We start from the raw sequence: 61,470 nt of genomic DNA, 5'->3' as shown, positions 1-61,470 counted from the left end.
AAACAAAATGAGAGTTCATAATACGTGTTACATTACATGAAATTTAAATTTAAATTAATATGAAAAATACTAAAAAATAACTCAAATCAAATAACATACAAGACTAAAACTCTAAATTTAGAGACCTAAACGTAACTATAAATCTGAATTGATTCGCCTGGTCAATCCTAAACATAACACAAACTGATCAAACCTAACAGACTTGATTAATCTCTACTGTTAGGTCAACCAGTTGGCCAAAATAACCACAGGTCGACCATCACTACAATCCAACCGATTAGCCGATTTATACCAACAAGCCAAACGGTCAGCCGATTGATCGAGATTTTCATAATCTTAATTTGTCAGTTTATATCAACTAGTTGACTGGCAGCAACAAGCCAATCAATCAGCTAGTTGATCAAGATTTTCATAATCTTGATTTGCCAGTCTTGAATTCTGCAAGATCTCAAAAATAATAATTTGTTCTTCGACCCAAAATTCCAGATATTTAATTAGTTTATTTTAAGCCAGCTAACAACCTAATACATTAATTAACACTCTTATATCATTCATTATCAAATTATAATAAAACCTTAAAAACTTCTTTAATCCTTCCATTATCAATCCCTTAATAAAAACAACAAGGAGAGAGATATTTAGGTGTTTCTTGAACCCTTCTTGAAACCAAAACTTAAGTTTAAAACTGAAATTCTTTGTACGCAGGAGAGGAAAGTCACGACAGGGGAGAGGTAAAGAGAAGAAAAGAAAAGAAAAAATCAACCATAGGATAACATACTTTTTAAATACAAAGGTTATGTTGGGTTCTTATGTCTGGGCTAAACTTGAACTTGGGTCTGAAGAGCAAAAAAATATGGATCTTACAGTTACAAAGTGAAATCAAACACCAGGAAAATTAATTTCATTATCCCTCCTTTTTTTTTTTGTAGGAAGAGGTTACGAGTCCGAACGATTAAAGGAAATTTGAGGTTTAAAAAACAAAATGAGGTGAAATGGGATTCATTTAGATGGTGTTAATATACTGTCTTTAAGTTGTACAAAAAAATCTCGTTGATCCTCCCTTCCCAGAAAAAACCCTGACAATGTGAACGCCATGCATCCGCGAAACCTGTCATATGGATATCAATGTGAAACTAATCAGGAAGCGTAATGAAATTCACTTCCCTAATCATGATTCACATGTAATTTTGATCAAGTTTTTCCATAATTGTGCTCTAACTCTCTCTCTCTCACCGTACGTCTTTAAGAAAATCCGTTGCACTTTGAAGACAATGAAGAAATTAAGGCCCAAAAGTATGTTTATTAATAGAACTATATGCGCTCAAGCCGAACGTTAAAACGGGTTTAAATTAAAAGCTGATGAGGGTTCATTGCATGTTAATCTGGCCGCAAATTACTGAAACAAAAAGAACAATCGTGTTAGCGAACGGTAATTTTTCATGGGTTGGCCGTACCTGATTTACATATGATATATAGATAAAAATTCAGTGAATCTAATGAGTTGCCTTCGAAATGAAGAAATACGATGCTAATTTGAAACTAGGAAATTATCGGTGATTTTTTTATTCTTTAAACGATAAAGAAGGACTTGAAGTACCCTTCTCCTTCTTTTTCAGAAAAGAATGATATCCTATCTAGGCACCCGTTTGGTGAACATCAATTAGTTTGAATTGCTATGAACATATAAGATTTTTTTAAAAAAAAATGTATGTTGGTTTTGCACCATCCACGTTTTACTCGACAATTCTCTCTTTTTTCATCAAGGATCTTATCATCTGCTGATCTTTAGACCTGTCAATCGGGTTTGGTTACACGGATTCTAGTCGGATTGTGTAGCTTCAGTTCAATTTGTGTTCGAATTTTGTACTTGAGCCTGGTATGATTTAATAAGGTTCAAATCACTCTATGATTCTTAGCGTTTTTATATAATGATATTTCATCATAACTACTACTCATTGTCCTTTGTCGTGATCGTGATGAGTCCCTGAAATAAAGATTCTTAGTAATAAAATTTGGATATATCGTAGCGATGATTATTTTTAATTCAGTTTGATTTTTATAAAAAAATAAACAAATTAGTTTTCAAAACCGAACCGAAACCGGTTCAAACCGACCAGTTTTAGTTCAGTTATTTTAGAATCAAATCCGGTTTTTTTAGCTTGGTTTTTTCAGTTTGGATCGGTTTTTTTCGGTTTGGCTCGGTTTTTTCGGGTTTTGGTTCGGTTTTTTCAATTTCAGGCTTATAAAACCGAAACCGAACCGGTCAAATTTTTTTAAATTCTAATCAGTTTAGTGAAATTTTTTTCACATTTTGATTTTTTTAATTATTTTTTTTAATTTTCTTAATTTAATTAATTTTTCAATACCCTTGACAGTATTTAAGCTCCGCCGTTAAGCCATCCATAACTTCTGCATGCGCGACGCGAAGTATAATAACGACTTGGCTAATGCGCCTCACGCGCCTTTCATATGGGTTCTTTATGCTATTTAGTCCAGTTTGGTCCTTCATTCCATTTTAATTATGTGATCCGGTCCCTTATCTGCTACTTGAGGTAATTTAGTCCGTGATTCTTTCCTGTTTAATTGGGTTTTCACGTATATTTTCTTGTGATGCATAGATTTACCTCCTGACATGGTTTGCATGGAAATTGGATGAATTGTCTAACCAAAATTAAATGGATTGTTAATTTGAAATCCCTAGTTTTTCTAACATATTAAGAGGATTCTAAATTAAATTTTATAATTTTTGCGTGCAAGATTTATGATCTATGGGTAGGTAATGTTTAGGTTTCTATTTATTTTTTTCTTAATAGCTTGGGTTTTAAGATGATTTTATGTAACTTTGTTTTCAATACAGAACTTCTCAGCAAAAGTTTTTAATCAGCAACAAAACTTGTAACATGCTAGCCTTTTTTTTCTTTTTTTTTTTTTGCTAGGATTAAAATAAATCAATAAATGTTTAATTTTAATTTACATGTGGTCGTGTCCATGTGTGATTCGTCTTCTTTGCATGCTTAATGTACCAACAACCTGAAATTTTATAATTAGTTACTGTTATGTAAATTTGAGTCCATATAGATATAGGGCTCGGGATCAATTTGGTTCCTACAACGGGTCTTTTCATGATTTTCTAGAAAAATTTATTCTCTTTAATTATATTTATTTTTGATGTGCCACTAATTTTTGTATCTCACAAACCTAGCTGTGGATTTAAGATAAGGTCTAAGGTCTAGTCTTGTTATTTTGTTGATAAGCTCACGAAGTAGGATATAGAAGTCAGCATAAAGGATTGGGTAAAGGCCATAACGTCGTTTAGAACTAAGTAAAAAAGTGAAAGGAGTTGGACCAACATTACTGCGAATGTTTTGGGCCTGTTCCACCAGAAGACAGTACTTATGGCGGGACTATAATGTTCGAGCTAGTGTTAACATAAAAGTCCTCTGGGCCTTGCGCTGATGAACGCATCATTAGGAACCACTAGGGGTGATCATTTTCGGTTCGGTTCGGTTTTTACCTTTAAAAAACAACCAAACCGGAAGGCAAAAAAAAGAAAAATAGGGACCCAAACCGAACCGGAACCGGTCCAAACCGACCGGTTTCGGTTCGGTTTGGGTCCGGTTTTTTAGGTCCAAAACCGGAAAAACCTATGGTTATTTTTCTGGCTTCGTAATGGGCTTTTAATGGGCTTCGTAATGGGCTTTTAGTGGATTTCTGATGGGCTTATAAATGACATTAATAATATCTAATTTTCTTTAAAAATTCCAAAGTATATTTAATTTTTTTGCCACTAAATATTCATTTATATTAAGTTGTTATTGTCAATCTTGTGTTCAATATATTTTTTACCTTTCTAATTTTTTTCTCCTGCTTCAAAAACATTTAAATAACACATAGTCACATATCAATAAGTTAAAATCCAAATTAATCCAAATTACAAACCAATGCCTTCAAAGGGCTTAAAGAAAAAACAACAAATAACATTATAATAAAACAATATTGTATACTTGTAGGAGGAATTTTGACTTGGTCGACAACCTGAGGCAAGATTGAAGTTTCATTACCGATAAATATCAAAGATTTGAATAAGAATTTGCTATATAAATAAAGAGCACAAATCCAGCAGTAGTATAGCTTACTAAGACCAGAAATAAACTGGCATCATCATTCATGAAGCCCAATATTGTCAACATAATTATCTATCATAAATCAAGCCACACTTAATATCAGCACTAAAATCAAAATTGTGCATTACCAATACCTTTTTCTTTATAATCAATCTTACCAAACCCAACCTGCAGAGGAAAGAACTAGTTGCACCTACTCTAGCAACAATAACCAAGAAACAGAATTATATCTTGGGTTCCATCAGTTCCATTCAGAATTGATGTAGATCAAACAATCAAATCTAGAACCCAACAGAAAGCAAGAAAACAGTACATTATCTGTGCCATAATATTGAACTATGTTTTCATGTTCAAACCGACTTAAAAGAGCAATCTCCTGAAAACGACAGGGAAAGTAAATGATCAGGAAAATAAAAACAAAGTTGTTGATAAAAGATCAAATCCAGTTATATACCTCAGGATAAATTATTTTTTGTTAGCAAAGGGTAGAGAATATTGACACACCATAAAATAAGATAAACATTAACTCACCTGCTCAAGTTGATAAATACTTTGTTTTCCCTGACTTCCCTGATCAAGCAGTGAAACCTCTTTGACAACAAAAAAGAATCCATCGCTGAAGGAGATAAACAACCAATAAAGCACAGTTTACATGAAATCATTTCTTTTGATAAGCAAAGACACAAAGCATAGCATGAGTTTCTTCAGAAATTCACCCTTCCAAGCCACACTCAAAGAGATTTGAAAACTATTTTCCCAGCAATCGGCTAATCCATCTTTGTCAGACTATGTTTCATGTTTCAACTCATATAAACTAATTCATAATCATGCAATATCTCAAAGCTTAAGCCACAGGGGTCAATTTTCAAAAAGCTAACTTTAAATACAAACTTTTATTGGCAGTTCCAAATTCAAATCTACTAGTGAGAAAGAAAAGAAGGAAAAAAAAATGAGGACATACTGTTTGCGCTTGATTGTCTTCTGAGAATCTGAGACAGGGACAACGATTCCAATTTCCTTTGCAAATTGTGTTCTTTTGTCCACCTTCATTTTTACATTGTTCAAAATAATTAACACATCAAAATAGAAAAATAGAAACAATATAAAATCAACAAGCAACAATTAATTAAATCTGTAATTACATGACAAGATTACCTGAGCGATGTAATCGGCTTTGATAGAAGCAATAGATTGAAGAAGATCTGGAAGTGGTAACAGTTTCGCCACCTCACACGCACGACGGTTTCTTTCGAGATTCGAAGAATGGTCGTCCGAGAATAGCCTAAGCTCGGTTACTGGTGAAGAGGAGGCGGCTGTTAATGGGAGTAGGGGTGATTGGAGGGGGTGGCTGTGTCTGTGAAGTGTGAAGGGTGAACTGTGAATGAAGATTGAAAGGGTTGAAGAGGAGGAGGCGGCTGTATGAAAGGGAAAGCAAAAAATGGTCTGCTAGGGTTATTGAAAGGGAAAGTAAAGGGAGGAGGCGGCCCGCTTGGTTTATATATATTTTTTTTCATTCCTAACCCGAACCGGTTCGGTTCGGGTTGGCCGGTTCAGGCACACCAAAACCGGAAACCGAACCGAACCGGACATTTTCCTAAATATTTTAACCGGTTCAATCGGTTTTTTTTATCGGTTCGGTTTTTTCGGTTAATTTTTTTCCGGTTTTTTCAGTTAAATCGGTTTTCCGGTTTTTTTGCTCACCCCTAGGAACCACCGCGGGGAAGGAAGCGCCGACTCGTAAAAACTAAAAACTGAGAGAGGGCAAGCGCCTTGTAGAATCATCGCATCTTTCTAACTGTGTATGCTTAGCATCCCAAAAAAGAAAATGAGAAGGAAGAAAATCTAAGCAACCGTTTGTTTGCTGGAAAGTAGTTTTTTTAAAAAAATAAATTCTAGAAAATTAAATTATTTTCTGATGTTTGGTAGTGTAATAAAAAATAAATTGGAAAACACTTTCTAGTATTTGGTTATGTCATGAAAAATGAGCTGGAAAATAACTTATTAATATTTTATTTTTCTCAAGTTTATTAAAATAATGAGGAACAAATCTTATAAATTAATGAGAATAAAATTCAAAAAATATATAATTTCATAAATTATCTCAAATAAAATAAATAATAATCAAAATAATACAGATCAAATCTAAAAAATAAAAATAATAAAAAGATGAAGAAATTAAAATAATAACAATTAATATTTCATAAATTATTTCAAATAAAATAAGTAACAATTAAAAGAATGAGGATCAAATTTGATAGATAAAAAATTTCAATAAAAAAATGATAAGGAAAAAGCAAATAACAATTATAAAAATGAGGATCAAAATTAATATAAAAATTAAATTTTAAGAGATGAAATTGAAAAATAAATATTTAAAACAAAATATATATAACAATCAAAAGTTTGAGGATCAAATTTGATATAGTCAGCAAATAATATGACATTTCTAAATTTTTCACAATTTTTAGAAAATGTTTTCCGCCCAAATTTTCCAGGAAAACACTTTCTTAGAAACTAAACTAAATTTTTCTTTGACTGAAAAGTGTTTTTCGTTGATCAACCTTTCTAATGACAAATATACACAAAAAAGTTTGAAAAATAATTTTTTAAAAAGTGAATTTAAAAAAAAAAACAAAGCATAAATACTTTGCTCTTTAGGTAGGCCCAGACAGATGCCGTTCTTCCCCCATCATAATACCTTCCGATCTCGAGTTTTGTTTCCTTTAGGAACATTACAATTCTTTATTTGCAATGTTATTATCTTATAGTATAAGGGATAGTTATCATGAAGAATGTTATCTACAGCTATGGTTGTATATGTATTGGCATGTTGCATCGTCTTCTTGCGGTGGACGGTGGGCACCACGGACCATCACCGCCCAACAATGATCATGGGAACGTGACTTGATTAATTGATTTTTCTAAATTGTGCAATCACTTTTAGGGCTCGTACCACTAAGCTTAGAGCTGGTGTTTGAATTTATAATAATAATGATAGATTAAAGTTTTTTATTTAAAAATATATCAAAATAATTTTTTTATTTTTTAAAAATTATTTTTGACATCAGCATATCAAAACGATCTGGAAATATAAAAAAAATATTTTATTTTAAACAAAAAAAATCAAAATTTAAAGGAACGTTCCTAACACGCCACAACAACATCGTGATTTGAAGATGTTGCATTACATTTTTGTTAACTTCAAAAGACACGTATAGAGATTATGGAGTGAATGAAAATATATGTTTTACAGGATTTTACATGAGTTTGTGAAAGGAAACAGGGGGGGGGATCGGGGGGGAAAAGGGTGAAAGGATCTGAATAATTATCATTACATCTTTATTTTAAAGCTAGCATAACATTTATAGAGGATAAAATTGTCATCTTACTAGCATAGTATTTAAGGCTGGAAAACTGGAGGGAGGAGAATGGACTGTGGAGAAGCGGAATCACAAATCCCAATGCATTTTCCTTTGTTTCTGGAGACCGAAGGAGGGTGAGGGGAGGGGAAAGCAGGAGACCATATTTTACTCCATGGCCCACACAAATCAATCTCTGCAATCACCAACAAGGTGGATGTTTGCTAAAATGACCATTTTGACATTTCTGAATGCTATGGTAGTAATTGTTTTAAAGCCAACCCGATAGGCACACCCGAGACCCTGTCAACTCGGAGCCAAACTTAATCAGTCCATGTTAATGAAAAAACAAAAAAACCTTGTTGATTCGCTGATAAATTCTAGTTAATCTAGTAAAAAAACAAGTCATCAATTTATTAACTTTTATTTTTATTAAAACAATTTATTGAATCTTATCTTATCCATTCAAGTTATGTTGAAATAGTTCTACGTTTTGTCTTGGATATATATGAGAGTTTAAATGAGATCATTTTTCTTTTTCAACATGCAAGAAAAGGTGAATAAAGGTACATGGGTTTTATTTCAATTCAGTTTAATTTTAGATTTTTGAGTTTATTAGACAGTGGTTTAAAGTTAAAATATTGTGTTGAGGTTTCTAGTTTGTTTTTTTTTTTTTTTTGCAAGAACAAGTTAAAAAATTAGTTTTTAGGGTTTCAAAACTTAGATTCTAATTTTTTTTATCGCCTAAGATGACTGAAAATTTCTCTAGTGGATGACATAACATCCAGTATAATTTTTTTTTATTTTAAATTTTAACTAATACATTCTCTCTATTTTCTAAATTTGTTTACTTTGGTTTTTTTAAAATGATAATTAATCTTTTTAATTGTTTCTTTGATTTCATAACACTTCAAAGAAATTATTGTAATTTATCTATAATTATATTATTTCTATTAAATTTTAAATACACAAGTTGTACTTATATTTATAAAAAAAATAAAATAAGAAGAGTAAAAATAAAAGATTTGCATGTACATTTATTGATTCTCTCTCCGCCAAGAAATACCAATTTTCTGCTCTAGTATTTAATTAATGTTGAGAATTACTTTTTAATTTGTTAATTTATATATTTATCAATTTATTTTATCAAGCACAAACACTATCTTTAATTTAATCTTTCAATTAAAAAAATATATATAATATCAGTAAAAATATCCATGATGCCAGTCCCTTATTCTCTTACATTAAAAAAATAACTTGAACTGGCCAGTACAGACAACATTAATAATGTACCAATCTTTTCACCGCGTTTCTTTTTCTCCTGCTTTTCTTTCCCCTCGCTTTCCTTTCCTATCCATTCTGGCTCCCAGACATCACCTAGATTTTCCTTCTAATTTATCTCCAAACTGGAGAGTATTGTCTCCGTGCAACACGAGGGGATTATCTCTCTGCATTTTTACCCCCGGACCCTGCGTTCCATCGTGTTCCAAGATAGTGGATAATGTTCCTCACTCTCCTCAGCTCCTTTCCAAATAACATGTCTGCTACTCCTTATATTCTCGAGTTAAAGAATCAACTAACCATGGTTAGTTGTGGACACATGATATGTTTTACGACGACAAGTATAAAAAAAGAATTTTTTTTCTTTTTTACAAGTATATATATATAGCAAACTAAAATGATAAAGTGCATGCATGTATATAATAAATAAAATATATATATATATATATATATAGTACGAGGACATACTTATTAAAAGGCAAATAAAATAGACTTTAAAAACTTGTTATGACTCTATTAACGTTTAAAGTCTGCACACACGAAATACAAGCTTAATTAGTGCTCGTGATCAAGAGCTAGAGCAGGAAAGAAATACTGTATAATAAATATAGCAGAATATTTACAATATATCAAAAAAATTGTAGACACTATAATATAACACCGCTGGTTCCTTGATGTATGTAGAATAATCAGGCCCAGTTGATCGGATACATAAATTATTTCAAGCTTTAACTCTTTTTAATTGTCATGAATTCCGTAAAAACTAATATAATTTACACGAATATTAGGTTATATAATAAAAAGTGTCCTGTGACAAAAAAACAAATACGAAAAAAAAAAAGTCACCAATAACTTGAGTTGACGCAACAAACACCACATTTTACACGTTAAAAAAATATAAAATCCTGATCATTGAAAGATCACCCTGTAGATTGGATTTGACCGGAGATGGACAAAACTCAACTGACTCCACGATCGGATCGGGGCAATAAGAATTCGACAACCCAATTCTACTTTGTCGATCGTTGGTGAGTCACTTCAAGAAGAGTCATGATTTGTGCAAAGAAAAGTTTTTCTAAAGCGATGCAACATAAATAAATAATATAAAAAAATGCATTGAATTACGTGCCCTTAATATTGACGTTGAATTCGTTAAAAATTAGAGTTCTGCAATGAAATTCTCCAGATCTTTCCACTGTTGATGAAGCTACCAGATAGATCATTTCTACGATCAATAGAGTTCTGCAACCATTTTCAAAATATTTACACGGTCAACCAAGCTAGAGAGAAAAAAAAACTATAGGATTATTATGTTAGGTAATGCTTAGTACATCTTTCATTCTTTTTTTTTTTTTACGTGGGTGTCCGGGTCAGCTTGCGCGCACTACGACTAATCTCACGGTCCACTGAACACCTTACAAACCTAGTGGACATGTAAGGCACCACAAGGATGACAGACATTCATATAAAAACTCGAACCTAGAAGCAACGGAAAGAGACAAGCCCCTCCCACCACCCAGCCAAAACCCTCAGTGCCTTTCATTCTTATTTTAATATTTATGGTTGGCCTACTTAATAATAGTTAAATGGGACCAGTTACGGTAAAAATAATAAGTTTCAATACATCTACAGTATCATCTCTGCAAAAATTAAGCAAGGTGGTGTATGCAATGGTAAAATAATATAAAAACAGTTATTTTATATTTTTTTAAAATAAAATTTATACTGTAATGGTAGCAAAATTGTAATTTTAGATATTTTTTTGTGAAATGAGATTTTTGTATTTTTTTTACTGCAACAGTTATGTAATGGTTATAAATTTGTAATTTTTTATTTTTAAATTTTTTTATTTACACTTGATATATTTTATTTATTTATTTTTGACACCTTAAATATTTATCATTCTACACTTGTAAGCTTATATTAAATGAAATGATAAATATTCTACATTAAAAAAGAATTATTTGATATTTTTTGAAAAAGCTCATGTGTTTATTTTTTTTGCCAAAAAAATCTATATTTTTTTTTCTTATCATGGTATCCTCACACTCTTTTAAAAGGTGAGACTAGTATCATTCAGGATTCATGGCTGTCTTTTTCAATAAGTATTCTTTCTGGAAATTGAATTTATGTTCTCATTCTTGTAGAGATATAACAGTACCTTAACCGTTAGACCAATACTTTACTGGTCCAAAAAAAATCTATATGATCATAAATAAAGTGAACATCTTTTGTATGGAAAGATAAAAATCTAGTCACTTATTTAAATACAACGTTTTGAATTTGGTGAACATATATAACCGATTAAATTGTTAAAAATGTATTAAAAAAATTCTTTCGTTACAAAATAGAATTACCGTGTTGAGTTTGAATGGAAAATTCTGATGCAATATAATTTTCCTTATAATTGAATTTTACTAGTATTGATTATTGAATCACTTCCAATCAGCGATGTTTAAAAAAAGCCACTTTAATTAAATACAAATCGTCTACAAACAGCAGCTCGGTAACGTGCCATCCGAACGTGTTTATCATTTTCCAAACCCCAAAAAAGCATACCCCGCCACCAATTTGTTGACTGAACGGCACTTAGCCACTTACCCCCAATTAGTACAAACGTGTGGGCTCCACTCAACTCGGCTTCACAACACGCCATCGTGTAAGAGATTTGAACTCCGAGTCAGCACCATCTCTCACCTGTCTCTCCCTCCTCCTTATAAACATCTTCCCTCATCTCCTCCCTCGAATCCCCTCTGCTGTTATCTCTCCTCAACTTCCTAGCCAAAGTTCTTTCACCTGCAGCCCAACCCCCCCGTCTCTCCCCTCTATTTGCTACTTAGCCATGGATCATTGCAGCAAAACTTCTTGCAATTCAAGCTCTCCTTTTGATTGCCTCCTTTTTGGTACTTCTTTTTCAATCTTATTATATTATACAAATGCTAGTCTCTTCATTCCTGTCCAGGCTCTCTGCTCGCATTGTTTTGAATTGTAATTTTCTTTTTAAACAGATTTGGATGACACCTTGTATTCTTCTAAGCTTGGAATAGCAGAAGCTCTGAGAAAAAACATTGATGGTAAATGGCCATTTTTAATTATTTTCATAACCTAAACTAAAAATCTTAATTACTTCAAATATTTTTTTCAAGAACTGATCAAGATCGTTCTTTTTATGTAGACTTTCTTGTTGAGAGATGTGGGTTTTCAGAGGAAAAAGCTCCGAGTATCCGAGTTGAGCTCTTCAAGACCTACGGCAGCTCTCTTGCCGGTTTGCGAGTAATTACTCTCTAACAAAGACATAGTAAAAATAAAATATCTTTTTTGTCCCTGCCTTCTTTAATTATTAACTGCTCGAACTTATATATTCAGGCACTAGGATATGGTATTGATGCTGATGATTATCACAGGTTAGCAAAACAAATCCTCGCTCAAATTGCTTAATTTCACTTAGACTCTGTTTCCAATTCAGAACCAAAAAAAAAACACACTGAAATCAGTTTTTTAACTATTTATATTCATCAACAGTTTCGTGCACGGAAGATTGCCTTATGATTTGATCAAGCCAGATTCTCAACTACTTAACCTCTTGCGTAGCATCACTCAAAGGAAAATTGTAAGCCTGGATCAGATAACATAAAATTGACTCATCCCATTAAATTCTATTTTGTGATCAAGATTGTATTCCTGTTTTACGCTTCCAAGCAATTGATTAAATTTTTTAATGTTTTTGTTGGCAGATTTTCACCAATTCAGATAGAAATCACGCGATCATGGCCCTAAAAAGGTTAGGGATAGAAGACTGTTTCGATCAGATCATATGTTTTGAGACTATGAATCCAAACCTGTCTAAATCGAGTAGTCCTGACGAGTTCCCTGTTCTACTTAAGCCTTCAATGGATGCCATGAAAATCGCTCTCCGTGTTGCAGATGTTGATCTTCGCCGTACGGTAAGCCACCATTTCTCGGGTTTTTTTGTTTGATTAGTTTTCATCCTTCATTTGTTTTTGTTTAACAATAAAAAACATTTCTGAAACCCGATCCTACACTGTTATGTTGCAGCTGTTTTTGGATGACAACGTGCGCAATGTAGCAGCTGGGAAAGCTTTGGGGCTCCGTACTGCTCTGGTAAATTTACCAATCAATCCCCTTGTAGTCAAATCAAAGAAAAAAATTAAAAACCATACTAACCCCTTGTTAGAATCCAATTTGCCTTTGGCTACTGAAATTCAAATTAAGAAATCTGCCAACTTTGCCAATTTCTTATTATGCACAAAAAAACCCGCACTGTGTTTTTACCACTTGGAAAAAGAGGAAAATGCCCGTGGCTCGAAAGCTCAAGACCCTTACTTTGCGGGGCCAAAAGGTGTCCTGAAAAATCAAGGGCCCTGATTAACCAGTGGCCTATCCATGACGTCAACAGAAGAGGTAGCTAAATCAGGGGCAAAGGCATTAACGATGATGCTTGATTTGGCCTCAACATCTGAAATTCTAAGAACTAGATTTAGAAATTCAAAGCTGTCCCTCTGAAGCAATTAGCTTTAATTTTGTGCTGTGAGTGCTTAGTGGCCATTTAAATTTGTTTGAAGTCTAATACCCGTGCTCGTGTCCTGATGTGATTATAAAGGTTGGAAAAACCGTGAAGAGCAAAGAAGCAGATTACGTGTTAGAGCATATCCACAACCTGGCTCAGGTAATTCCAGAAATTTGGGCGAGAGGAACGGATAGTGGTGATCAGAGGATCAGCCGCACCAGGAGTGAAATGGACGCCGTTCTCACAGCTACAACCGTCGGAGCCTAGATAAGACACAACAAATCAAGACCTCTTCTTCAAAGACTGGGTTGGTGTCTGTACATATCAAATGTATCTTTCATGTGAATAACATATATCTTTCATGTGATCTTTCATGTGCATAACATAGCAAATGTCGTCCCTGTCCCTGTCTGATTTGTTAATTATGTATTAATTATGAGTGTAAATGCTTCGTCTATGTAATGTGATAACTTGAAGTGAATATCCATCCATCCTACCGGTTACCAATAACACTCGTTGGCATCCTATTAAAATTGATTTTTTTCTAAATTCGGGTGTCAAATCAGCTTGGTGTATAACATAAATTAAGATTTGTATGTTTTTAGTTTCTAAATCTAATTCGGACATGAAAATAATTCATTAATAAAACCATGCTTATTGAATTAACTTGATCCATTGATGCAATTAAAATTTATATTTATTTTTATTAAAAAACTTCGTTTAATGTGTTTGAACTTCAACACGTTAATATGATTCATGAATTATCCACTAAATACTCAACATTAATTGTTATCAAGTGTCATGCGTAATACACATAACGCACAGAAGACTAATGAATTAAAGGAGAGAATTAGCGTTTAACGGAAACCATGAGAAGATTAAAAAAAAAAAAACCCTCATTGTCGAGCAATTCGAGAAGCTTCCAGCACGATTGAGGTAGATTTAACAAAAAAAAAAAAAAGGCATGGTATTTGTCCCGTCCAAGTAGGCCCATTAATCATGTATTTGGTGCATGTCACCCAAAAGGGTATCAGACAACGACATCGCCGTTGTGTCATCTTAGGTGGTAAGGGACGTCAAGAATTGTTTTGAACGGTGGAAACGAAAATGTGATGCACGTAAAAACTTGTATCCACCCTCAAAATCAAGGTGGTTATCCCATCCATGGCTGTCCCTTTCGTTCTTTGAACTAATCACAATCACGTATTAAATTAACGCTCCTGTCCTGTGTGATGTTGCTAAGCAAGTCAGCAGCAACAGCTCCCATAGGGGATTACCAGGTCATTGCCTGTCTTACCGTTAAGGCTTTAACCCAGATTTTTAAAATATTAGAAATTTTTTTGATATTGTAATTAAATTTAGTAAAATAATTCAAAGCCCTAATATAACTTTTTATTTAGCTTAGCTAGAATTTTAAATTAAATCAGTTTTAAATTAAATCATGTAAGAATTGTCTTAATATAAACTTGTCAGCAAACAAGAAAAAAACATAAGAAGTTAAATTCATCCTAATTAACTCATTAAACTTGCAACCCAAATTATGCTGAGTTTAATTTTAATTTTTTTTACCATGCGATAAAAAATTAATTCACAATTAATTTAGTATTGAACAGTAAAATAAATAATATTAAATAATAAAATTAAAAAAAAAACCAAACAAAAACAAAAGGCATTTAAAATATATAACAAGGCTTTTTTTTAAAAAAGAGACACAAACCACATGTTATCTGAAAGAAAACAGTGTTCTCACTAGGAATTAAGCCCGCAGCTTTTAGACACTAACCCGTGTACTAACTCATTTAGCTATAGAACAAATATACTTTTTTCAATAATTAATATGTTATTTACATCAGTTATTTTAGTTGTTTTGATAATTATTGCTTTTGTTTGGTGGTGTTGGCGATAAGGACTAACTGCCCGTTAGAATGAGTGGGCATCGTTAGTTGATGTACTGTGGAGTTCACACTTGGTACGAACATGTGCTCCTGCTTAGTTTATTTGCTTCTAGAGATATCCTTGGAACCGTCAGTGAGTGCCCATAACTCAGCCTGTATTTTTCTAGTCTTAAAAATACTTACAATCTCTATCATGCGGTGATATGGTTTTAGACCTTGCAATTATAAAATGTCAGGATATTGCCCAGAAGAGTTTACTGGACTAAGCTCTCCTGCGAGATCTGACCATAGAAGGCCAAAACAAATTGAACATGTTCATGTACTCCGTCTCAAAATTGAAGTTAACTTTCTCCTCGAAGGAAAACTCAAATTGAGTTGCCTAACAGTCTGTGCACCAATAGAAATTGAAGTTCATATTCATGTCTAAAAATTCAATTAGCTTATGGGATGCACAATCGATTAATTAATTTATCCTAACAATCTCTTCTATTTTTTCTAGTCAAGATAGTTGATAACTTATACTTGATTCTTAGTAAGTCAAAGTTACTCGTGGCTAGTTCCTTTAAAAAATCTTTTTTAGTAGAGGTAGAGATTCTCTGATGCTTAAATAAATCTTTTTTCTAGAGAGAAAAAGTACAAAAATATTATAAAAAGAGATACTTTAAAAATATATATGCATTAAAAAATAAAAATTATAAGCATTTGTTTTGAAGGTCTCATGGTATATTTATAACTCATAAATCTTATTCTTTTGTGAAGATGATAGTGTAATTACCTTGATAATATTTAATGACAGATAAATATCTCTTGCATTTGTATTCATGTTCAATGGAAATAAAATGAGTTCTTGAAGGATTTTTATATACCTAAAAAAATATAAAAAGATTAAAGTTTAAGATGTCAAATATAACAAAGTTTATGAAAGTTAAGTTCTTTTCCGAGATTATACCAAGAGAGGAAGGTCAATAAAGAATTGGACATAAGGGAGTTTTTAAGGTAGTTAAAAATAGGTTTATTAGTTTACAGTATGAACGCAAACAGGAATATATTCTCTCAGTAAACAAGAACCAGGAAATTGAATTGGCTATTTGTGAACTAAATTAAAGAAAGATATTTTAGTTACAAGGAAGAGAAAAGGGTAAATTGCATTTTAAGGGTTACTGCGAGCATGATCATCAGACATCAGTATTTATCTCACCTAATCAAGATCCAAGTTGCTTACTGGACCAGCAGTTTGCTCGCGGAAGTGGGCCTTCCGTATCAAACTTTTAATCGGAACTAGAGGATCGTTCCATTTCAGGCCATCCATTTGAACGGTGTGTTTATTTTTTGAAAAATGATTTTTAAAAATATGTTTTTAATTTTTTTTATTTATTTATCATTAAGAAATTTAGTTATCAGAAAACACTTTCCGGTCGAAGAAAAATTTAGCTTGGTTTTAGAAAAGTGTTTTCCTTTTATTTTAGACGGAAAACATTTTTCGAAAGTTGTGAAAAATTTAGAAATATCATATTATTTGATGATTATATCAAATTTGATTCTTAAATTTTTGATTGCTATATATATTTTGTTTTGAATATTTATTTTTAAATTTCATCTCTTATAATTTAATTTTTATATTATTTTGATCCTTATTTTTAAAAATTATTATTTACTTTTTCTTTATTATTTTTTAATTGAAATTTTTTATCTAACGAATTTGATCATCATTATTTTGATTATTACTTATTTTATTTGAAATAATTTATGAAATGTTAATTATTATTATTTTAATTTCTTCATCTTTTAATTTTTTTAATTTTTTAGATTTGATTTCTATTATTTTTATTATTATTTATTTTATTTAAGATAATTTATTAAATTATATATTTTTTCAATTACATTCTTATTCAACTTTTTAATTTGTAAGATTTGTTCATCATTATTTTAATAAATTAAAAAAAATAAAATATTAATAAGTTATTTTCCAACTCATTTTTCATCACATAACCAAACACTATAAAATATTTTCCAACTTATTTTTCATTACATCATCAAATATTAAAAAATAATTTACTTTCTTAAAATTTACTTAAAAAAAAATTCCAGCAGCAAACAAACAGTACTAAACCAGGCTTTCTGACGTAATTAACGATTTGCTTCATGTTGTGCACACGCTAGCCGAGTAGCAGTGGACAAAAAGAACGGGCAAATCTCATAAAAAGCCCCCAACCTATTTTTCATCTCAATTAGGTCCTCAACATCTATATCTTAATAAGGATAAATTCAGGGTACTGAATTAACAATATAAATGCATGGACAAGCTATAACGCATCGTAGAACTCTGGCAAAAAAAAACTAGGATCTATAGATTCTATATTGCTATATTCATAGAAAATGATGTAGATATTATATAAGCATATGAAAAAGAAAGAGAAACGTGCACGCACAAGACAGGTTTTGCTTCTCTTATAGTTTCCTGAGAAGAGATACAATTACAACAAATATTCACGTAATCACAAACACATGATGTTACCAGATCACAAGTCATAAACTTGCTTGCCGGTGAACTTGACCTCAATTGGGCTAGCATTCTTTCCGATAGACCTGAAATTCTGGCCGACACCTTGGCGCCCCGGGTTCACCTTCTCAGGGTAGACACCATCCTTGGGATGCAAGTACTGAACCTCTCCATTGGGGAACACCCTGTAAAACTGGTACTTGATCTTGTACTTAGACCTTAGCCTAGTTCCAAGGGCCAAGCACTGCTCTTTCCTGGCCAACTTGAGCAAGTTAGGGCCTTCCCTCATAATGGCTGCACCCCCAGTTGGCATTTCAAATATTTGTTCCTTGGGGGAGTCCCAAGTGATCACATAAAACTCCTCTACCTGGGCTTTCCTCAACAGTCCACCGGTGCTCCCACCAAAAATTGGTGATGGGGTACTTGGGTCCAACTCCGGTGGAGTAAATCCCACTGGAGCCTCTTTTGTAGCTGTTTTTCCCTCTACAGCAGCAACCTTAAAGCTTCTTTGTGCCTTGACATTAGAGATTGGTAAAAAGGATGATTGTTTCCATGGAACAATGGTTTGGTTGCTTGATTTTAGGGTGGAGAGGGTCGTGGGGGTGAAGAGAGAGGCTTGAGTAGCCATTGCCATGAAGGATTGGAGATTGGAAGGTGTTGAGTGATATTGGTGATTTTGGTCTACAGGGGCGTCTAGATTCTAAGATAGAGAGAAAAGATTATTGATCAAGGTGCTTGTGTGATTTCCGATGGGTGGTGTATGTGTGTGAGTTTGGATAAGGCAATATGGAACGGACCAATTAAATTTCTTGAGCTCTGACACGTGGTCTCATCAACATCTTGTGTGTGTGAGTTTGGATAAGATATGGACTGCACCAATTAAAAATCTTGAATTTGGTACGTGGGGCTCTCCAACATCTCACTTCCTCGTTTCCTTCTCTTAGCAATATCTGTTTTTTTTTTACTATATATCTTAATGAATCTTTATAGATTTTAAAATTAATAATTATGTAATTTTTTTTTGATGGCCATTAATATTAACAATCACATAACTCCAATCTAAAACTATATATATATAAAAAAAAATTCTTAATCCAAGCTTTTAATTATTAAATTACCTATTAGATGGTTCAATTTCTATTTATTTGTTATTATTAGTTGTTGATAATTATAAATGTAATTATGCTGCAGTTGTTTAGCTATCACTGCTTTAACAATGCCCGTTTCTAGCTTAAAAAGAATTTCACTATTTATCTAATAATAATAAAAAATCAACCTTGAAAGCAATTTCAGTGAAAGTTTGGAAACATTTTGAAATTTTAAAAAAACTTATTCAATTTTTTTTAATATTTTTAAGTTATTTTAATGTGCTAATATTAAAAATAAATTTTAATAAATAATAAAATATTTTTTTTATATTTTCAAACTATAAATATTTTGTAAAACAACTTTGGTGGTATCTTAATTTTCTATACAAGTCTCATAATTTCAAAGTGACTTTTAACTCTTCAATGTTTTTCTTTTTAATATCATAAAACAATTATAACTAGTGCTACTAAGAATATATTTGTTTTCATGTTTAAAAAGCACTTTAGAAGTTTTTAAATTTTTTTTAAGCTTTAAATTAAATTTTTTATTTTTAAAATTTTATTTTGACACAACGTATCAAAATAATCTAAAAATATTAAAAAAATTTATTTTAAAAAAATCATTTATTTTAAAATATTTTTATAAATACCCTATAAAAATAACACGGTTATATGATAAAAATAAAAATAATAATAACAATGATAAAAGAGGATCATATTCACAGAGGACCCTAAACAAAGATAAAAGAAAGAATGGAGCGGTGATAGTTGTTAATTAATGGAAAGCCCAAAGGTCAAAGACCCTAAATCCACAATAAAAGAAAGAGACCCGAAGGCCCAGTAACATTAGATGAGGGAAACAAAATTGGCAGCCTAGGTGCATCATGGTGAAACTTTCAATACTCAATATTCGCGCTCTTTACACCTGTCACTTCCGTCCTGTAAGAGATCAGTAGATAGCACTGGAGGAGGGAGATGAGAGGGAGAGGGAGAGAGCAGCCTCGAATCTGGCATAGCAATCAGCAAAACAGAGTCATCGCTCATTCCTTGTTAATTCTGCAAAAGCATGGAAATATGGTTCAACTTCTGAATTTCAGTCCAGATTGCAAAACTGGTAAAAATCATCATCTCTTTTATTTTACTGTTTCAGTCCTCTATACAATACCACTCTAGTCTAGTCGCTCGGATGCAGATATTTATTTTCTGTGTAGTGATTTTCTGTCAGATCCTTGACATATATTTACCTATTCAATCAAGTGTTTACTCCATTTAAGTTATGATTTTTCTGCAAATTAATTCAATTTGCTTTTTAAATTTTGATTTTTTTTAAAAAGTCATATATAAATATTTTTATTTAAAAATAAATTTTGAGTTAAATTAAAATTTTGTTTCATTCTAACTTGTGATGTCTATTTTTTTTTTTTAAAAAAAAAACATTTTAAATAATTTTTGTCAAGCATACTTCTAACTTAACTAATTTTTGTTATGGATTTATTTATAAAAAATAACTTTTAAATTGTGATTCAAAGTCAAAAGTTTATTCGTATAAATCACTTCAAATGGACTCTCAATTATTATTGGTAAAAGGATCCTCTCAACTTGAGGTATCTTTTTTCTTGTTTTTTGATAATTAAATGTGTTATTTTGCAAAAGATTGAAAGCTGTTGAGTTTTTGGATCATTTCTAAATTTCATTGAAATTTCTTGATAAGGCCTTTTTTCTATGCAATCAAAACCATGAAAAGAAATAATATATAAAAAAGTACGAAAGAACCAACTAAATTTTTAAACAATTCAGAGTTTAGATACTGACTTGCCAATGATTCTCTCAAGCTTTTTGATAAAAAAAAATAAAATTTAAGCACACAATGTTTTATATATATATATAAAACATTTCGTTAATTTCGACTACAGGTGATTGTTTAAAAACACCACGCATATTGTGAAGACTTGTTATTTGAGAATTTTAAGACAAATGGGAAGAAAAAATAATGGAAGGAAGGAAACATAGACAAATGGGCCTAATTTATATATATATATATATATATATAGTTTGAGATACTCAGTTAAAAAAATAAAAAATAAAGGTGAGAGGCCAAGTTTAGTTTGATCCAAAGTTAAGTGTAATTTTTTGGTCATTTACCTTTTTTACCAAAGGAATGGTTTTTGCTGGCATTTTACCTAAACTCTGGATTTTAATACTCAATGTTTATATAGGAAAAGGTACAACACACAATTCTTGTTATTTGTAGATGCTTGCAGATACACTTAGCTTTGATACAAATCATCAATCAAAGAAAAATTTGAACGCAAAAAAATTTAGATGACCACCTTTTACTTGACTACCACAACATTTTTTAAACCATCTATTGATTGCCTAAAAGAATAATGCCGTGTTGCTAGTTTGATCCAATAGATTAGATTGAGATACTGTTAGGAATGCCCCTGCCTGTGAGTCCACCCTCTCTGGAGTAATCTGTGGTGTTAGGAAAGAGTAAAGTGTAAGGAACTTCTACAGGCCCCACTCTGTTTTTCCATCTCTTGTCATTGTTCATATCCATAATTTTGTTTTCAATTTCTACCAGCTTCCTTCGAAACCTCTCAAATGCCGCCAGTGGTTCACTATCCAAAGTCCATTCAGTAGTATCTCTCTGTCCAAGGTAAACCTCATCAGTTGAATGTCTTGATAAAATCTCAATCAGTGATACACCTAGGAGGGTTTGTAGCTGGGCTGTGATTGTTTTCAGGTAGGCTACATCTGGATTTTTCTCAAGCTCAGCATACTCAGGGGTCCCTGGTTCAGGCATGAATCGACGGCTTAAGGATGGACGGTTAGGGAGGTAGCCAGCGTAAGGGTATTGCCCAAAATTGACAGCTGCATGGAGGGCTGAAGCTATCCATATGATAATGGTGCATGTTTGTGTGACATCAACTAGCGTCTGCATCTCAGGCCACCACGGTTCATCTTTCTTGTCACCATGGCCTACATTACAGATCTCTGTCCACCATGACTGGAGTTCACTATCTCCTTGGATCAAATCATCTGTGGGGTAGTAGAAAGCACAATATTCCTTAACCCACGTTTCAATTGCTGACCAGATTTCTAGCCCATCAACAGCATAGGGATAATCTTCTATCAGAAGTCTGAGGCCATGTGGCTGGCTTGAATCTGGAACCGCCACTCCTCTGGATGATTTTGAAAGTTGGATCAATTTTATTTTTGCTTTAGATAAAAAGTGAAGATAAGAGTGTATTTTTAGGTTCCGAGCTTTACCTCTTGAGGAGATCTGTGGGGAGTGCCTGCTCAGTGAAAACCCAGTTCTTGTAAACAAAAGAGGACATTTCCATGGCATATTTGGCTGGGAAAACAGTTATCTCCAGTATTCCACCAGCATTGATGAGGATCTGCCTAGCCAAGGCATTTATATTCATTGTATCACGAAAATGAGGATGTAAAAGCTTATAGATTGGGTGAAGGACACTCAATTGTCTGTTTGTGGCTATCACAAATGGCTCTATTACAGCATGAGTGTTCAGCCTGTAAATATGAGCAGAATCGTTCAGGTGTACATTCTATAGTAGAACAAAGTTTTACTTTATGCCATCATGAAATCCCTTTTGATTTGAAATCATACCAGTGGCTAACAAGCTGATGATATCCAGAATCATTTACAGCAGCATAAGCTTTGGCCAGTTGCCATACCGAGCCTTCAACACCCTGTTCTGCTGGAGTGAAAACTTTGCTGACAGCACCATGACGGTCCCCTTGTGGATGTGGTAGACTCAACTCAATTGACAATGGCTTCAATGTCCCATCATCTTGAAGAAACAGGATTGTTCTAGAGGCATAAGTCTTTGTGCTTGTTGAGTTTATTCGCCTCAGGTATGGCATCAATGCATCATGATGATCCAATATATACAGCCTGTTGCGTTTGATTGCCTATTTCAGAAAAATTGAAATATTCATTTTGTAGGGAAACAACTTCAGTGTTTCTTGATTCTAGTATTGAATATATATATATTATAGGTAAGGACATGAAAGAAACGAATCATCATTAGTACTTGTACTACGGTTAGGCCATCCATGTTCTCTTCAATTAACTCTTTTCCTATTGAGCTGTTCTGATTTCCATATACTTTAGGGTCTAGCTTGCTGGCTGGGGGGAAATCCTGCGGATATATTTTAGTAATTTATTAAGCTTTAAGGGTCATAGAAACATAAATCATCAGGTAATCTAATGCAGGTTGTGTTTTACTTGGAGGCGACTGATGATAACTGGGTTGACCCCAGCAAGCATTTCCCGTGCAAACTCTTCATCTGTCCTCCAAGCAGACTTGTCCGCTGAAACCATACCGTGAAAACTTTATATTTCAAAGTAATGTAGACATGAAATGAAATTTTAGTTATTACAAGATAACCGGGAGGGAAAAAAAAAAGATTTATCAGTGCACCTTTGATAACATCAGGCTTTGGGAATTTGAGGAGCCGCTCTCCATCATTACGAACAAGTTCCTTGAGCATCTCCCACGGGATGTGGTCTCTTATTTTACTGATTGTTGGCCCATTTGGTAGCTTAATTCCCCCTTCATAGAGGTTGAGTACATCCTCAAAAGTGTCGAATTCATTAATGGTTTTGTCACATAAAGATGTGATCTCTGGGAGCAGTACCTGACCCAGGGATTTCAGAGCATAGGCAAGAAAATCTGAAAACTTCAAATGCCCAAACCGTTCATCTCTAGGAACATAGATGTCGAGACTTATAAGCGGCAACCTTTGCTCACAATGAGGGTCTGTTACAATGGTAAAACTGAATTGTTGATTGAATTGACAAAAACGCATGCATCTAACATTCTTAAAAAGATCATTCAGCCAGGAGATATTTTCTATGCGTTATATGTTTTACCCTGTTAGAAATTCTGAAACCCTTGGTAGAGTGGCTATTTATATAGATGCATGTCGAAAGTGATTGAGTTTAGGTTAATTTCTAACCATTTTTTGTTTTTCTTCGACCCGTTCTTCCTCTTCGGGGATATGGATGCTCTTCTGTTCCGCCAAGAATAGGGCGAGCATATCCTTCACCCTTGTCTGGACTCCCCAAATCGTTGTAGTAATCATAGTCATAGACTCTATCCCACTCCTTCAGCTCACCTTTTCCATTTCCACGGAGATTTATAAGCTCTTCTTCTCTATACAACCGCAATGGCTCAGGTGTCTGACATGGAAGATATGCCTAATGCAAAATCCTTCAAGGAGTAAGTGAATCCACCTTTTCATCCAAAGCCTATCTTAACACGTTCTAAAAAAATCTGGCACTAGAAGTAGGCCTAACACAAATCATGAAGGAACAAGAAGTAGGAATAGGATTGATAGTGAAAACAACAAAAAAAAGAAACCATTTTAATACCTTTATGAAAACAGTCATGGTCGAAAGAAAATTTGAACTCAAATAGAGAAAACGATAGTCAGGGAAAGTGCTGTTCTAGCAGGAAAAAAAACATTGACTTGTGATTTCGCCTACAAGGGAATAAGATATCGAGGTTTTCAATAGTTGAGGCGAGCATTAAATCTACGGTCCAGGATGACAACAAAACGTACTCCCTGCGTCTAGAGGCAAGCACAAACTATACGGCCCAATAAAACATAATGTAGGAGCACACATTCTCGTATTTACTATAGTTATCCAAAATCCAATTACCTTGTTTGAGAAAAACGCACGATCATACTTGTAACGATGCGTCGGATAAACCCAGGAATTGCAGATGAAATGTACCCGACCGTGCCCAGGAATATCTTCTAAAGTGACTGTCTTAAGATAGAGCTGGCTATGGTGATGGTTTTTGATGATGATAGCCCCGGGAAAACCCATGCTTTCATCCCATTCAAAAGTAATTGTGAACATAGTCTCTCCAGCTGTTAGTGGTGTGATTGTGGTAACCCATTTCTCCAAGTATGCTACTTTGCCAAGCTTCCCTCGCAAGCCATCTGCTAAACACACATAAACACCACAAAATCCCCAGTTTTAGCTTGATCAAACTCGATTTTCATTTTATTATTGCACATTTTACTGGGAATAATAAACAGGAATGGATATTTAAAGCTAACTTCAAGAATCATGAATTCTTTATCCGGTATGTAAATATTAACTCCTTCACCGTCACTTTCTCAAAATAAATTGCTCAACTAATAAACAAAACAACCCAACTGTTATCCCCGAAGACCAGAATTTGAAGCGAAACTAATAAAAAAAAATCCAATCATGTGTTTTTTCCTTTTCATTTGTCTGAATAGAGAAAAGTGAACGGTGGCCGGAGGATATTGGTGAAGTTATTTGTTGTTTGATTAAAAAAACAAAGGGTAATTTGTCTTTATTGAAGAACCTGCACTACCATATTCCCTTTCCCTCAAAACTTTCGGACACTTATGCCATTCAAGAGACTTAAGAGAGGCCGAGATAGGGAGGCAGGCTAACCTGGGTCTTGATGAACAGCACTGACAAGCTGCATAGATACACCCTTGCCCAACAACTCATGGACCCGATCAAGAAATGAAGCTTTTATATCATTGAAGTCCAAAACGTTCTTTTTCATCAACACCACTGTGCCTTTGATCTTCCTTCTTCCTTCCACCTCATTGCCTTCGGCCTTTGTCTTAGGCTGCGTATAGAACATTTCCATTACTTTCTGCATCATCTCCGAGACAGGGCAGAACCCCATTGAAAAAGCTCAACAAGAAGAGTGGCCAAGATTCTTAGAGTGAGGTGATGTTAAAACTTAAAAGGGATAGCACCTTGAGGCCAAGTTTATATAACGGGACTGGTTGGCTTCTGCCTTGTGTGGCGTGTCTGATGCAATATATAGTGATTTCTTATTTGGGTTTCTTGATTGTTTTAAGCTTGTGTTCGGTAATGTTACAAGGTGTTTTTTAATTAAATATATATATATATATATATATATATATATATATATATAATTTTTAACATAGTAAAATTATAAAAAAAAAATACTTAAAAAATATTTTCTTAATAAAAAATAATTTTAAAAAAGCCGGTTGAACAATGTAAACAAACATTTTATAAGTCTTGATCTTGAGGAAGGGACTTAAAATACAATCGATGGTGACAACTAATAGTTAGACCGAAAGGAATTTAAGGCTTTATCTCTTTGTTGATCCAGAATTAAGGAACCAGATTCCAACATTAGCTTTTTTTATTAAGAAAAATGTGTACACATTACTTAAATATGTATGAATGTAGTAACCATCTCAGTCCATGCCTGATGCATCTCCCTAGATTGTTAGATTATAATTCTAAGAGTTGATTCTTTTATGTCAGCCATACCGGATTAAGTTGTTGTCATCTATACGTTCAACCTGTTTTTGAGAATTTCTTTATTTTTTTATTTTTTTAGATTGTTTTAATATGCTAATTTTAAATATAAATTTTTTAAAATATATATATATATATTATTTTGATATATTTTCAAGTAAAAAACACTTTAAAAAACAACTTCTAACGTACTTCCAGACAGACTCTGAGCGTCTTTGTTTTTACGTTAAAAATACATTTTTAAAAACTTTCAATTTTTTTTTCTTCAATTGTTCTTTTATTTTGAATTGTTTTAATTTGCTAGTCTTAAAAATTAATTTTAAAAAATTATTATTTTGATAAAAAAAACACTTTGAAAAACAACAAATACCAAAAACTCAATACATAAAAGAATTAGCTGTGAATTTAGGATGGGCTTCTCAATTCACTCTCATGAGGTATAGCCAAATCCAGTTAAAGACACAAAATGAGGTTTCTACTTTGGGGGATACTTGACAAAAAGAAATAAGAGGTGTATTGGATGGTTGATGCATTGCCACTTTGTTTTTAAGGAAGTCTATTAAGCTTTTTTTCTTTTTTCTTTTTGAACCAGTTAAGCTTTGCATCACGTTAATGCCAAGCACTCCTTTTATTATTCATACTCTTTATGATACATTTCAAAATTTGATCCTGAGACCTTTAGGCTGGAAATTTCAAATTTAATTGATTTTTAGTGCACTTTACTAAATTTTTGTACACTGTCTTCTTTATGTATAATTTTTTATTATTATTATTAACATGGGTATCTGGGTCAGCTTGCGCACACCTCGACTAATCTCACGAGCTCTGAAGTTAACAAGCATATAAACCTCCAATGACCATCATATTAGCAACCACATGGCTCAAATCTGAAATCAGGACTTCTATATATATAATTGATAGTAAGAATAATCTAGCTGTGACCTCAATTAAATCTTGTGGTACGAGGAACAAGCGAGTCTAACTGAAGATTTCGGTTATGACTTGTGCGAGTCTAACACCTCGTAGCTGGGTTTTGATTATACTTGAAGTGTAAATCACTTCCCTTTTTGGGCACAAAGTAATCAAGGAAAAAAAAAAAAAAAAAAGACTAAAGCTTCACGTGGGATGTCATGACATCAACATTAATGGTTCTTCCAGTAAATTTACTTTTTTCTTATAAAATCAAAATTAAAAATAAAAAGACCGGCGACATAGTAAAAATAAGTTAAGAGTATTCAAATTCATTAAAAAATTAAGATGGAGTTTTAGATGAAATAAAAAGCTTAATCATATTCTATTGTATTTAAGATTAAAAAAATAATACAGATTAAATATCAAATTAAATAATTATTAGATGTACCTGCATAAAAAAATTAAATTTATAGATATAATTAGATTTTTAATAAATTAATTTTATTCAATCATGAGATAAATTGAAAGTTTAATTAGGCGCAGAGAAACTCCTTCTCTCTTTGAGATTGACTGGTTAATGCTACAGAGATTAGAAAAGAAAAGTATCAAATTTCACATTGAAGAGGAAGCTATTCTAGCATTACGATCATCTATTCTAGCATTAAGATCATAAGCACGTTGCACATTTTGTCCATGCCTGATTCTATACTTTCCTTGTCTGCAATGAAAGATATCCAACAAAGATCAGAAAAGCATAAAAGCCTCAGCGTCCGAAGTGCACATAAGTCAGCTACCGAAAGACAGAAAGTCACCTCATCCTTTTCTCGAAACGAATAAGCTCTTTTCATTCCTCTCCTAGCAAAGCAAAAACGGATGACAGTAAAGCAAAGATTTGTTATGATTTAGCTATTTACTTGAAGATGAAAGATTCAAAACCGAAAGAAATTGAGGAATTTAATTAAGCGATCCAGTAATAAAACCGGGTATCTCGGAGATGTTTGAAAAATGAAAACCAATGTCATCGTCGAAGAACATAACAAGAACCATGTTTAGATCTTCTTCTAATAGTTCTCACTCTTACTTTAGGAATTGTTCAATGTGGTTTTAAAGTCTTTTTGAAACCTGACTTTGACCTGAACATTAACTATCCATAATATATACAACCTACCGATTTAGATTGATTTGAACAAGTATTGATCAAGTTCGTGTAAGATTATCATCCTGGTAAAAGAATGCTTGCTTTGCAGGTGAGATGTAGACCCTGTTGCATCTTCACTACTCAGAAATAATTAGCGTGCCTGAATCTAGGCTCTCCAATTACTCTATCCATCGTTCCAAGCAAATAATACCCAATGATAAAGAATATGGAAGAAAAATAAGCTTGTTGAAAACTAACCTCTTCTAATATGGACTCTTTCCAAGGTTGTTGTAGGTTGAAATGTGTGAAATATTGTGCTTGAGCAACTAGAACATTTACAAAACAAGATCTCATGTAGAGTCGAGGCCCCATGCCTACGTCAGTTTAGGTAAAACATAAAGAGTTTGATAAGGTGTGTGTGCTTGAGCTTGAACAAGAGAAAAAAAGATGATTTTACTTTGGTATTTAAGACTATTTATATAAAAACTAAATCTATATAGGTGTGTTCACACGAAGTAAAATGATCTATATACTTACTGTGTGTGTGTGTGGGTTTTCAAGCATGGATCAACTGATTAGTTTTTTAACTAATCCAGATGTTGAGAGTTGATGTTATGTCCTGTAAAAGCAATGGACCAACAACCAATTATAATGGAAGAAACAGCAGTGGTGGCTAGTGGTAAGAACTTGGGACCAAGAGGTTTGCTTTCTCTGTGGTCTCAGGTTCGAGCCATGTGGTTGCTCATATGATGGCCACTGGAGATTTACATGGTCGTTAACTTCAGGGCCCGTGGAATTAGTCGAGGTGCGTGCAAGCTGACCCAAACACTTATGTTAAACTAAAAAAAAAAAAAACAGACAATGCTAGCAAGATGCAAGTTTGAGTGACAGGCAGGCGAGGGCCGAGGAGCAAGTTGTTTAACTAGCAAATAGTAAGCTCTGAAAAAGAGTTTTCTACCAGTCTTGAAAATTTCTTCCTCCTAACAAATGGCGTGAGTTGGTATTTATGGTAGAAGGAGGATCCTATTAATTGCTAGGATCATATGTCATGTTATCATTGATTAAATAGACTAATTTAAATTAAAAAAAAACTTTTATTTTGGTTTATATTGCTTCAATAATGAAATAGAAATTGTGGTTTAAAATGTTTTTTATTTAAAAGTATATCAAAATAATATTTATTTATTTTTAAAAAATTATTTTTAATATAAACACATCAAAACAATCTAAATATATATATATAAATTAATTTTAAATAAAAAAATATCAAAGTTTTAAAAAAATAGATTTCAAACTGCCTACCCAAACGGTGTAATAGCAGTTGGTAGCATACCCTACTCCGAGCTATAAAGTCAATCTTCTTGATGTATCCCAAAGTCAAGGAATGGAGACTAGCGCTGCCACGATATCCATGTCCATTCTTGGTAACTAAAACTCCATGCTGGGTGAGTTCCATTATTGACCCATTTAGTGTGTAATTTAATTAAAAAATAAATAAATAAATTTTTTTTTGTATTTTTAAATTATTTTAATGTATTAATTTTAAAAATAAATTTTAAAAAATAAACGTAACTCATCCTTTACCTGCTCTATGCCAACAGTCCTTTACCTGCTCTCTGAACATCTGCCAAAACAGATGGGCCTAGCCCATCCTTTTGTCTTGTTGCAGTCCAAGTGTGGCCCAAAACCCCGATCCAGTGGCTCCGAGTATTGTTAAATGCTCATCCAACAAGCCTAGCCTCTCTGCTCATCATCTGGGCTGGGCTTAGGATCATTCCTCTAGCCTATAGGTATAGGAGGTTTTGGATATGCTACGACTCTTTCATATCTGAGCTAGGCCTGGATGTGGACTCGCTTGCCCCGTTACCCAAGCCAATATTTTTACGCCCTTTTATTTATTTAATATATGTAATTATTACAAACCGTGCAAAGCAATTTATGTATTTAACTTTTATTTTATACCTAAAGTTAATTCTTTTTATTAAGTGTGTATTTCATCATGTGGTGCAGTGTATTTTTGCAAGATAATTTTTTTAAAAAAATATATTAAAATCATGTTTTTCATATTTTTTAATTTTTAAAGATTATAAAAAACATGTAACTAAATCAATTTAATATAAAAAAACACTTTTAAAAATAAATTAAACCGCATCAATTACCTAACATAGCCTAAATATGTAACTTAGAGGAGCATGAACGGGAAAAAATAGCGCAGTTGGAAGAGTTATTAGGAATGGGCCGTGGATGGGTTTTTATCATGTGCATATAAATCGACGGCAGCAAATGCATCTTACAACTTCCATGGAATCATCAGTTTGCACAGGAACTTTGCTTCCAGGCTCAAGCCCACAAGCCAGCACGATACAGCTAGAACATAATATTACCATATATACGATTTAATTATTAATGACGTTCAACAGCAATTCGCCAAAACCACTATGATATGATTCACCGCTACTATTCTAGACACGCCTCACCAAACCCAGCATGATGTGATGGTGCGGATAGCCCATGCTCCCTGGACAACTTCTGAGCCCTACTACTTTTTAACTTTTGAACACATTTAGTTTGTTTTTTTAGTTGAATTACATAAGTAGATATTTTCTTTTAAGTAGTTGAAGGGTGTATTTGTTTTTAGGTTTTTAAAATATTTTTGAAAAAAATTAAAAAATACTTTTTTATTTTAAATTAATATTTTTATATTATTTTAATGTGTTAAAACAACCTGATAGGACTCCAGATGAAACATAACCTGATTTTTATATTAAAATAAAATTCTCAAAAACTTAAAAGGTACAATTTTATATATTGTATATTCAATAAAAAAATATATGCAATGTGCATCTTAAATGAAAGATTGTATTACAGTCTTTTACTTAATTAAAAAATAATTAACAACACATGTTCTGCTAAAGAGAGCGACAAAAGGTGCAAGAGCACCAGGGGATGTTAGTTGAGCAGCAAGATTGATCAGTTAGTATTACAATCTGGAACTAGTTAAATGGATCATGCAAGCACGTGCTTGTGTTCATGATTGTATCGTGCTATTACAAGCATGTGTCAACCGAAAATATTGTCTCGAGTATCTGTAATATGCTCGGTTTGATTGGGCATATTCTGGTCTCTCGACGATTCATTTCGATATTGAAAGCTCGATCGTTCGTACATGTTTCGTAACATGATGAACGGTTTGCCTAAAATTAAATGGTTTTTATAATTTAAAGTATTTTTTGTTTGAAAATATATTTAAATAATATATTATTTTATTTTTTAAAAATTATTTTTAATATTAAAATTTTAAAAAAAATTAAAATTATAAAAATATATTTTCAACCGTATTATCATTAACTCGCGTAAACTGCCGCATGGTACATGATATGAAATTGCTCCTCTGAACTCCTTATTTATTTATTTATATTGCTCACTGAGAAATGAGAACGACTTTTGAGCCTTTTCTGTCCTGTCCTCTTCGATAAACGATGAATACATACGCGTATTAAATGCTTGGAGGTTCTGGGGAAGCAAAAATATATTTTTCTCTCTCTCGAGTTTTTGTTTGTTTGTGCCAGTTTTGTTGATGCCACGTAGACAATGCTTGTGGACCCGATCAAACAGCCTCCAGTTAGAGCCTGTTTCCCTAAAATTCAGAAGTACTTTAATCGCTAAAGACATTAAATGGAAGTGGTGTTTGTTGCCTCCCACGATTCACGGCACGTGCGCCACATAATAATTGGCGATAGGTTACCATTAGCCATCTTTCCAAGCGAATCTTCGATGCATTAGATATTTTAGATCACGAATATCATGAAATATTAAGGTTGTATGGGAAAAATTAAAAGATAATATTTAAGGTTAGAGTGTTGAGAGTATAGAAAATATTAAAGGGTGGAGTTTTAAAAATCGTTGGTAGGAACTGAAAAATTTATAGAGGATGATTTTAAATTAAATATAATTACAAAATAATCAATAGTATATATTTATAGTCTAAAATAGACTTGGAAGAAAAAAATAGTAAAATAAGTTCAAAACGAGAGAGAATGGCGCATGAACTAAGAGTTTTTTTTTTTTTTAACGGGGATGTCTGTGCTAACTTGCATGCATTTCGACTAATCTCACAAGTTAACAATCATATAAACCTCAAGCTTGGTGCATGAACTAAGAGTTTTAATCGTATAGGTCATGCGTCATGCGATTAAAACTTGTTTTGCAATATATTTTTGACCAAAAACACCTATAAAAACATCATATAAAATATAAACCATGAAAAATTCATTCATGACCTTAAAAAACCCAAAAAACCAAACTCAACCTGGAACCGAAAATCAACCGGAGCTCATGTTTGTTTTTTCACGAACTTTTAAGGCACAAGAACACCTAACATGAACACCCGCATCAAATGAAACAATTTAACACAAAAACCCTCATTTAGATGGCTTAAATCGGTGCAAACAACAAATTTCTTTATCTACTGTTGGAATTTGACGACCTCTCTCCCTCTCCTCTCTCAACCAAGGATAAAAAAATAACAAAAATAAATCTATGTACTAAAATGGAATTTGAACAATTTTGAGGGACCGCAATTATATAATTCACGTAATTGTTTAAGTTGGAGGATCAGGATGAATGTTTTTAAAACTTATGATACATCATCTATGTTTACCATGTTTTTCATTACGGTTTTTCCTTTTTTTAATCCCATTATTTTATAAGAATTTAAAATTAAATACTCCTTGAATAGGATTTTATGTTCAAAAATAAAGTCTGAATTCCAGACTAAAAAAAATAAAATTTTATACCGTGAATAATATATATTAAAAATCTCACGCGTTTTAATATTCAAGTAACAATGAATGGGACCAGAAAGAGGCATGCCAGTTAAACAGCAAGAACACGTCAATGCTATATTATTGTACTGAGACTTCGAATTCAATGCTTTTCGTTACCGGTGGGATTACGCAAACCAGTCAATGTCTCGTTGATTAGACTGGCCCAGGTGAGCATTAACAGCGAAGCCTCCGAGCTTGAGAACAGCTATTTCCATTTTCATGCTTGAGACTTTTATCTTCGAGCAGTTACACAAGTAGCGTTTAGGAACAAGGTGTTCATGTTTTTTCAAAATTTTATTTCAATTTTTTTTTTATAATTTTAAATTGTTTTAATATTTAATATCAAAAATAATTTTTAAAAAATAAAAAATATATTTATTATTTTAATATATTTTCAAATAAAAAATATTTTAAACAACTATCATTTATATATTTCCAAGCATGTCATCCACAGTTATCACAAACATTTTCTTTTTTCCTCCTGGAACATGGCGAGGACCACTGTGAACTAGAAAGGGCATAAATATATTTGGTGATGTTGTCGTGTGTGTGTATATATATAATTGATTTTTTTATATATTTTAAACATGTCATCCACAGTTATGATTTCGAATACCAAAACCATGAAAAATAACAATAAAATCATTAAAAAATAATTTAATATTTTTTTATATAAAATATAAAAAAAAAACACGTTATAAAACATTAATTATTTTTCATACAATAATATTTTAAAAATCACTATAAATAGCATTCCAACCATATAAGATCAAGTGATGCCTCTGTGAATTAAAAGGGTGTCCGGTATGAAGAGGCCCAAACTCTTCCCACCAAATCATCTTAAATGTCGAAGATATTTGTGTTTGTATTACTAGTAAAAATCAATACTAGAGAATTTAATATTTTTTTTTTGTCTAGGAAGACATGTGATAACTATAATTTTTAAAAATATTTTTTTTTTAGAAATATTTTAAAATAAGTTTTTAATTTTTTAATAATTTTTTTAACATTAATATATCAAAACGATCTAAAAATATATAAAATATTATTTTTAAAAAAATTATTTTTTAAACCACATTTGCACTTAATATCCCTTTAAATATTGAGGGTGTATTTGAGATTGTAACAGTGATCGCGGTTTAATGTGTTTTTTTGCTTAAAAACATATCAAAAAAATATTTTTTATTTTTAAAAAATTATTTTCGATTTCAACATATCAAAATGATCTAAAAATATAAAAAAATAATTTTTAATTAAAAAAATCAAAATTTAAAAAAACATGCACTCCATTTCCAAAGAGATCTTGAAAATATTGTTTTATTCTAAAATGAGGGCAACCTAACGTTCTTATTGACGGGAAAAGTTGGTTTTTTTACCTAATTACCCTCCCTTTTTTTTTTTTCCAATGAACCAACATACTATTATTTTTACCAATAATAATACAATTATCACGGGCTTATAACTTATTTGAGAAACTAACATGCATTTTAATGTCTTTATTGTATTATAAAAGTTATTATCATAACATATATATTGTAATTTATTGACAGGTTTATCATTTCAAATTGGTAGTTATAATTTTTCTATAAAGCTAGAAAAATAATTGGAACTCGTGGACTTTTTAAGTCATAGAAGTATAGTAGTAAACTCTGCCTGGGTTCCTCATGATTCACGACATAATAAAATTAACGAGACTTTTCACTTTATGGTGGTGTTATTGTCGCTCCATTATTTATCATGTAGACTAAAATAGCCTCATTGAATATATTTCTTCTATTCTACCAAAACCTTAATAGCAATTAATGTTAAAACAAATCTTCTATATATTCTTAAAAGAGAGAGTGCACACAGAGTATACCTGAATATTCATGGCTTTCTTTTCCAGACATACAAGTCGCATATTTTTTTTCTACACATTAATTTAATACTGAATTGATAGATAATGCGTATTTTGTGAATAAATTATTCAATGAATAATGATGCTAAATTTCTTGAGTATAAAATCATAAATTATTACAAGTATCCTAGATAAAAAAACGTATTTTGTGAATAAATTATTCAATATAAATTATTACCATTATCCTAGATAGAAAAATTCACTACAAGATTTAACAGTTTTACCGACGGAATTTTTCCGTCGGTGTAAGACACATATTACGTCGGTAATTAATTTACCGACGGAATCATCGACGAAAACGCTCCGTCGGTGAATCTTTTGTAGGTAAATTTTTTTCCGTTGGTAATAAAAAAATAAATTTATCCGCTCCATTTCGTCGGTATATCCCTCGGTAATAATATTTTTTTATTACCGACGGATTTACTGACGGAATTACCGATGGAATTTCCGTCGGTAAATCCGTCGGTAATTATTTAAAAACATTTTAAAAAATTCATTTTATAAAATTATAAAATAATTAAATTAGCATAAATTAACATTGTATAATATATACTCAAAAATGCTTGGAAAAAAGAATAAGAAAATCAACTCAAACAAATTTGCAACAAAAAAATAAATTCAACTAAAAAAATTCATATGAAAAAAATAAAGTTGCAATTGCTAAAAATTTAAAAATCCTATAAATAAATCAACTAAAAATTGATCTCATATGAAAAAAAAATCTCACAACAACATTTATACAATTATTAAGAACAAAAACAATTAAAAATAAAATAAAAAACAAATATAGTGAAAAAATCATGAAAAAAGAAGAAAAAAGAAAAATCTTACCTTAATGTAGTTGCAAGTGAAGCTAAGGAGAAAGAAAAAATTTCGTTAAGCATATTAATTAAAAAAAAAAACTAAAAGGATAAAAGAAGAAAGAAGAAGAAGAAGAAGACATACCCAAGCATGGAGGAAAAGAGAAGGAGATGAGGAGAGAAAAGAAGAGAAAGAAATATATATTGATGTTTTTTACATATAGTGAAGAAGAAGAAGAAGAAGAAGAAGAAGAAGTAGAAGAACAAGAAGAAGAATAATAATAAGGAGAATAAATGAGTTTGTCTCTTGTGAAATAAGAGGATTCAGACTTTTTATTGGGGCGCGTTACCGATGGATTTACCGACGGATAATTGAATATTAATATTTTTTAATTATTCCGTCGGTAATTCCATCGGTAATATTTAATTTAAGTTTTAAATTTTGTAAAATTTTTTCAAAAACCGCCAACAATTACCGACGGTTTTTCAATCCGTCGGTGATTCTGTCTGTAATATTTAAATGAAAATTTTAAATTAATTGAATTTTTTCAGAAAACCGCCAAATAACACTCTCTGAAAAATACCGACGGAAAATTCCATCGGTGATTCCCTTTGTAATTGACATGATGAACAGTGTTCATAGTTTACCGACGGAATCACCGAGGGATGTTACCGACGGAATATTCCGTTGGTAATTCCGTTGGTAAAAATGACACGTCATCTTTTGTTTTTGCTTTGTTTTAAATTTTTTTCCCACGGTAATTCCGTCGGTATATACCGAGGGAATATTTCTGTCGGTAAAATCCCTCGGAAATTTACCAACGAAAATATTCCGTCGATATTTCCGTTTGTATTTATCAATTTTCTGGTAGTGATTATTACCAGTATAAAATCATAAATTTTTTCTACAAACTAATGTAAAGTTTCTTGCATCAAAATCAAATTCATTTATTTAATTTAATTGTATAAAAGTCACTCCCGTCCAAGATAGAAAACTTATAAAATCTTTTCTTCTTATAGCATAATTGTTTTTCCAAGGATTACAGTTAAAAAAGAGACATTTCATTTAAAGGCAATCACTATTTTAAAATTTATAATTTCAATCTTTATTCTTTATCTTGAATATAAAAAGACTATGAGAAATTTTAATATGTTTAAATTGTGATAAGTAATATCTTATTAGCTATTTAATAATATTTATTTTATATAAATAAACAGATATAAGTAAAGAAAAAAATATTAAATTAAAATATTCTTACTTTTTTTTTATGCGCAATGAATTTTATTCTCCTTTTCACTTATGTTTTTTCCGACAGTAAAAAAGCTTTTTTTTTGTTTTCAATTATTATTTCCATAAAAAAAGATATGGGGTAATAAAGTAATTTCGATAAGTCCACCAACCATGGAGAAATTTCAATCTTCCTTTTAATTTATCGTCCATCAAAAGTCAAGAGAGAGAGCTAATATGGTCGCGCTGCGACGGCGTATTCTCCTATCCGAGAGAGCGAAGGCGCGATAAATGCTGCACTGCCACTGACTAGGAGAAGAGATCTTCACGCAGAGCAAACTCCTTTCTCTCTATTTCTTTTCTCTATTTCTTTCTCTATATATTTTTAAGATCTACAATTAATCCAACTAATTACTATTATTATTATTATCGGTATACAACTGCAACAGAAATAAATTATTGTTGTAATTTTGTGATAACCATCACCACAACAATTGAAACGCCTACATTAATGCGATGGACTATTTATCTATTTAATTACTATTAAGGAAAAGAAGAAGAGAAGTTTTTTTTTTAGTTTTTTTTTTCTCGCGATTTTGATTGGAGCATGTTTTGATGGTAATGGGGTCTGGCAAAAGAGCAAGAGCCTCTTCTTCTCAAAACATGAACATGTCAATCTCAGGCAAGCTACTTCCTCACCCTCTTCCTGCTCTTAGTTTCACGATTTCGACTTCAAGTTTTTATTTTTTTAAAAAAATTCAATTAGAAATGAACTTTTATGAATTTTGGGTCGATTTGTTTTTTTTTTTTTTGTGTGTAGAATATCTATGCAAGCAGATTCATAATCCATTAAAAGAAGATTTTTCAGCTTTTGAATGTTTTAGGACCTTGGTTTTCTGGGTCGAATAAGATAGAAATGATTATTAAGATTTAGCTGGAGTCAATGCTTTTGAGGTCAGCGTGTAGTTAATTTAATTTAGCCCAGCTTCAGCATACTAAAGATAAAATGATTTTAAGGTCATACTGACAGTAGAAAAATCGGGAGCTTGTCTTGCTATTAAGTCTCGAAGGAAATGAATTTTGTACCTGCGAAACTTCTATGGAGTGAGTGAGTTACTGTATTTTGCAGGTATTCGTGAAAGACATCAGCAGGAACTAGAGAATTTGACCCTGACCGCACAACCCTTCAAAACATTGAAGTTTTTTGCTCTGGCTATGGTTCAATATTGTAAGAGATCGGTATTCTACCTCCTGGCTAAAGGAGGTTGGCTAATGCTATTAAGTACAGTGGTGGCAGCTGTTGGAGTTGTGCTTGTGACCATTGACAGTCCTCATGAAAAGGTATTACAGCATATAGATTATTTTAGGTACTTATAGTTTAGTTAAATTTATGTTCTTACGGATGAAACATTACGTGTTTCTGTCACGGCACGTAAAAGGATATGTTTTTGGATTGCTACGGCCATGTTGCTACAGTGTTTCTTATGGTTAAACCTTGAATATGTTGAGATTTAGATATGGCGCTTCTTCCTCTTAGTGTGAGCATTCATTTTGTTCTGTTATTCGTGGCTCTATTGTTTACAAATTAACGGTGTGGATTATTGATTGCTTGTTGTGGCATGTTTCTGCAGCATGTTGAAGAACTTTCTCATTATCTGCGATTTGGATTGTGGTGGATTGCCCTTGGCGTTGCATCATCGATCGGTCTTGGTGAGCAAAATTTACTCAGATGAATATGAAAAAACCCTAAAGCTGGGTACAGTGAAGAGTGTCTGCAACTATTCGAGTGCTTCAAATTTAGAGGCAACTTTTGGTGCATGTGATATCAATAATGTTTTTGCCACATAAATTAACTTAGTATGAGATTTTTTAAACCTGGCATCTTATTTTTGTACAACGAGATTCTTAAATCACGAAGCACAACATTGTAGTTGGACAAGGGACCTTTTGTCATCATCATCCTTTTTATACTTGGCCAATAAACTCTAGTTGCGTGGTTTCAGCTGTGCCCTGTGCTTGTAAAGTGGCTCAATTTAGTTCTCACATGATTTTTTGGTATAGTTGCGGTTTCGTCCATCTAAGATCTTTGGAGATAGGAAGGAACACAGCTGGTTAAAATCACTATCTCTAATATATGGTTTTTTGCTGTTGCTGATTCTACATTTTTATGAAGAATTGAGATCTGCTATCCACCGAGCTTGATCTGTCTTTTCTTTTTTTAAATTTATTTCAGGATCTGGTTTGCATACTTTTGTTATGTATTTGGGTCCTCACATTGCCTTGTTCACGATTAAGGCAATGCAATGTGGCCGAGTTGATTTAAAAAGTGCTCCTTATGATACAATACAACTGAAAAGAGGTCCTTCGTGGCTTGACAGAGATTGCCATGAGTATGGGGACCCAGTGTTTCCATTATCACATGGATTGCGGGTTCCCCTTAGCAGCATATTGCCCCAGGTACAGGTAGAGGCTATTTTGTGGGGTGTTGGGACTGCACTTGGGGAGCTTCCTCCTTATTTTATCTCAAGAGCAGGTATGTGCCAAGTGTCTGCAGCAGTAATATGAATATCTGGTTAAAAGTTTGCCAGTAATGAAATGTTTGTCTAGTGATCTTGTGACAATCCATATGCACTGAGGTTGCTGTCGTACTATAAGACTGAGTGGCTGGATTAATATGATAGTTTTGGGCATCTAACAGAATAACATGATTTACGTCACAGATTACATGGAAGACTTTTTTTTTTAAAAGAACTTTTGAGATTTTGTCAAACCTATAATCTTTAAACCCTACTAGTTACCGAATGTTGTTTTATTACTATTATCAACAACAGCAAAGCCTCTGTCCCAAACTAGTAGGAATAGGCTATATGGACTCTTAATCATAAACTAAATTCGCCTCAATATCAAAATATTTTATTATCATAGGAAAAAAGAAAACATATCACAGTTTATTCTCAAGTATGCTGATTGTGAAGTTTTAACATCCCCTTTTCCTCAAAGAGTAAAGTTGAAGTTACATAGGGATAAGGATGCCTTGAAATGCATGTCCTTGGAATGTTTGATATTCTTTTCCTTTAATGCTTGCTGCAGAAAATTTACTTTCCAAGGATTAAAAACATGATGTAATGTTAATACATCATTTAATCTTAATGCTGACCAGGATTTTGAACACTTGTATGATTCAACTGTGCTTTTGTGCCCAATGGTGTGCATACCCACATTGCATGTGTACCTGAAACCAGGGGCAGCAAGAAAAAAAATTTAGAGGGGGCCAAATTATAAATTAGGGGGGCCAAGAAAAAATTTCAATTACTTTTATTAAATATTTACAAGATTTACAAGGGAGGGGCATTTCCTTGCAGGGGCCGGGGCCCCTGCCAGCCCCCCCCTCCCTCCACCACTGCCTGAAACCATTTAAGAGTGGTCGTGGCTGATTTCATCTGATCAAGAGAAGAATTGTCTTGGTCTCCTAGTCTCCTTATCAGAAGGCATTTAGTTTTCAGCTAGTTTTCATGGTTGGATGGTATCTAATACCTATCATAGTTGTTTTCAGCCCAATTAGGTGCGTATCTGTTTTTTTTTCTTCTTTTTTCTTTATAGGAGATGACCGCTTCTTCCATCTGTGATTGTTAGTGCGTGTATGGTAACTGCAAAATGTTGGTTTAGATTTAGTATATTGACAGCTCTGCATGTTTTTTTTGCATATTGATTACATCACTTTATGCAGCACGTATGTCAGGTAGCAACTTGGATGCCATGGAAGAATTGGATGCTTCTTCGGATGGAGATAGTGGAATCGTAGCTGCTCGCCTTAAAGCAATCAAACATTGGCTTCTGAACCACTCTCAACATTTGAACTTCTTCACAATCTTAGTGCTTGCTTCGGTTAGTGCAATGCCCATCTATATTTTATACTACTAGTTATTCAGAAAATAGATGACCTTACCAAGAGGGACTCGTTTTTTCTCATACTCATGCCTCCGTTAAAATCCTTATCAACTCCTTCTAGTTTAAATATTCCAAAATGCAATTTCAGTTGTCCCTTTTAAAACATTTTAATATTTGTAGTTTGTTGTCATAGATGCAATTCCTTGATAATTTGAGATTGTTTTAGTGTTTACGTGGACAAGTACTAGGCCCGATAAAAAACAGGGCTTGGTTTCTGACGTTCTTTAAAATTTTATTTAAACTACAAATTCTTGTTTTAGAAAATATTTGCTCTACTATTTTCTTTGTATCTATGAAGGGTGCTTTATTGTGATACATCATGAAACATAAGAACAAAGTAACTTTGTTCTAGTCATCAGATACATAACATTGGTTCTAACAAGTCGTCCTTGATTATGATCTGTTCATGTCATACTTTTTCTTCATTAACTTGCAACTTGCTGATGACTTGTACTATTTTTTAGGTGCCAAATCCTCTATTTGACCTTGCTGGCATTATGTGTGGACAATTTGGGGTTCCATTTTGGAAGTTTTTTCTGGCGACACTGATTGGAAAAGCGATTGTTAAAACTCACATACAGGTTTGTGATATTACTGTTCTCTCTCTTTATATCTTTCGGACCATTTAAACACTTGTTTTAGGTGCTTTTGTGCTTGAAGCTTCAGTTTCTATTGACCATCCTAGTTCCCTTAGTTTGGTATGATAATTTTCAGCATTGATAATATTGCTACAAGTGCTTCAAATGAAGATGGGGTAATGGAAATCAAGAGTTGAAATTAATGTTGATTTGATAAAGTTGGTGTTGGATGCTGCTTTTTACTTTAAATCCTTCTGAGTTGTCTCTTGGTTGATTGCTTTTTTGGCAGACGGTGTTCATTATTTCTGTTTGCAACAATCAACTTCTTAACTGGATAGAGAATGAGTTGATCTGGGTACTCGGCCTTGTACCAGGTTTCGATTCTGCATTGCCTGACCTCACAGCAAAACTCCATGCAATGAAAGAAAAATATATGGCACCTGCACCTCCTGCATCCGCAGATATAAAGGTACCCTGATAGACCACATTAGCTAAATCAAACAGGTTCTTTTTAAATGCTTTTAAATCTCAGCGATATTGCATTGATTGAGTTTTGTTTCTCATTTACATGCCCGGTTTGTGCATTCTTCACAGGTCAAAAAATGGGATTTCTCGTTTACTGGAATCTGGAACACTGTTGTATGGCTCATGCTCTTGAACTTCTTTTTTAAGATTGTGAATGCAACTGCTCAGATGTATCTGAAAAAACAGCAGGAAAAGGAGCTAGCTGCATTGACAAATAGGGCATCAGCTTCGACGCATTCAGATTAGGAGTCTGACCAAAAGGACTAGACACATGCATTTCTATTTTTCTTCCCTTTATCTTTTTTTTTCTTTGCTACAGTTAGCTTAGGGAAGCTAAAGTGACAGCTCTTACAAGTCACCCGAAAATCTGTCTACATCAGTAAGTTGCTGGTAGAAGGTTGTATAGAAATAGGAACATGATGCCCTGTATCATGTTGGGAGAGGCATTGTTTTGGGTAGCTCCTAACCCGTCAGAAAGAACTGTTGAAATTGTTATCGGAAGCTTATTATTATTATTCTTTGGAAATGCAAGACAAATTATGTGGTGATTGATCTTCCGGCGTTGCGCTCATAAACTTGTTGGATTCCCACTATGACGCTGTAATTGACAAATTACCGGTTTTGGAGTCGGTGAATTTACATCCATATATGCTCAGAATCTTAGCCGCCTCCCTGTATACTGTCTTTTACATTTGTTTCTGATGGATTCATCTCTGAATTTGCTAGTGGATGTATACTGGCCCATTAAAAAAAAAAACTCTTTTAAAAATCTCCATTGAAATCGAGCTGGGCGGTTGTCATGAATTTGCGGATCTTGATGTCAGTAGCAGCAAACTTGAGTCGATAGCATCACACGATATAAAAAAATCTCCAAAATAATAATAATCAAAAATCATCTGAGCCTTGTCCTTTAGTTTTATTTTAAATCGCAACAATAAAAAGCTGCTACAATGGCAATCAGTGCTTTTCTGGCAGAGGCTTGATTGTTTATCCTCGAGCACACGTGCACATCAACCTTTGTTTTTTTATATTAAAATAGAACAACATGACGTGGGTGACTAACAAAAGCAATGGTTTTGTATGATCTGATAAATAATAATAGAAATCTTAAAAACAATTAAATAATAGGAAACAAGATTGCATACTTGATGACTCATCGGATTGTGTATCAGAGCTGTTGAGGAAATCGGTAAAAAACAATAATTTCCGACGATAGAGACTGTCAAGCCATCTCCGACCATCCACGCACCCCTCAAATAATACAAAACCCTCTTAAGAAATGTTTTGTCCACCTAAAAAGTAAAAACAAGTGGACATGTCACATACGTTAAAATGTATATAATTGGCTCTGAGTAGATGAGCGGTGAGGACAGCAGACCACTTCAAATAAAAGGTTGGTGAATATTTAAAAAACTTTAAAATTTATGATCATTCAGAGGAGTTGAATTCTGTGGAGGGTTATCTGGTTGCTGGTTGCTGGTTTGTGTGATTTCATCGTCACGACAGCATTCATATTTTTGTGAAAAAAACTATTTCAATCTATCTTTATATTCCAAGCTTAGTTTCTAGCATGTTTTAGAATCTATAATTGTTTCTGATCTTTATCTCAAATATATCCTTCCAACAAGTATTTCTATACAAACCAATATTTGAGTTTTTTTATAAAAATAAATTATATATTTTTTATATTTATTTTTCTAGTAAATTAGGTCAGATTTGGGTTTCTTGCATGAAAACATTTATGTCATTTTAAATGAAAATACCTAACATAAAGATACGTCAAAAACAAATCTTTATTCATAAACAAACTAAGAACAATTAAACTTATTAAAATAAATAAATAACTAAGCCTAAAAAATGAATCAGATGTAACTATATATATATCCAATCTTTTCTTCAATAAAAACAAATTGAATAGACCCTGAGAGATGTACCTCAACTGGTCAAGTTTTAGATTTGTTTCTTAGATGTTACCAGTTCGATTTTTACAAATCTTAAAGCTACTGGAGATTTAAATGGTCGTTAATTTCAGGATTTATGGTATTAGTCGAAATTCATACCAGTTAACTTATATACCTATATTAATAATTAAAAAAAAACAAATCGAGTTGGTGGAATATATATATACACAGACACTAGCGTGGGTGCTAGTTTTGATATGTGGATCGTGCCGGCATTTAATATTTGTTGACGAGGATTCTTTGCATTTAATAATCTTGTTAAAAAAAATAAAAATCACTAAGGAGTATGCGGCTTAGAATTTCTTAAGCGCTGAACTGTTTTTATATATTTTTCAGATCTGAAATCATTATTAGCCACGTTGAACGGAGCCTTACTTGTAAATAACTATTCCCCTCCTACAATTATATATATATATATAGTTGGATTTTGTTCCTCTATCTTGTAATGGAACTTTCATTATGGTGGTAATGTTTGAGAGTGCTGTAGAATGTATTTTTGAAGATTTTTTTATTTTTTTAAATTAATTTTTTGATGTTAAAAAAATAAAAAAATATGATTTAATATATTTTAAATTAAAAAAATATTTTAAAACGTAAACCTATTCATATGTTGTTAAGCCTTTAAGAAAAAGAAGAAGAAACACAGGACGAGCAATACAAGAAAGAGTGATTTTATTGGAAACTTGAGTAGCGTCAGTGCATCACTAATCTATCCATATTCCTTCCCCTTCCAGCATTAGAGACGCACTAATCACTGTCCTTTCCCTTTCTTTTAGAATTAACCACTGTTCACATTTATATTAAAAAGGATGGCCTGTTAATTATTGGCATATTAAGTGCATTTAATAATATTAATTCGAACAACATATCATTAATATGCCAAATTAATAGTTACAAAACTTTATTTATAATATATTATAACAATTTATCATTATATAATCTCATATATTTGATTTTACAGCATAACACAACAGTTAAGAGTGCGAGATGGACTCCATATTATGTTGAACCAACCTTTTCTCTCGGTTGCTTGCTTTCTTATCAAATTTGTTTTTCTTTTTTTAAAAAAATAAAAAAATAAAAAAAACAAAGAGAGAAACAAAGAAATAAAAACATGAGAATCAATGGTCCCATCGTAGGATGGTGGGGGCGGCGCGTTGAATACAGTCCTTCGTACAAGCACATAAATATCTTTTGAAAACGCGGTCTCATAAAAATAAAAAAAATATTTAAAATATTTTTAAAATATTTTAATATTAAAAATAAAATTTTAAAAATAAAAAAATATTATTTTAATATATTTTCAAAGAATACACTTTAAAAAAATATTCGGTCCCAAACGCTAACTGCCGGCCAATTATTGCTCTCGTTTACTTCAGACAAAACTTGAAAACATAACTTGACAGTGGAGAAAGGAAAGGGAATATCAGCATCTTGACTTTCGACTGCTAATCAATATTTTTGTATTTTATGTTTAAATATTTTATAGAAAGATTAAATAACTCATTGCAAACAAAAGGTGAACATTGTTGTCAAAGCAGAACGATTTTTATAAAGCAGAAAGATTTTTATAATTTAGTAGCATATTTTCTTCTTTCGAAAACAAAATCTGTCCAGTGTCTATTATGTATGTACTCGGTAGTAATTACGAAGTTTGAGAATTTCTTGATTTTTTTTTTCTCGTTTCGATATTAAAATATATCCTACATTCAAGATTAGAGATGAACCAAAAAACCAAAAATTAAAAAAAATTAAAAAAATCAGAAATGATCACCCCTATCCAAGACTCTACAACCCTTTTTTTTTGGTAAATTACAACTATGTTGCAAGTCTAATGGAATGATTTAAAAAAAAAAGAAAAAGAAATCTAGCAGAGTAATATTACAGCTGATTATGCAATACTGTTTCTAGAACAAAAATCAAGAAATTTGAAAGGCAATAAGAACATAATAGAACAGTATGGATTATAATAGAACAACAAGAAGAAAAAAAGGAGAAGGTAGAAAAGGACATAATTGGTTACTTTATTTTTTTCCATGCTTTTTTCCTCTGGCATTTCTATTATATATAAGCCAAAAAAATACCAAACATTACATGATTTATGCCTCAATGGATACATGGAAAGACAACTTAACTAACTCTACTAACCGAAAAAAGCATAATAAAACGGTGTGTGTGGGTGAATAAATGAACAGTCCGTTTAATGAAGTTTTGCAATTCTAATTCTTCCAACGATCATGTGGTGTGTTTTGACTTTTTCAAATTCGATCATTAGCCATGCCATTGCTTCCTTTTTCACTTTCACCCAGCAGTTGTTCTTGATCTATTGGTGTCTGTGACAATGCTTCTCCCATCAGCACACCTTTGTCCTCAAGGGTGAAGGAAGGAAATTGTAAGGTTAATTCATCCAGGAATTCCCAAGTGGCCTCTGCAAGTGGCACTCCTTTCTAAATGATTAGGACTTGAGTGACAACTTGATTCATGCGCTTCATCATACGTCTGTCTAAGATCAATTGAGGCTGGAATGCTGGCTCAGTCTAGAATTCAGGTAGCTTTTCATAGAACCTTTCTATTACCCGTATGCCTTTTTAATTGAGAAACATGAAAAACTGGGTGGATAGTTGCTGAAGATGGTAACTCTAGTTTATATGCCACTGTACCTATGCATTCAATGATTTTGTAGGGACCATAGAATTTTACTAATAGTTTATTGAATTCTTTGTTAGTAACTGAGACCTGCCTATAAGGTTGTAGTTTGAGGTAAACTCAATCCTTCCAGTGCAAACATTCTTTCACTCTTTTTTTTTTGTTTGCTAGTTGTACCATCATGTGTTAAGCTGATTTGAGGTTACTTTTGATGATTTTGAGCGTTTCTTCTCTTTTTATCAGCAATGCATCTATGGTTTCATTGTTGGAATCTTTGGGGAAATAGGGTATATGGATTGGGGGGATAGCCATATAGGATCGCATATAAGGTAAACTTAGTCGAGGAGTGGCAATTTGTGTTGTATCATCATTCATTCAGAGGCTCCATTTTGTCCATTGATTAGAAGACTCATCAGTCATGTATCTGAGGTGTTGTTCTAAACACTTTTTGATTGCTTCAGTCTGTCCATCCGTCTGTGGATGGTAAACTATTGAATAATACAGTTCCACGCTTTGATAAGCGCACATGTTCTTCCAAAACTGACTGGGAAACACATATCATATATCACTAACTATACTGGCTAGTAGACCATGAAGTTTGTAGATTTGGTCCATAAAAACATTGGCCATTGTGGTGGCTGAGTAGGGATAACCCAACGCTGTAAAATAGGCATACTTCTAAAAATTATTCACCACTACAAATATAACCTCTTTACCATTAGATTTAAGAAGCCTCTCCATAAAATCCATACTAATTTCAACAAAGAGTGCATTAAAAATAGGAATGGGTTGTAGCAAACCAAGGCTGAAGATATTTTCTGACTTATTCTTCTGGCAAATAGGGCATTCCTTTATGTATTGCCTCACGTGCTTTTATTGTTCATTCCAATAGAAAAGAGTACCTACCTTTTTTGTTGTGACTATAGCTCTAAAGTATCTCACAACAACTAAGTAATGGTACATTACCACCGATTTGTTTTGCAAATCCTTATTATTACCCCCAACAATCTTTGTCCATCACTCCCTGATTTGCTTCATTATACAAATGGTTATAGTAGATATTGTCATGATAAGTACCTATCCACTATAATTTATGGACAATGCATTAGCTGTAACATTGTCTTTTTCCTTCTATACTCAATGTCAAAACCAAATCCCAGTAATTTAGTTAACCAAAGGTGTTGAGAGGGAAAAGTTACCTTCTGTTCTATAATGTATTTAATGTTTGACTTTATCAAATCTGATTGTAAAGTGTCTTCCCCAAATATAATGTTTTCATTTGAACACTACATATAGTATGACCATCATCTCTCTCTCATAGATGGATAACTCTTGTTGTCATGATCCTAGAAACTTACTGATAAAAGCAATAGGGTGGCCCTCATGCATTAGAACAACCCCGATGCTAATTTCTAAGGTATCAGTCTCTCTGATGAAGGGCTTATTGAGGTTGGGCAATGTCAACACAAGAGGTTTGGTCATGGATTCTTTCAAGAGTTTGAAGGCTCTTATCACTTTCTCATTTAAGCTGAATATTTTCTTTTTAAGTAATTGTGTTAGTGGTTTGCAAATGGTGTCATATTCACTCACAAACCTTCTATAGTAGCCTATAAGCCCTAGGAATTCTCCTAGCTGCTTGATATTCTTTGTAAAGGCCATTCTTTTACTGATTGGATTTTTTATGGGTTTGTAGACACTTCTTTTTTAGTGATTATGCCTCAAGTATGCCACTTGGCTGCTCCTAAAAACACATTTTCTTTCCTTTGCCACCAATGTATGAAGCTCTAGAAGTGTAAACACCATCTTCAAATGCTCTAGATGTTCCTTCATTGACTTATTATATATCAGAATATCATCAAAGAACTCCAACATGAACCTCTTAAGATGTGGCCATAATACATTGTTCATTAGACTTTAAAATGTTACAGGTATATTAGATAACCCAAAGAGCATGACCAGAAACTTAAAATGACCATTATGAGTTTGAAATACAGTTTTAAATACATCTATTAGGGCCATTATGATAAGGTGGTATCCAAATCTTAAATCCATCTTAGAAAAAATAGTAATCCCTGTTGACTTTTCAAGCAATTCATTTACCAAAAGAATTGGAGATTTATCCTTAATGGTGAGTTGATTGAGAAGTATTGAATGATCATGAGCTCTCTATAGGGGGCAACCGTTTTGGCTTCTTGAATACATCTTGATGTTTCATTAACAGTTCCTTAAAGGTAGGATCCCTTTTCATTTCAGGAATGAGAGCAGTGGATATGAGCTGCGCAAAACCTTCATCATCAGTCACTATCCTTAGACTTCACAAATTAATTTCTACCAACTGAGAAGAGTTAGTCAGCCATCCATTAAGTTGCTCTAGCCTAACAGTTTGCAGATTAATAGCTTCTAAACCCTCCAGCAGCACTTTTTGACCCTGCCAATAAAAAGACATCCATAATTCTTTGTAGTTGAATATAATGTCTCCCAACGAAGCCAACCACTATGAAATTCACCCTTAATACCATGTCACAGTTATTCAAATTGACCACAAATATATCTACTATGAAATTCACCCCCTGTATTTTCCACTTGAAATTCCTGCACATAGCTATACAACTCATAGTTTCTCTATTGGCGGTTTCAACTATGAGAGGTTTGATGTTAATGAGATTACAATGTAACCTCTTAGCCATCGTTGTATTGATAAAATTATGGATATTGCCCAAGTCCACTAATATGGATAGTAAGTGTTTATCAATTCTACCAGTCACCTTTAAGGTGGGAAACCCTATCACGCCCTCCAAAGCATTCAAGGAAATGAGGAGATTGATTGTCTCTAAGATATGTGTCTCTTTTATCTTACCTTCACCATCACTCTCCTCTTTATTAATGATGCAAAGTGAGTAGAGTCTTTTGTTTTTGCATATATGACTTGGTATGAATCTCTTGTCACACTAGAAACAAAGACCTTTATATCTTCTCTCTTCTAATTCCTTACTCATCAGGGGTTCTGTAGGTCTGTCACTTGGTTTTTTGTGTATATTTAAGGGTAGGTGTAGGTAGCAGCCCAGTTTATTAAGGTCTTGAAGGGTAGAGGAATTTTATAAGGGTTATGTGGTGAGTTAATTTTGGTTTGAGTGTTTGGTGTCATAATATGATGGAGGTGTTTAGTAGAACTTGGATAGCTACGCTTGTAAGATTAGGTGTTGTCTTGCAGTCCAGACAGATTGTATGTTTGTTTCAAGGATGTAGGCTCAAATATTTTTACTATATTTTATATTTCAATCTCCAATCCAAAAAAAAAAACTAGTGTCTGCCTTTCGTTGATGTCTGCCCTATGCCATAAAACATTAAATTCTTATATGTAAGTCTCTAGGTTGCCTACCTGTCTCAGCTCCATGAGTTCTTTTAGAGGATCCTTTTGGCCACCAAATCTAGCACACGGTGCCTCTACATACTCCTCTCATGTTACTTCTTGACCACCTAAACTTCTCATGTAGTTTTGGTACCAGTATAGGGTTATACCATCTAGATAATATGAGGTCAGCTTGAGTCTTTTTGATTTTTCAGTCTTTTTTATATCAAAATATTGATTGCACCTATACAACCACTTATGAACCTCCACTCCATCAAAATTAGGAAAATCAAGTCTAGGTTTGTGTGTCTTAAGTTGAGATTGCTCCCTTTCACCAAATAAATGAGGTCTTGCCATTGAAGTTCCACTATGAGCCATCTATTTATCTTTGGCTGCACTAGTCTCAATTGCGGGCATTTATAGATTTTGAAGAAGAGTTGTTTGTTGATAAGCCAATCCACTAATAAGTTCTATGAGTTCATCGATCTTAGTTTCATGGTTGGTTCTAGTAGTTTCCAGCTTGTGATTGTAGGTCTCTAACATCTTCATCATTTGTTTATAATTTTATGTTTGATCCCTACTAACAGCTTCCAATGAGCTTTCTAGTTTTTTGAGGTCTTGTGTTCTAGTATCAGGAGTCATAATATTAGGTTGTGGATCAACTATTCTAATACCACTTGTTACAAGTCTGATGGAATGATCTCCAACCAAAAAGTAACCCAATATAGTAGTGTTGCAATTGATTATGCAATACGGTTTTTAGGCTAGAAATCAAGAAAATTGGAAGGGAAGAAGAACACAATAGAATAGTATATGTTAGAATAGAACGAGAGAAAGTAGAAAGGAGAATGGAGAAGACGATAGAATTGGTTAATTCATCTTTTTTCCATATATTTTTCCTTTGTTATTTATTTTATATATAAGCCAATAAAATACCAGACGTTACATGATTTATGCCTCAAAGAACACGTGGAAAGACAACTTAACTAACTCTACTAACCGGAAAGAACATAATAAAACATTGTTTATGGGTAAATAAAGAAAACAGTTGTAGTTTTGCAATTCCAATTCTTCCTACGATCATGCCGTGAGTTTTGATTCTTTCAAATTCAAAAGTCATTATTCATTGCAATTGCTTCCCTTCTCACTTTCACCCAGCAGCTGTTCCTATCTTTTGATGTACATGACATCCCAAGAATAAAAACGACCAAAAAAATGCTTCGTTTTTAAGGCTAGGTAATGTGGGCCCTGTGCCTTCCAATGAGCCAAAAAAATCAATCAAATAAAATAGCAAGCTAATCACTTACGTGAGAAGTGACATAATAACTTTTTTTTTTATCTCTTTTTCTATCCAGCTAACTACTAACCATCAAATCTTTTACTGGAGAAAAAGAAAGAAAAAACAGCAAGCATATATATCGATACCAACTCGCTGGCTGGAATTCTTGCATGTGATAAAGTTTTTTTAAAAAAAGATTAACGGGGAGTGTTTTTTTCAAGTGATAATGAGAGTTTAGACGTGTAGATTGATTGGATCATGTTGTGTACGGAACCACTGGGTTTGTGTTAAATAATCCAAAATTGAGCGCGAACCTCTCCTTAGAGGGGTGGATGAGAGGTGGGGCCAGGGGGTTGGAAAGACCTAATCCTGGATGTGATAACGTCTAGTGGCATGGGTGGGCTGCTCTTTCCATTTAAATGATTCTTTCGTGGGACCTTATCGCCTTCAAAAGGGATCAAATTAGCAAGGGACAGAAACCAAGGGGCAGTCATGTTAATTAAACAACACCTGAGATTTCAGAAATGGCCAAAATCCAAATATTCTCATCACCTTCAAGCACTTGAATGTTCTTCATCATGGGTAGATCCTGTGTTTTTCCCTCTTTGAGTCACTGTAAAACCTTGTTAAATTCCTATGCCATTTTTCGTCTTCTGGAACCGGACCTCCCTTTTTCCTGTTGCCCAAGTCCATTTCATTAACCAGTAAATAGAATGCAACAGTGATATATATTTTTTTATTATTATTTTTACAATGGGCCAAATTTTCAAATCCTTTTTGGAGTGCTCTCACTTCACTTTTTTCCTCTTCTTTTCTTTTTTTCTTGAGCAGAACAGCCCACCTCACTCTTCAGTACCTGTAAAATGCCTGCCCTTTTTCTTGTGTCGAGTAAACAAAAGAAAAAACTGAAAAGTAGATAAAAAGAGGTGGGGCAACGCGTGTAGATGAGAAGAGCTTGCAAAGTCACACTTAAAGGCAGGATTCTGGCACAAAGGTCGCTCTTGTAGAACGTAAGGGCCCAAAGTTGTCTTCTAATCGGGACCACAAGATAAGAGCCACTTTGGTAGCAATTTTGGGTTTTGGGTGCGCGCAGATCATGCATCTTATCTAATGCAAGACATGATCGAAACCTTACCTGACGGTGTACATACCCACCCGTTGTTAACTTACCACAACGATAATTATGAGTGCTCTCTCTCTCTCTGAAAAAAAATAAGGAAGGAAGAACAAAACAAGAGAGAGATAATTCCAGAGCAAGACATTTTTAAAGGGGAAGTTATCACACCAGCCCACAAGGATAGACAACAGCAACGTGCAAGATGCTGGCCCTAAAATGACTACCTTTTTTTCAACAATCAACTTTGTTAGTAGTATTTTACGATCTCGCAAAGGCAAGCAAGGGTTTATGTAATATTGACACTGTACTAATGTGAGCAACTGTGGTCCACAACGACGACCACCACCACATGCATTAAGAACCAGCCGACCAAACCAAACAATTACTCCCACAGTCCCATGAACCCTTCCTGAGGTAAGGTGCCCAACTGTCCGGACATTCACCTCACCCATCCGCAAACAATCTCAAACAACGAAACAGATATCAGCAGCATTTTCTTTCACTTACACCATTAAATTGACCAGAAAAACATTCAGGAAAATAAAATGTGCCTACACCACCACCATCACCACCACCACCACCACACAACGAGACAAAGACAGGGACACGTATTAAATTAAAAAATTGAGAGGGTTTACTTTTATATGTGCCAGACATATACATATACACCCTCCACTATATATATAGAGAGAGATTGTTTCGAAAGATACTGCCTACAGCTCTTGCAGGAAAATAAAATCAGACCCCCCGAAAGAAGGAAAGAAAAATCTAACAAAGTGAAAAGAAAAAAACTGACCCAAAAGAAGGAAAGGCAGTTCTTTTTCTCCCCCTTTCCCTCCCTCCCTCATCTTCATCATCTTTCCTCCCTTTTCCCTACAAAAAACACTCGGAATCAAACTTACCCCATGCTTTTCATTCCCAGCCTCTCGCCATCAAACCAATCAAAATTTAATAAGACCTGACCATCAACCCTCTGTCAGACTATAAACACAAGTGTAAAGAGCAAGCACAACCAGCACGAAATATAGCATCCCCCAACTTTCCTTGCCAAAATTGTGGGGTTGGATCCAGCTGGCGTGCTTCCTTGAACATTTTTCACCCTTTCATTTCTTCTCATTCTGCCAGGAGGTATTCAAAATGTCTCCCTTGGCTTGTTAACTGTGCTCTTAAATTCTTAAAAATCCCGTCAAACCAATCTCGTTTTTTAAATCATCTCCATCTCCTCTGCGGGGCTTGCCATTTAAAGCACCAGGCAGACACGTGATTCTATTCGCCAGCAGGTTGTTTCTGCTCTGCTGGTTTCACCTGAACTGCAGTGGGAACAGGATGGACATAATGGAAGCCAGCAGGTAAGATCTGGTGCGGCTTTCCAGAGGGCTGGACAGCAGCAAATTGAGCATGGATAAGACCCTGTGGAGGTAAGCCACCACCTTTCATATTGTTAGAAGCTGCAGCAACTGCCTTTGCAGGATCAGTTGTGCTGGTGTTGGCAAGCGTGACTGGATGACATAAATTCAACATCCCTGTAGAAGAGGTTGCTGGTGCCCCATGTGGTTGCGGCTGCTGCTCACTGCGGTGTCTTTGCAGATAAAACCCACTAGCTGCTGATGCAACATTTGTTGAATTTGCCACATGTTGAGCTTGAACTTGCATAAAAGCATTAGTGTAGATTAGCTGAGCCTGCGGCAGTGCATGCTTTGTTAAGTGCTGCTGCTGCTGATGTGACAGTTGAGGCTTTGCACCAGGGTTAGATGAAGAAGAGTTGTGAGGATAACCAAGGATTGATGGAATATTTCTTCCACCAACTGGAGACGATTTTTGCACGGGCACTGAGGCAGAGTTCTTGGATTGCTGAGATGATTGGCCACCTTTGTTACTTGTGGAAGTGGATGTCCTTGGACTTCCACCTGCACTCTTAGAAATTGATGTTGTTGGGGAACCAACCACCAATGGAGGAGATGATGATTGGTTACTACTAGGATTCGGTTGCCCTTGAGGAGAAGCAGATGATTTTTGGTTAGCTGCAAAAGATATGTGTGAGTTACTTTGTTGGGTTCGGCCTTGCTGTTGAGGAAGGTTTTTGAGGGTCGATGAAGATGAGGTTAGGGACGAAGAAGGAACTTGAGAGGTTGTGGTCCTCGCAGAACTTTTCCACTGAGGAGATTGAGCTGGACTACTGCTGCTTTGAACAAGATTTTGAGGAAATGCAGAAAGTGCATTAGGGAACTTGGTGGCCGCAGATGATGATGATGAAATGTGGTCTGAATAAACACTTCCATTACTAGTTGCTGGTGTTTTACTACGAGTGGAAGCTGCAGCTGCAGCTGCAAATTGTTGCTGCTTCTGAAACTGAAAGATTTGCTGATTCCACTGCTGCTGCTGATGATGATTCCGCTGCATCTGCTGCTGCATACTTGGTGCATTTCCAGTGCCAATAGTAGCTGACATAAAAGAGCCAGAGGTCCGAGCAGGAGCGGACCCAAGGTTAAGATTTCTGGCTGAGCTATCAACAACATTGTTGACAGGCATTGTTGAAACAGGGGAGTCTGTTAAATCTGGCCGAGAGAACACAATTGACTGCCCAGCAGATAATGGAGTCTTTCCTCCTGCCATGGCCTTCCTCTCTTCTTCCACATTTGAAGTGTCATTTCCTCCGCTATTCCCTTCTTCAGAAACACGGTAATTCTTCTGCTGTGTTGCTTGGGCCGCAGCAATGAAGTGATGATAGCCATGCCTTGCTGCCTCTGGGAGGCTTTGGAGAAGAGCATGATTCTGTGCAAGTGATGAAATATCAAGACCTGGGGAAGCTGTGGTTCCGTTGATGGGAGCAAATGACATTGCAAAAGTCTGAGATGCCAAAGGCTCAACCCCAGCCTTTGAAGCCTGTGTTTGTGGCTGCTGCGATTTCTTTTCACCAGTATTCCCACTTGCACTATGGGCACTACCCATTGGTGGGGGATTCATCAAAGCAAAGTTTGCGGGATGTATTGGCATTAAATTCTGGCCATAAATACTCATGTTTGCACGGGAAACTCGACTGTCAGCAGTTGATGGACTGTCTTCACCACCTAATTCACTCTCAAGTTGACGGGCTTGGTGAGTAACATTTTGATTTTGCATCAGCTGCCGCTGATGGTTTGGCAGGGATTGAGGCGGCTGGTTTTTAGGGCAAGGAAAACCTTGCAAATTTCCACTACCTGCACTCCCATGTGGTTTATGCTGCTGATTCTGCAAATGCTTCTGGGATGACGAGGAACCACTAGAAATACTTGGATTTTGATGACCTTGTTGGCTTTGTTGTGTCTGTGTGGATGGTTGTTGCTGTTGCTGAAGCTGTGAAGGATGAACCATTCGAGAAGAATAAAATGATCCATTAAACAAAGGCATAGCCTGAGGATGGGTTCCTCTATAAGCTGTTGTGGGCCCAACATGTGCAGGGATTGGAATCGGGTATGCACCATTCTGCAAAATTGCCAAGTATTGAGTTTCATTGCCTGGGAAGTTTGGGTAGTTGAAGCTCATTGCTGTAGCACCAGCTACTGCTGGTGCCGTGGCACTTATTGAAGCAGAACTTGAGCTACTTGAGGAAGCTACACTGCCAGCAGCAGGAGAAGACTTCACACTGCCTGGTCGGACAGAAGCTGCTGCTGCAGCAGCAGCTTGTTGTTGATTCATTGGGAAGATAAAAGTGGGTCCATGCTGAAATTTAACGAAAGGAAAACTAACATTCAAAAAACAAAACCCCTGGACAAATTGCAGAGTATAAATAACATTAAAACTTAAAGACCGTACCAAAATATTACTGTGAGCACCAGGGGGCAAGGCTTGCTGAAGCAAAATCTGCTTTCTCTGTGCAGCGTCTACACTGTTAGCAGCTTGAGAATTCTTGTCCTTCCCAGCGGGACCTGGAAAGATGGCAAGACCCTGCCCCTTCTCTACAGAATTCCCACCTCTAACTGCATGCAAATCGGTGGAGGGCACCACATTCATATTGCTCGCTTTAGCCCCATACTGTAAAGCAGGAGCCCCTGCTGGTGGCCAGAAAGGATTCATCCTAATAATTTGCTGGTGACAAAGAATATTCCTTGCAATGTAGCAATGTGTTGCACACCTTTTTGGCCGTGGTTGGCTAAAAATCAAATGTGGAGGCTGCAACAAGTTCAAAGAAAACTTAGCAGAATTGGGGGAGAGGGGGGGGGGGGGGGTTCATTCTTTTACGGGTAATCAAACATGAGTTTAGAGATCAAAGACAGAAAAAGCATAACATACCTGTAAGGCTGCAGAAGACACGGCACTTCCATCCATGGAAACAACTCCTTGTAGAGGTGCCATATATCTGCCGATCACCAAAATGTCATTTTCCCAAAGAGGAGAAATTAAAGCATTTACAGAAAAATAATGAAAGAATCAAACACAACAAACCATACCCCATGTGAGGAAGCCCACCAGGCCAGCTAGTCATAGACATTGGCAAAGGCAAAGAACTAGATTGAGGAGCTGAGGATGAGACACAGAGGAAAGGAGAAAAAAATGAATCAGCGACCGAATTGGCAAAATTTCAAGAGAACAAAAGTTCTCAATTCAAAAGGGAAGAAGAAGAAGAAGAAGAAGAGAAATCCGCTATTTTTTTTACCAATTTTCTCTATGTTGGGTTGCTGCTGCTTCTGGACATGCTGAAGTAGCTTGTTTCTACTTGCAGTAACAGTAGCACTATCTCTATCAGCCTTCTCTAAATCCAGCTGGAGATCAATATTCCTCTCTTCATTAACAATAGGCTTCTGGGATTCAACTTCTTCTCCTGTAACTTTTGTCCTTTTCTCTTCAGGTTCCACATTCATATTTTCCTTCCCAGTTTTTAATGCTTTCTCGTCTTCTTTGACCATCATAGGCTTCTTTTCCTACCATGTGACACAAGAAAGTATAAAACCAACATCATTAATTTTTCACACCCAATCATACCAAACAGATAGGTGATATGAAGTAGACAGTAAAAAGCGGTCCCACTCACCGTTTCCCCATTTGTGACCATAGATTTAGGATCTACAGCCACAAAATCAATCTCAATGTCCCTTTCTGGAGATGATCTTGATGGAGGAGGAGCCTGCAACTCAAAATTTAAAAAAAAAAAGTCCCACAATTGAATTTCTAAAAGAGGTAAGATATTGATCTTGTAAAATAGTGAAAAAATGAAAAAATCTTCACCATCAGATCGATCTGGAACTTTTCTTCTCGCTGGCTATCAATCTCAGAGGCCATCACATTCCTGGATAACCAAAAAATATTCCAAGATAATCACAATCAGACCCCATCCTCCAAAACAACGAAGAAGATCAAAATCAAACAAGTGTCCATTTATTTGATGCTCACGCTTTATTTGCTGTCAAACTCTCGGAACCATCATCAAATCTAAGGCCAGGAGTGGATTCCTTCATAGGAGACCTAGGCTCTTCTTTAGGTTCACCCAAATCTCTACATTCTGATTCTTCAGTCATGGGCTTGGAATCCGATGACGGATGATTCTCCGGCTTAACAACCTCCTGCAGCTGCGCCTCTGTTGTCGCCGGAGCAGCTTGATTGGCCAGTAAATCACATGAAACTCCACCATTTTCAGCTGCAGATCCCAAATTCTTCTCTATATTAGGAGAAGATTCATTTTTTGCAGGCTGATCAATGTCAATCTTGGCCGTTGACAAAATGGAACTATTGCGAGCAGGAAAATTAGCAGGATGCTCATCTTCATACTTTACTGGTCGCGGTCTCTTCCTCTTCGGTGCTGCGGATTTAAACCAAACAAAAAAAAATCAAATTGACAAATTAAATCAAATTGATCACAATTTTCCATCCATTTTCCTTACAGTCACCAAAGGAAAGGGTCGGGAAGGAAGTATATGAAACCACCGCTGCTCAAACTCACCAATTGCAGACATAGGAGCAGCAGAGGAGCTAGAATTAGATTGAGGAATTGAAGATGACTGAGGAACAGTTGACTGTGAGTTAGAGATCGGCGAGGAAACTCTGGATTTAGCATCACTAGTAGACTTATTATGATTTTCTCTGGAATCAAACTTTGTCGAATCATTTCCCACTATTTCTTGCTTTGAAGGTGCTTGTGGTTGCCTCAACAATCCATACAACACCTCAGCAATCTCAAACTCAATCTCATCTTGTGCTGAAGAGTTGGGTTTCGAAGAAGATTTAGGTGGTTTCTGTTTCGGTCCATTTGGCTTCTACAACATCAAAAAAAAAAGTCATCAGTTTACTGAACGAAAGATTATAAAAAGAAAATACAAAATCTAGTACAAATGAAGCAACGAACCATCTTCTTTTTTACTGAAGCATTAGAAGATGATGGAGGGGATGCGGGAGCAGCCGGAGAAGCTGAAATTGAAGCCAGCATAGCTGGTCCACTCGATCTTACCGGAGATGTCGAAGCTTGCCGGTGAGTTTGCTCACTACCAACTCCGCCACCACTTGAAACCCAACATTCATGTGACCTCTTAGTGGATGCTGCCAAAGAAGACCAAACAAAAACACATTAGCAATCCACTGAAACAAAATCCATCAAAATCTGGAAACTTTGCCGTTTGCCTTGTATAATATTAAATCTCTTCCACCTCTATACCTGACCGAGCTTTTCTAGGCACCGACACGCCAATCATTTCATCAGGAGCCTTCCACGGTGTTACTGCTGCCGTGGTATTTATCGTCGTCGGCGCGGTTCTAAAAACTTTGGCCGGCGGAGGAAAGCTCTTCCGATGATGATGATTAGACATAGAAGAAGAAGATAAAGAAGAAGGATTCGGTGGGAGCATCCTCATGGAACTCCCAGCAACACCAACTGCGTCATCGTCATCTTCATATTCGTCATCGTTAACGCTCTCTTCGTCTGAGCTATCGTCTCGCTCTCCATCTTCTCTGTTACTCCCGTGCATCAATCTCTCCCCTCTCCGTCTTTTACTCCTGCCGCTAATCCGGTCTCTCTCTCGGTCTTTTTCACGGTCTCGGTCCCTATCTCTGTCCCGATCTCGATCTTTTTTCCGATCTCGTAGCCTCGTTGTTTCTTGCAACTCCACTGGTCCATCATCTTCTGCAATAACAAACACCAAAACACATCAGAATTAATAAAAACTGTGCCGCTTTTAGTGGGAGCCAAAGAGGGTTAGATCTGACGAGAGATTAAAACCTGGAGAGTCTCTTAGACTGCTACTTCTATGTCTTCTTCTAGACAAGCCATTACTAGCCGCCAAACTCACTCTTCTTGCTTCTCTGTTTCTATCCATCTCTTTTCTTCCCCCCTTTCTAACAACAAACCACTTGTAATCACAAAGTTTATCTTATCTCTCATATCACCATAAACCAAAGCATAATTGACTCTGGCTCGCTGGATTATTTTTTTATGAAATACAGAGACGTGTTTTACAGAACGAATATTTCTGTTCTTTTGAAAATCAAAGATAGAAAATTTTAAGTGTTGAAAGATCTTAGCTTTCCACTTTTATCTTCTTCTCTCCTAGCCCAGCCACCCTTCTCTGTCTCTCTAAAAAAACTCTTTCTCTCTCTTTTCTTTTATGTTCTCGTATGCTCATCACTTTCAGAGAAACTCACTCCAGGCCCTAGTTGACGGCCACGATTTTTTGGTGTATTACATGGTTAGATCTAACCATTGATCACACGACACAACCTGCGGTTGTGATTGGCTTTCACCAACATGCCAAATCGCTACCCTTAAATGCCCTCATTTACTGTGACCACTTGGGTAGTGTTGAAGATTGTTGCTACTCTTTAAAATATTTTAAAAAAAAAATTATATATATATATATGTTAAAATAATATTTTTTTTTTAAATCATATATTAGTACATGGAAATAATTTAAAATTATAAAAAATTAATTTAAAAAGATCAAAAATGTTTAAAAACGCTTTTTTAAAAAAACAAATCAGCTCTAAACTTTTTCATTGCATAGTGATTCCACGTGTCGGCCTTGTTTCTTTCTTCATTCTCAAGTTTCCATGTTCACCCACTTACCCTAATGTGGTATTATTTTATTTTACTGCAATGACAAAATATTATTTTAAAACTAATTAATGATTAAATTAATTATTAATTAATTAATTCAATGTTTGAAGAGTGAGAAAATACTGTTGCCCACGAATCACGATCAAAATTGAGGCCCCACTCCCCTTGAATTTCCCAAAGAGATGTCCTGACTGGTTACTGCCTAAAACCGGTTATCCTGACCTTGGTAAAAGCAACATGACGATCACAAGGAATCTAGGTGGCTGCACAAAATATCGCTCTAACCGGTCAAATTCATTATATTTCAGTTCCCACGTTTCGTTATTTCTACATTTTAATAAATTATTGTGGTATGAGACTAACTCATACAGTATATTTCCATTAAAAGAACATGTGGGACCCATATGAAAGCAATCAAAAATCGTAAAATCAACGCGTAGGATTGTCATTAGCCAGGGGAACACACTTCATCAACCGTTGGATCTAAATCTGACGTGGATAAGGCATCATTTAAAACAAAATCCCAAACCCAAGATACCAACGAACAAGTCCGAGCTGGCAGCACCGAACAAAAAAGAAAAGGCTTGGTTTTTCATGTTGATCAGCGCGCCATTTCTTGACCGTTGATTCTCTCAATCCAACGGCTGGTATCAGTTGATTCGCGCGTGAGGAAACTCGAGTCACGGTCACGGAACTTACAAGAGGGAAGAGGGGAACACAGAAACAAGCACAATTAGCTGCCGGTATAGAAAGGGAGAGAGATGAATTATTTCCTCCCGTAGGTTGCAGCTAGTTTGTGACGTGTACTGGGTCCCAGTAGGAGAAGCAGGACCAGAATCTCTCGCTCGGTAAAATTCCACCGCGCAGTAAAAAGGTGAAAAGCAAGATAAAAAAAGGTGTTTTTTTCTATATAATTATTTGCTCAAACTGTTTTTGCAAAATAGCCCAACACAAAAATATTTAAAAAACTATGATAGATACATGACTTGTGAAGTTAAGAATAACATAATTTTAACCATCTAGGTGGTGGCCCAGTGGTAAGAGCTTGGGACTAAGGGGTTTGCTTCCTCTTAGGTCTCAGGTTCGAACCCTGTAGATGCTCATATGATGGCCACTAGAGGCTTACATGGTCGTTAACTTCAGGGCCCGT

The 61,470-nt window shown here is 34.3% G+C and overlaps 5 protein-coding genes and 1 long non-coding RNA gene across 11 annotated transcripts; 3 read left to right on the top strand and 3 right to left on the bottom strand.

The window, feature by feature from the left end:
- The first annotated feature begins 11,484 nt into the window (after positions 1-11,484).
- LOC7467483 (uncharacterized protein C24B11.05) lies at positions 11,485-13,802 on the top strand. The gene is made up of 8 exons (XM_002312489.4): positions 11,485-11,667; positions 11,773-11,838; positions 11,940-12,037; positions 12,131-12,168; positions 12,287-12,374; positions 12,499-12,708; positions 12,821-12,886; positions 13,386-13,802. The coding sequence occupies exons 1-8, from the start codon at positions 11,607-11,609 to the stop codon at positions 13,557-13,559; spliced, it is 801 nt and encodes a 266-aa protein (XP_002312525.1). The 5' UTR covers positions 11,485-11,606; the 3' UTR covers positions 13,560-13,802.
- A 3,755-nt stretch (positions 13,803-17,557) lies between these two features.
- LOC7467482 (photosystem I reaction center subunit II, chloroplastic) lies at positions 17,558-18,439 on the bottom strand. Its single transcript, XM_002311582.4, has one exon. It carries the CDS (start codon positions 18,319-18,321, stop codon positions 17,707-17,709), a length of 615 nt encoding a protein of 204 aa, XP_002311618.2. The 5' UTR covers positions 18,322-18,439; the 3' UTR covers positions 17,558-17,706.
- An 882-nt stretch (positions 18,440-19,321) lies between these two features.
- LOC112328326 (uncharacterized) lies at positions 19,322-22,403 on the top strand. 2 transcript variants are annotated; one of them, XR_002983086.2, is made up of 2 exons: positions 19,322-19,889; positions 21,360-22,403. It is a non-coding gene; the product is annotated as an uncharacterized LOC112328326 (long non-coding RNA). The 2 variants fall into 2 exon arrangements; XR_008059994.1 differs by having other exon boundaries at positions 20,689-22,403.
- On the bottom strand, positions 20,964-25,595 carry LOC7480575 (probable linoleate 9S-lipoxygenase 5). Of its 2 annotated transcripts, none has more exons than XM_024606060.2 (9): positions 25,245-25,595; positions 24,471-24,760; positions 23,765-24,005; positions 23,227-23,565; positions 23,031-23,116; positions 22,837-22,944; positions 22,410-22,714; positions 22,049-22,312; positions 20,964-21,960 (listed from the first exon to the last, which is right to left on the bottom strand). In XM_024606060.2, exons 1-9 carry the CDS (start codon positions 25,486-25,488, stop codon positions 21,192-21,194), a joined length of 2,646 nt encoding a protein of 881 aa, XP_024461828.2. In that variant the 5' UTR covers positions 25,489-25,595; the 3' UTR covers positions 20,964-21,191. The 2 variants fall into 2 exon arrangements, with proteins under 2 accessions (XP_024461828.2, XP_002311617.2); XM_002311581.4 differs by having other exon boundaries at positions 24,471-24,757.
- An 11,519-nt stretch (positions 25,596-37,114) lies between these two features.
- Positions 37,115-42,503, top strand: LOC7467481 (vacuole membrane protein KMS1). 2 transcript variants are annotated; one of them, XM_024606081.2, is made up of 8 exons: positions 37,115-37,582; positions 38,030-38,241; positions 38,532-38,610; positions 39,134-39,433; positions 40,640-40,785; positions 41,313-41,429; positions 41,716-41,895; positions 42,021-42,503. In XM_024606081.2, exons 1-8 carry the CDS (start codon positions 37,516-37,518, stop codon positions 42,195-42,197), a joined length of 1,278 nt encoding a protein of 425 aa, XP_024461849.1. In that variant the 5' UTR covers positions 37,115-37,515; the 3' UTR covers positions 42,198-42,503. The 2 variants fall into 2 exon arrangements, with proteins under 2 accessions (XP_024461849.1, XP_024461848.1); XM_024606080.2 differs by having other exon boundaries at positions 37,117-37,582; positions 40,628-40,785.
- A 10,411-nt stretch (positions 42,504-52,914) lies between these two features.
- Positions 52,915-59,874, bottom strand: LOC7457865 (protein TIME FOR COFFEE). 3 transcript variants are annotated; one of them, XM_024607297.2, is made up of 12 exons: positions 59,487-59,874; positions 58,926-59,390; positions 58,620-58,810; positions 58,218-58,530; positions 57,671-58,076; positions 57,505-57,566; positions 57,312-57,400; positions 56,937-57,201; positions 56,731-56,800; positions 56,573-56,639; positions 56,096-56,452; positions 52,915-56,002 (listed from the first exon to the last, which is right to left on the bottom strand). In XM_024607297.2, exons 1-12 carry the CDS (start codon positions 59,581-59,583, stop codon positions 53,570-53,572), a joined length of 4,815 nt encoding a protein of 1,604 aa, XP_024463065.2. In that variant the 5' UTR covers positions 59,584-59,874; the 3' UTR covers positions 52,915-53,569. The 3 variants fall into 3 exon arrangements, with proteins under 3 accessions (XP_024463065.2, XP_024463064.2, XP_024463066.2); XM_024607296.2 differs by having other exon boundaries at positions 57,312-57,404; positions 57,506-57,566; XM_024607298.2 differs by having other exon boundaries at positions 57,312-57,404; positions 57,506-57,566; positions 58,722-58,810.
- Positions 59,875-61,470: the final 1,596 nt, after the last annotated feature.

The sequence above is a fragment of the Populus trichocarpa genome, chromosome 8 (genome assembly GCF_000002775.5).
Source record: "Populus trichocarpa isolate Nisqually-1 chromosome 8, P.trichocarpa_v4.1, whole genome shotgun sequence".
Classification (NCBI taxonomy): domain Eukaryota; kingdom Viridiplantae; phylum Streptophyta; class Magnoliopsida; order Malpighiales; family Salicaceae; genus Populus; species Populus trichocarpa.
This window is presented reverse-complemented; position numbering and strand designations above follow the sequence as displayed.

Excerpts from the sequence above, each read along its gene's own strand:
- LOC7480575 (XM_024606060.2), bottom strand. The coding sequence starts at position 25,488 with ATGGGGTTCTGCCCTGTCTCGGAGATGATGCAGAAAGTAATGGAAATG. Across the intron at positions 24,761-25,244 it reads TGCTGTTCATCAAGACCCAG|CAGATGGCTTGCGAGGGAAG; the intron begins GTTAGCCTGCCT and ends ATGTGTGTTTAG. Across the intron at positions 23,117-23,226 it reads AAAGCCTGATGTTATCAAAG|CGGACAAGTCTGCTTGGAGG; the intron begins GTGCACTGATAA and ends GTATGGTTTCAG.
- LOC7467483 (XM_002312489.4), top strand. The coding sequence starts at position 11,607 with ATGGATCATTGCAGCAAAACTTCTTGCAATTCAAGCTCTCCTTTTGAT. Across the intron at positions 11,839-11,939 it reads TCTGAGAAAAAACATTGATG|ACTTTCTTGTTGAGAGATGT; the intron begins GTAAATGGCCAT and ends CTTTTTATGTAG. Across the intron at positions 12,375-12,498 it reads GCATCACTCAAAGGAAAATT|ATTTTCACCAATTCAGATAG; the intron begins GTAAGCCTGGAT and ends TTTTGTTGGCAG.
- LOC7467481 (XM_024606080.2), top strand. The coding sequence starts at position 37,516 with ATGGTAATGGGGTCTGGCAAAAGAGCAAGAGCCTCTTCTTCTCAAAAC. Across the intron at positions 39,434-40,627 it reads TTATTTTATCTCAAGAGCAG|CACGTATGTCAGGTAGCAAC; the intron begins GTATGTGCCAAG and ends CACTTTATGCAG. Across the intron at positions 40,786-41,312 it reads CAATCTTAGTGCTTGCTTCG|GTGCCAAATCCTCTATTTGA; the intron begins GTTAGTGCAATG and ends ACTATTTTTTAG.
- LOC7457865 (XM_024607296.2), bottom strand. The coding sequence starts at position 59,583 with ATGGATAGAAACAGAGAAGCAAGAAGAGTGAGTTTGGCGGCTAGTAAT. Across the intron at positions 57,202-57,311 it reads TGGTCACAAATGGGGAAACG|GAAAAGAAGCCTATGATGGT; the intron begins GTGAGTGGGACC and ends GTCACATGGTAG. Across the intron at positions 56,640-56,730 it reads GGTGGGCTTCCTCACATGGG|ATATATGGCACCTCTACAAG; the intron begins GTATGGTTTGTT and ends GGTGATCGGCAG.
- LOC7467482 (XM_002311582.4), bottom strand. The coding sequence starts at position 18,321 with ATGGCAATGGCTACTCAAGCCTCTCTCTTCACCCCCACGACCCTCTCC.